The sequence below is a fragment of the Telmatherina bonti genome, assembly GCF_933228915.1.
Source record: "Telmatherina bonti genome assembly, chromosome: 13".
Lineage (NCBI taxonomy): Eukaryota > Metazoa > Chordata > Actinopteri > Atheriniformes > Telmatherinidae > Telmatherina > Telmatherina bonti.
Window position 1 is genome coordinate 7492641 of NC_136611.1, and position 72089 is coordinate 7564729.

At 41.5% G+C, this 72089-nt stretch overlaps 4 protein-coding genes across 4 annotated transcripts in view; 2 read left to right on the forward strand and 2 right to left on the reverse strand.

Annotated features, from left to right (window-relative positions):
• The first annotated feature begins 14955 nt into the window (after window positions 1-14955).
• fbp1a (fructose-1,6-bisphosphatase 1a) lies at window positions 14956-20832 on the forward strand. Its single transcript, XM_079251136.1, has 7 exons — window positions 14956-15149; window positions 15650-15812; window positions 15928-16020; window positions 16346-16486; window positions 16584-16721; window positions 16811-16930; window positions 20261-20832. Exons 1-7 carry the CDS (start codon window positions 14980-14982, stop codon window positions 20450-20452), a joined length of 1017 nt encoding a protein of 338 aa, XP_079107262.1. The 5' UTR covers window positions 14956-14979; the 3' UTR covers window positions 20453-20832.
• Window positions 20833-23920: 3088 nt separating this feature from the next.
• On the forward strand, window positions 23921-37243 carry fbp2 (fructose-1,6-bisphosphatase 2). Its single transcript, XM_079251137.1, has 7 exons — window positions 23921-24213; window positions 24926-25088; window positions 26022-26114; window positions 28318-28458; window positions 29110-29247; window positions 33786-33905; window positions 36538-37243. Exons 1-7 carry the CDS (start codon window positions 24041-24043, stop codon window positions 36721-36723), a joined length of 1014 nt encoding a protein of 337 aa, XP_079107263.1. The 5' UTR covers window positions 23921-24040; the 3' UTR covers window positions 36724-37243.
• Window positions 37244-40616: 3373 nt separating this feature from the next.
• Window positions 40617-44592, reverse strand: ctsla (cathepsin La). The gene is made up of 8 exons (XM_079251138.1): window positions 44504-44592; window positions 43569-43704; window positions 43322-43444; window positions 42943-43095; window positions 41884-42108; window positions 41628-41796; window positions 41359-41476; window positions 40617-41044 (listed from the first exon to the last, which is right to left on the reverse strand). Exons 2-8 carry the CDS (start codon window positions 43689-43691, stop codon window positions 40945-40947), a joined length of 1011 nt encoding a protein of 336 aa, XP_079107264.1. The 5' UTR covers window positions 43692-43704; window positions 44504-44592; the 3' UTR covers window positions 40617-40944.
• Window positions 44593-54778: 10186 nt separating this feature from the next.
• Window positions 54779-72089, reverse strand: part of dapk1 (death-associated protein kinase 1) — a gene marked incomplete at its 5' end in the record, with an annotated part of 92939 nt that continues 75628 nt past the window's right edge. Inside the window, 8 exons of the mRNA XM_079251922.1 lie at window positions 54779-56269; window positions 56486-56674; window positions 56765-56885; window positions 59226-59364; window positions 59498-59695; window positions 59785-59970; window positions 62733-62949; window positions 69363-69440. Coding sequence (XP_079108048.1) covers window positions 54992-56269; window positions 56486-56674; window positions 56765-56885; window positions 59226-59364; window positions 59498-59695; window positions 59785-59970; window positions 62733-62949; window positions 69363-69440 — 2406 coding nt within the window. The 3' untranslated portion in view covers window positions 54779-54991. The remainder of the gene's footprint in view (window positions 56270-56485; window positions 56675-56764; window positions 56886-59225; window positions 59365-59497; window positions 59696-59784; window positions 59971-62732; window positions 62950-69362; window positions 69441-72089) is intronic.

Sequence of the window (72089 nt, forward strand, 5' to 3'; positions counted from 1 at the left end):
AGGAAGCAAAACAAAGCAGCACAAGCGGCAACACAAACTGTGTGGAAGTTGCATTTATCTGCCGTTATGGTTCAGACAACTCTTTCAGTAGCTATCGACTACTGCAATCAATAACAGTGTTTAATACAGCAAATAATTGCAGAATTGGGTAATTGTGACATCCCTGCTAGCGATCAGGTTGAAATCTACTGACATGGTTCAAGAAAAAGGCAAGTTTTGGTCGCCTCACATGCACACACAGTGCATCCATTTCACTTCATGCAACACAAACTCAAACTGGCCAAGTTGAAAGTAATATATCTGACTTTTCCTTTCATTTAAACCAGATAATTCCCTACAGATCATTTGATTTTTGATGGAAACTGTTCTACCCACATCACGATGAAGCAGCAGATCCATAAGAAATTAATAAGCAGCAGCATCTGAATGCATTTAGCTGCGCACATACAAAGCATTTTCTCTGCTTTGTTCTCACCTCAACACTAAAGGTGAGCCCCCATCTAACCTTCACGTCAGAGTGACTCAGTCTTTACTGGACGTGTGCAGAAGCAGCAGCTGTAGACACAACAAACATGCTTTCATCTTACATCAGCACGTTCTTCAGCAATTCCTCTAAAAACATTCAAACTCAAATTGCTTTATGGTCTCCAGGTCTCAAATTATTTATGTAGAGTTTCAGGACACACGGGGTGGCATCTTCTGGGTGTTACAAACCAGGAACGTACATATGGGCTTCTTAAAGTTATGATTAACACCCACACGACCAACATGTACGTTCATGCACTCACTGACAAGTCGTCTAGAACATCAAGTACAAGCTACAAGTTGATTTTTTCCTGAATTCTCTGGAGGTTTTTATCTTGTGCAGAGATAAGAGATGTAGCACTTAGAAGCAGCACACAGCATGCAAGCTACGACTCAAACAAATGCATCTGCAGCGAGCAATGCCACCGCCTCAGACTCAACTCATCAACTCACCTCTATCAGGTCTGAAAAGTGTTTTCTAATGAATGCATTTCGCTCAGCTGCAGCCAGTTCCACCAACATCCCCAGAGAGAAATGAGGGATTATCTCAGAGACGTCATCCTGCTCCGTCCCACACGGCAGAGCTTCGGCCAATCGCAACACCGCCACGCAAAATATACACACGCATTGTAACCAGACAATACCAGGCGGAGAGAGGGCTGAAATACGAGGAGCCTGGTGGCCAGTGGGCCGCGGCGCTGAGGTTCTCTCAGCCGTAAACAGACACATCTCTGACTGGAGGGAACCTCAACAGGCCTGCCTGCAGCGCCCACGGTGGTGGGGATCAAACGGGGAAAGTTTTAAACAGGCTTAGAGTTAAAGAAAGCTGCTGGATTTACACACCAACGCATGTTTGACCTGATGAAAGTAGCTTGTGCTGACATGTCGTGTCAGTGAGAAGTGTGTGCACTTAAAATCGCAGAGTTTATTAAAATAATAAAAACAAACTAAATTTAGCTTGATTTTCCCCTCGTGTGGTTTTTCTAAGAAGACTAAACGGTGGAAACATCAATTCACTGTTGTCATGACGACAAGATCTATCTGCTGTTTGCAACTCGACAGGTTTGTTTGTTTGTTTCCCCTCTGGAAGCAGGGATGGGTAACTCCAGTCAGAGGGCTGCAGTCCTGCAAGTGTTCAGAGTTTCCCTGCTGCAACACAGGTGACACATCCGACTTGTGCAGAGCATCAAACTCTAGTCTGCTAATTCGCCACTGATGTGTTTGCAGCAGGGCTTGCAGGACTGCTGACCTCGAGGACCAGAGTTGCCGACTGCTGCTCTAAAAAGTTTGGTCACGCAGAAGCTTCAAACTATTTGAAGAAGCCCTCCTCGTGTGTGTTTATTCTCAGAGAAAGGTTAGCAAATATAGTTCCCATTAGTCAGTTCCCGGCGTCTTTAACTCAGCATGCTCTCTAACAATGACTGCATTGTATGATTAAGTAAATAAATATCAAAGTAATAATGTTTAGCAAAGTTTTTTACTCGTTCATGAACAAAATAGACATCGATTAAATAAATACAATAAAATTAACTATTAAAGCAAACTGTTTTAAAAAAATAAATAAAAAAATAAAAAACAGACTGGGTTCCACTAGGTTTTTACGCAAACAGAACCCAAGTCAAGAGCGAAAAGGTTAAAAGTGAGTTTTCAGACGGGATTTTAACAACCATAACATAACACCAAACATTCATTTCAAAGCCCCTGTGTAAACTGGCACTGCATTTAGTCACATGTTGTATATATTGTAAATTTCTAAATTTCCATATTCTATATTGCCAATTTTACTTGATAGTTTTATTTATCTTTGTAAAAGTGTACATATTCCAGATTGCTTTATGGATAGTACCTATTCTATTTTATTATTATTATTTACTTTTTTTTTCTCTTACCTACTATTGCTGTTTCTATTTCTTCCTCTATTGCTGTTCTGAGCTACTGTGACAACAGAATTTCCCTTGTGGATGAATAAAGTCTGTCTAAGTCTAAGTCTAAGTCTAAGTCTATAAAGTCTCGGCCATGTGAACATCAAGTAGCAAGTTATTCCAGAGTCTAAAGACGTAATCCTCAAATAATCACCAAAGTATTTTGTTCAAGATTTTCTGAAGAAAAAAAAAAAAAAAGCTCGACCAGATATCTGCCCAAAATCAGCTTCTCTCGCCAAGATTATGCCAAATATGACAAGTGACCAATTTTGTTGATGCACTGAAGTATTAAGATAATTTCCCAAATTTATCTAATGGTTTAATTTTGACAGCGTTGCTAAAAATTCCAACTTTAGCAGCGCAACAAGTAAATGTAGGTGTTTATGTATTATTTTACAATTAAAATGAGTGCAAATTTGGAATTGTAACTATAACTCGAGGTGTTTTGCCTCTAAAGTTGTGAATATTCTGCTTTAGTGTGAAAATCCACATGTCTGCTGGATTTTTGTCCTTTTGTTGGGTCTGCAGGTTCACTTCAGCTCACGGAGCATTGAAAGGAGGAAGGGTGTATCTGCTGAGGTCACTGAATTCTGCAGCGTTGCACTCATCCAGGTGCTGATCTCAGTCTTTTTTTTTCTTCTTTTTAGTAATCCTTATGGAACAACCACCAATTACTTCTTTTCTCTGACAATCACTAACCCCTTCATTCTTTCTCTAGCTCGCCCGACCATGGCAGCTCCCTCACCAGCTGACTGAACCAGGCATGAAGGAGTTTAAACGCTGCATTTAAGAACGACACTTTCAAGTCTTTGCATTAAAAATACAAACAAACTTAAGTTTGGACTTAAATTTACCAAAATAAACCAACATAAGATATTATAGTGTTTGTAAACAAGGTCTGCATGGTTTTTAGCACACCAATCGATCAGAAGATACGTTTTTATGAATTCCTGCCAACAGCAGCTTCAACTTGACAAGTGTAGTCTCTGCATGCCTGCATAGCTGAGGGATTAGCACGATCATTCGAGCCCTGAATATCCTTAAACACCTGCCTTGTCCTGTTTGACTGACAGGGCGCAAGCAGGATTTTTTACTTCCCCATTTAAGCCTGTTCACATCAGTCACACTTGGGTCTGACGGGATTGTGACAACTTAATGATGAGCAGTTTATGTAAACTGAACTTCCCCCTTTGACATGCACAGAAATGTCAGAGGTATGTTGAGGAAATGGACCCTAAAACTCAGCCAAGCCTGTATATGCTGCAGAAAACAGATGATTTTTTTAAATCATGCAACAAAGCAAGTTTTTATATAAAGAAGAGTTTTGATGAATTTTCCAACCAACATTTTGCAACTGCATTGATTTCTTTACGGCCGTCATCTTTCAGCCCACAAGACAAGCAGTATGCAGACTCCATGTTTGTTGGATGCTGATTGCAACATGCAGAGATTCACGTCTGTCTTCAGTTTCACTGCTTCCACACAGATAGATGGATGGGTGCACCAACAGCAGCAGCATGGATCCATTCAGTCTTGTAACAACAGTTCAGCCTGCTTAGGGTATTCGTTTGCCACACTTTGGGCCCCTTTAGCACCAACATGACATGGTTTAACCAGCACAGCCTACCTGAGTCCTGCTGCTGACCATGTCCATCCCTTTCTGAGCACAGTGTAGCATCTTCTGATGGAAACTTCCAGCAGGATGATGCACCATGTCACAAAGCTCACATCATCTCCACCATGACGATGAGTTCACTGTCCTCCAACGGCTCCACAGTCACCAGATCTACATCCAGGTCCTAAGGACCCACTGTCCTGCATGTTTTAGAGGTAACGGAATCAGGTGAGCACATCTAAAATGTGTGTCCATGTGTCCTGAGGACCTGGATTGTGAAACACTGCAGTAGAGAAGCTTTGGGATGTGGTGGAACAGGAGATTCTCATCGTTGCAGCCGACAAATCTGCAGCAACTGTGTGATACTTCATGTGAGGATGAAGTACAATCTGAAGAACGTTTACATTGCCTTGACACCAAGAATAAAAAGGCAGCTCTGAATGAAAAAGGGGTCCAACACAGTACTTGAATGGTGGCCTTTCATAGAGGCCAGGAGAAGAATATTCATCTACACACTTGAATTTATTTTTTTAAATTCAAGTGTTCATTATTAAAAGATTTTGGGGTATTTATTTAGCAGTTAGCATGATGTCAGAGAGAGCCCAACATGCACTGTAACATTTACAGGTGAGTTTAATGTGACATTTTGTCCAGCTGTTTATTGTTTAAATACTTTTTGCATAACATGCTGCTTTCCAACATCAACCACATAAAATATCCAAAAGTAGTGTCTGGACCGTGAATCAACCACCAAATGCTCCATTTTAGCTACGGCTTGTGTTTGAAACACTCCTCTTCACAGGAACGACACCAAACACATGACAAGCTACTAAGAAATATTTTTATCCTGTGGTATACCCACAACTTCTTTGGTTTTTTCTATAATTAGTTAAAAATTAAGGAGTTACCACAGATGATTCCACTTAAATGTCCCACATTCATTATATAACATCAGCGTAGCATCAACCTTTTACTTTTTTCCCCCTGTGATTTCACCAGAAATTTGACTATCGCCAACTTTTTGGGAGTAGCACACATGCTAACAGATACAAATGTAAGTTTTAACTTCAGAAAGTTTTTCCATTTTCACTCCAAAATTCAATAAATACACAAACTTTAAAATTAAGCTGCACAAAATTAGAAAATGGCTGAAGTTGCACGCTGACCCTGCGATATACATCATGATAAGGAAATACAGGAATAAACAAACCATTGCTTTTTATGAGAACACGTCGAGTCCATTTGCCTCCCATTCTGCAGGATCTACGATGTCAACAATGCTCAAAACCTAACCCTAAACTTTAAAACCTACCCGTTTATCATAAAGATAAAACGTGTATCAGCAACAGTCTGTGTGAGATTTGCCATTTCCTGAATCAAATCAAAACGGAATCATCTCCTCTCTCCTGTAAACAAGAATAAAGGTAGTGGGGGATAACTGATGTCTTCAGGTTCCTTCCTTGACCACACAGTCCTGACACTCCTCCCATAGTGGTCAAAATGTCAAAACAAGCAATAAATAGATCATATTAGCTTCAACAGAAGCAGAGTCCAATCCAGGATCACTTCAGACGCAACAACGGCATTTCTTCATTCACTAAACACGTATTAAACCAATTTAAATAAAGTTTAGTTGATATAACTATGATAAAAGGTCGTCATGAGGAGAAAATAAGACTTCTACAGTGATAAAAGATGTCAAATATCACCGATCTGTGATAATCATCTTTCATTAAAAGGATGAAGGGAACTTCAAAAAAAAAAAAAAAAGAAAAAAAAAAAAGAAAAAAAAAGAAAAGAAGGAGCCTGTAATGACTGCGAGGAAGCATTAATGAAAGAAAGGGATTAACATGCCAGGAAACAAAACATCTTTGTGAACACACTTCAGGGTTTCGGCAGGGTTAATCCCAGCCAAACATACACACACACACACACACACACACACACACACACACACACACACACACACACACACACTCCCTTCGCACATTCATGTTGGCTGCAACAGTTTTCCTCCTCATGCAAGCTGCATCATGCAGGAATGAATCATCTACAAGCCTCCAAACCTTATGAACCACACTGACAAAACCGTCTCCAACCAGGAGCTTCAGCTGCGTCTTCTCACCTCTATGATCACATGAGACTTTCTGCACACGTCAGCCTGCTTTAGTTCTGATAAGTGATTAACAAACTGAAATGTAAGACAGAGGAGATTCAGCTCCACATGCCTGAAAGGCAAAAAGACGTTATCATCAGCTACCATCAACGCTGCAGCTTCCGCTCTTCAAGCTTTTTGTTTCGCCTCCTTTCCGGACAAAGTAGCACACCAGAGTCATTAAACATGTTGAACTGTGATTAAAATGCTGCACAAGGACACAGAGGAGCAAACTGCACCCAAAGAGGAAGGCACAACAGCATATTGCAACATGAAAGAAAGGTTAAACGGAGCTGAAAACCCGTTAAGAGCAGGTAGTTTCGAGGGGTTTCCTGCGCTCCAGTTGCCTGATAGCAGCTGGAAGTTGCCTGCAACCACTCTGATCCTGCAGCGGAAGAAGCAGTAGACCTCTTCAAATCTAACCTTTTTCATCAAAAATATGCAAACTGATATCCCCCCCCCCATTCTCCAAGGTCTAAATTAACTAAATATACCAGTTATTTTGATCTTGGTCCTTGGGTTTACCTGCCCTTCAGAGCCATGTAGTTTTATTGTTGACGTTGTTTAGAAACAATGCAAAATTCAGGACATTATGTCCTTGTTTTCATTGTAGCTTCCCAGAGATTGATGCTATAGCATTGAAAGTTGTACCAAATTAAACTAATTAAAACTAATTAAAAATCAAATTAAAACTAATAAAATGTTCTTGCATATGGTTGTTAACACATTAACACTTGTGTAAATTTGAGCTAATTTTAATGCACAATGTCAAACATCCATATTTTTTATGCTATGGATGACATATGACTACTTTATCTCAAAATTGTTACTTTTAATGTACATACATCCCATCTTATCATGTTTTATCTCTTTATTGCAGATAGTCAGTTAAGAATCCAATGTGTTAACAACCATAAGCAAGGATATTTTATTATCTTTCATTTGGTACAACTTTCAATGCTACAGCATCAACCTCTGGGAAGCTGCAATGAAAACAAGGACATAATATCCTGAATTTTGCATTGTTTCTGAACGTCGACAATAAATCTATATGGGTCTTCAGGCACACATAGCCAAGGTCCAAGATAAAAATAACTGGTATATTTACTTAATTTACACCTCGGAGAAGGGGAAAACTATCAGTTTGCATATGTTTGATGAAAAACAGTCAAATTTGAAGAGGTCTAAAGAAGCAGGTACAGACAACAGAAAGGTGGCTGGACTCTGACCAAAACAGACAGATTAGTAAACAAAATTAGGTCGCGTCTCCACATAATCCCTGCAGGCTAACAAACACACTCCCGTGGTTAACGACAACACAAATCTGTCTAAAATCATAAACCTGAAATGTCCGGCATCATTCTGCTTGAATAAAAGTCGGAACACAGAGATGAACCCAGCCAACACAAACGTCTCCCAATCCGTCTCACAGCGCCGTGACTCGGCTAAACCTCCTAAGCCAGAAACAACTGACTTAGAAAGATTTCTGAGAAGTTCTGCCAGAGCTTTGATCATTTCCATAATAACTTCCTCATTATGGAAATGTGCGAACAGTGTGGGGCTGCTTGGCAGCCGCTCTGGCCTGCTGAAAACCTTTTAGGAGGATTCCCAGAGGCTCAGCTTCACTCAAGTCCGCCATTTAAACACTGCTTCATGCACCTTCATATTTCAGGTTTTCCATGTGGAAACTGAGGCTCTACACTCCTAACCGAACCCAACGTTGCTCTGGACACATGTCGCTTGTATCCGAGCACGTTGGAGGGTTTGGTTTCTGCAGAGGAGCTCTCGTTTAGTTTCACTGTCTTCTAGTCAAAGTAGACCTGATCTGGTAATAACAGAGCAACGCCTGAGGCTCATGTAGGTCTTCATACCACACTTTAAAACCTAAGCAGCTGCAACAACCCCCTCCTTCACCTCCAGTCAAACCAGTAAGAGTGTGGTTTCAGTGGGGTGAAATTGCTGCGAAGCTTTCACAGCAAAACACGCAGCAAGGAGACGGCTGCAAAGAAATTTCATCTTCCCGTAAAAAGCAGCTGAATAGTTATTATCTTTAGCGCTGAAATGTGCAAGAAGAGCACAAGCGGGACAGAAGTATGCACAGATGTTCGACCAAAACTAAAATTACAACCCAGCCGCCTGTTGATATGAAATTATAGAGAGAACACCAGATGGATTCCACAAAGGACTGTAAACCCGCAAGCGAAGCGAGGCTGGGGCAGCAGCGCTGGAGGAATGAGAGTGTTGACCACAAGGAGGAGGGGGGGGGGTGTCCTCACTTTGATGGCGTGGACTGGATGGTCTTCTCACAAAGGTGTGAATTGAGAGACTTCAGCTGCCATATGTCCATAAAAGCTGAAAGAGAGGGGGGATGTGGACGCAGACCGCCGCTAAGCCTGATGTACCAACCGATGCCAGGCAGTACGCCCCCCCTCTAGATCTGCTTATGTGGTATGGGGGGGGGTGCGCTAGAGGAGCCGTGAAATGCAAAGCATGGTGCTGTAAGACAGGCACGATGTACAGATTTGGCACTAAGCTTGTTAAAGTGTGAACGAGTTGGAGTTCAGAAATGTCAGAGGAATACTTGTAAAACAGGAACACACACACACACACACACACACACACACACACACACACACACACACACACACACACACACACACACACACACACACACACACACACACACACACACACACACACACACACACACACACACACACACACACGTCAGGTTTACTTCTGATAACCTGATTCATCCTTTAAAGTAAATTTGGGGGTCAAACTTCTGATACCTGAAAAGCAATTTGCTGCTTTTCTGCTCCATACAACCGTTTTCAGAGACGCCGTTTTTGTTTGTTAAGCAGCTCAACACTGACCTCCGAACCATTCAAGCATTAAAAAAAGTCCCCAGCTTAAGGATGAGCCAGCCTGAGCAAAAGAAAATCATTTCCAAATCTAGTTTCTGGTGCACTTTGCTACCTGCTGCAAAGATCTTATTCAGTTGCTTCAACTAAAAGTACCAAAAAACAGTCTGACTAATTGCACTAAAAATCTTGGTATATCTCAGTATTTTAGGACTTTGAGAAGAAGATGATTAGTATCAAAAGATTAAGTCCTCAAAAGATGGGGGGGGGGGGGGGGGGGGGGGGTCCAACAAAAGACTTGAGAGATACATCCCATGTTCACTGAGACCTCATCAGGAATGGTCTGCATGGAGGGATGGCGGGCAAGAAGCAAGACTGAAGCACGGGAGACGTGGAGAAAAGGGGGAGGTGTGTTCAGTGACACATGAACTGGATTGGAAATGGAGTGAAGAATCCTCCACAGCAGGAGTCCTAGATCCCGGTCCTCGAGAGCCAGTGTCCTGCAGGTTTTCCTGCTGGAACAAACCTGACTCCGTCTCAGACAGGCTCTGCACATGTCTGCTAAATATACATGGATTTGAATAAAGTGTGTTGCAGCGGAGACACTTGGAAAACCTGAAGGAAACTGGTCCTCGAGGACCAGGGTTCCACAGGGTGTGGAATCATCTGGCAGGAGACCGGAACAACCGGCAGCAAACACCCAAAGAGCTTTGGAAAGTCCTGGAAGAAGAGCCATTATAGAAGACTACCTGTTGTTGTGTTGAAGAATAAAAGCTGCTCAGACCAGAAACTGACTTTCAAGCTCATTACAAACCGTTTCTTCACCTACGTTTCAGTAAATAAGACACATTTTCCACTCATCACAGTAAAAAAAAATGTTTGGCATAAAGAAATGTAATGGATACTTTCCACTTTTAAAAATGATTCTGTGACAAATCTATCATGATTCATGAATCAATCTACAAATTCTAATATTTCCTCAACATTAGGAACCAGTAAAGAACTGGTTTCAGTCAACAGAGAAATCAAAACTTCATTAAAAAGACAAATACCCATCTTACAAAACCCAATAACTGATATTTGTTGCTAATCAACAAATGGAACCCATTTAATACTAAATAACTTCACTTTCTAATCATTTTTAGAGAACATGAAATGTTTTTCCATTCATTTTGTCTTAAACTTAAAGTTTCAGTCGAAGAAATGTCTTCGGTTTGATGTTAAAGTTTCACTGTCGTAGGAATAAAGCTATATAAAAAGGACAGCAACTGATTGGTGAATCTTGAATTAAAAAGTCTTAACATTAAAATTTTGCTCTTGAAGCTGTAAAAGAACTGTAGAAAAGATGACCAAACCTGCCAGAACCACCCCACCGTAAGACCTCTTTGGTTCAGGAATGCTTCGTTTGGCCTCCTGCATGAAGGCACTGCTTGAAATCTGCGCTTATTATTCCCAAGTGTAGAAATACAGGTTGGGGTTTATGCCAGAAGTGCCACACTGGAAGCTGAAGAATTTCATTAGACAGCTTCCACAAAGCTCATATTCTTCCCCCTGACATATCAATTTAGTACTTGATCTCTAAAGGAAAGTGGAACAGCCTCCGAGTCTGGAGAAGACGAGGAGCCCTCTGTTTGACCCCAGCTCTTACACCAGCACAAAAGAGACCACCAAACAGGTCTGCAATCCCTAAAATGCCTCCGCACCCCACCATAACTACAACCAGAAGGAACACAGGTAGTGGGCTGAACTCAGCAGCTTCATTTACACACATGCAACATTTCAAAGTCGCTTTCAGCTCCCATAAAGCAGCTTTTGTGAGGAGTCAATCACTGCACTGTATTGTAGAATATGAGGAGGCTGCAGAGAGAAAGACGTTCACATTCCTCTGCAGGAGGTGAGGATGGCTGCACTGTAGCAGGATGAAGACCCAAACCTAAGGTGAGGAATCCTGACCAAACATGCAGAAATAAAAAAAAAAAGCTGAATTTGTAAGAATCAGAGTGAAGTCTCTTCAGTTTCCTTCACCTGCAGCTCAAAGTTCAGTCCAAACAACTGAGCACCTTTTCAGAAACACGTGCATGGCTTGTCTGGCTTGTTTGGTTGGGAGACAAAGAAAACAGCACCAGATTAGAAGAATGGGCAGGTGCTGAGGGGGGAAAAAAGACACCATATGACTTTAAACATAATCCTGATTAACCAGCAGCGCTTCATGCGGTTGTCTGGTCTGGCGGCTGCGCCACAAACCTGCATGGAGGACGTTCAATAATTCACTAAAGCAGCTCCAGCATGCCTGGATATATGACACAAAACACCAGCAAAGGGTTTGAAACTGTTTTAAATTCAGTAGTGTGTGTTGTATTTAACAAACAAACAAAAACTCACGCGACTGAAGGACTTAACTCACCCGACGCCAAGTGTGTCTCAGGCTCTTCTTTTTCTTCAAAAGTTCTCAACTTTCCGCTTTAAAGTTCCGCCTGGTTGATGGGAGACAGTCGGGATAGTTCCACGCAAACCTCCGCACGGTTCAGCTTTATCCCCGCAGCACCCCGCACGTCACGTCGCGCCCGCAGCCTCTTTGTACTGTCCGCTTCACCGCATAGGCGAGTTGACCCGCGCACATGCGCAGTCGGTGTCCTCAAGAGCTCCGGTCAGGCAGCTCAGCGCGAGCGCTGCTCATAAAGGCCTGTCCGCGCGGCACAGGTGTAGCTTACCTGTCCCGGGCTTGGCCTACTTTATGTGCCAGGTCATGCTAAACCAAACAACCAGGAGATTTACTCCGGAACTGATGTTTAGATCATTCCGCCGCAACTTTTGGCTCATCTTGATGTCGTTTTAGTTGTTGGATAAAATGGTTTAATCAGCCCCAAAACGTCTTGTTCAGGATACTTTAACATTTCCAAATATATTAAATAAACTAATTAATATTTTAGCACATTTAAGTGACCCTGATCATATGTAACCGAACAATGCATCACCTCCGCCAAAGAATATAGTTCTAAGAAAGTCCAATGTAGTTACTTTGCTGTTCAGATTCATTAATATCAACACCTGGTCATTTTAACTTGCCTTTTTATACTGTTTTAGTGTTTTCATCATATTGCAGCCTGTTAAATTGAACTTTCATTCATTCATTCATTCATTCATTTTCTAAACCGCTTAATCCAATTCAGGGTCGCGGGGAAGCTGGAGCCTATCCCAGCTGGCTTTGGGCAATAGGCAGGGTACACCCTGGACAGCTTGCCAGTCCATCGCAGGCCACACAGAGAGACGAACAACCACTCACGATCACACTCATTCCTAGGGGCAATTTAGAGTAACCAATTAACCTAACATGCATGTCTTTGGATGGTGGGAGGAAGCCGGAGAACCCGGAGAGAACCCACGCATACACGAGGAGAACATGCAAACTCCACACAGCCCCTAAATTGAACTTAATTTTCTAATTAAAGAAAAATGTGCCATATAATAAAAAAAAAGTGCTTATTTGTACAAAACAATCACAATTAAAACACATTAAATTTAAGAGAGATTGGGTCAGAGCAGCAGTCAGCCAATCAGATGAGGTTGTTTGGTCCTATGGCGCCATCTAGTGTCAGTTTCTTTTTTAGTTTTACGCTTCAACCCAACAGTCTGGTTTACCTGCAGTAAGTTACCTTTTATTTATGGAAATGGTGAGGAAAACGTGCTGTGCTGATTTATAAAAACAATAAACTAAAAAAAAAAAAAGCTATACAAATTAGTACTTTTGCACTTCAACAAATAAATACATAAAATAAAACTGATGTGACACAATATCATCAGATCAGTAGACAGATGATTAGACATTCAGACTTCGTATTTAATTGCAGTATGTATCCTGTTTTTATCTGTAGGACTCATTTATTAATGCTAATATCTTTCATTTACAGGATAAACAAAAAATGGTTGCTTGGTGTTCATAGAACAACATTTAAAAGGGACATATGTGCGTAAGAAAACATAACTCCCAAAAAAATAAACCCTGGCTGTTTGATGAAGCCCCCAAAGTAGTATTTTTACACAATATTCCCAGCTAAAAGTAGAATTTATTTATGCTTCCCCATCTTTATTTCCACCCATCAGCTTCACATCACATAGCATTATCCCTCAAAGGTGTGTGTGACGCCAAACTCTTTTGTTCTTTCTCATGAAAAAAAAGACTTCTTATCCAAAAGGCTTTTTCAGTTCTAAACTTACTGAGGAGATTCAGGTTAATGAGCTGTTTTGGCTCATTATAAGGGACAAAATAAAGAGGTCCAACTGCCTTTGATTCAAGCTCTTAAGATTATCATAACCTCTATAATGTAGACCACCATAAACTCTCTCTTTGCTCTCCAGTCAGCAAGTTCCTAGTTATATTTCTAAAGTTTACCTAAGAAAGGAATATATATATTCCTATATATATATATATAAATCCTGACTAACATTAATCCATCCCTTCAGTGAAGCATGGTGGTGGCAGTGCCATGCTATGGGAGTGCCTCTTTTAGCAGGAGGAACAAACTAGTCAGAAGCAAAACAGGTGAAGTTACACTCTTTAGTACGCAGGTGGGCAACTCCGATCCTCGAAGACTGCAGTTCTGCAGGTGTTGGGAGTTTCCCAGCTGCAACACAGCTGACTCAAATCAACGGGTAAATAGCATAGACTGTATAAAGAAAGATGAACGAGCTAAGTCACGTTTTTAACCGGCTAAAAACCGCGATTGTTATAAAATCTTCTTACTTGAAGCAGGAGATATGGTACCTGTCAATCAAAAGGACACGCCCCCAAATATGCCAAATTTTGAGATTAAATTACTTTTAAAGTAATTTAGAGTTAGAAAAAAATCACTCCCCCCACAGTTGTCATGAAGGTAAACCTGACCTATTGAACCTAAAATGTTAATTTGAACCAGGCTGTCAACATGTTTATTTCTGCTGTGAAGTTGGTCTTTTTAACATGGGAGTCTATGGGGATTTGCTCTGTTTTGCAGCCCCTAGCGGATGAAGGGGGAACTGCAGTTTTATGCACTTCGCATCGGCTTCACTTTTAACCACCGGAGGCTCCGTCCATCTTTCATATACAGTCTATGGTAAATAGCAAACTTGTGCAGAGTTGGACCCTAAACTCTTAACAAGTCTGCTACTTGAAGAACTGCAGCTCTTGAAGACAAGAGTTGTCCGGTCCTGCTTTACTGCTAACAGCAACCTGCTGGGTTCCAGTTTAGAACCACCTGGCCCAGTTCAGCTTGACCTGGAACACGCCTAAAAGTGACCAGGACTGCTGTCAGCTGACTGGTGACTGCAGATGGGGAGTTTGAGAGGAAAATACCAGCCTAATTTGTTTGTGAGATCTTCATAGTTCCTTTATTTACTTCACTTATTTGATCCTATTTGGGTTTTCTTACCAAGCTTGGGCTGTGTGGACACACTTCAGTTCTTACTTAATTAATGTAACAGATTTTAATAGATCATTAAAACCTCCCAGAAACAAAATCCAGCTTTTTCCTTCATTCCAACAGCTTCTAAATTCATCTGCAGGGGTGAAACGCATGAATGCACACAGTCAGAGGGGGAAACAATGACTTTTTCTGCACTATTCACATCGTTGTCGAACCTGCTGAAATGTAAACGGCCTGTCTTGCGCAAAGGCAGACTGACTCCATGCCTGAGCAGCTTCTATTATTCTGGTCACATCCCTCTATTGGTAACATTATCAGTTCATCGCCACCCAATCCAGTGTGTACAAAGCGGCTAGTGTTTCCAGCGGGGCCACACCTCTCCTGGAGCTCCGGATTGGCCCCTGTGTCTTCACTCCCTCCGCGGAGTTCCGCGTTGCAGCGCATTTAAGTCCTGCAGCGTTTCCTCCTCTCGTCTTTCTCTCAGCCTGCAGGAGACACCATGTCCGACCGGGGGACCTTCGACACCAACGTGGTCACCGTGACCCGCTTCGTGATGGAGGAGGGCAGGAAGGCGAAGGGCACAGGGGAGCTGACCACGCTGCTCAACTCGCTGTGCACGGCGGTGAAGGCCATCTCCAGCGCTGTGCGCAAAGCTGGGATCGCACATCTGTGAGCTGACAACTCCCACAGCTTTTAAAACTTATGTGTAGAAATGAAACATTTGCTGAGATTCCAGCTTTTAAACAAGGTTAAGGTTTGTCAGGCGCGCGCATCCACGTTGGCACAGGATGAGCTGGAAACGCTGGTTGTCTGCGCACCAATCAGGAAGCGCGTGCCCTACATCACGCCTACTTGTTGTGTTTTAACAATCATGTCCTCCCTATTATCTTGTTATGTGCTTTAATTTCAGTCAGTTTTGTTGTTGAAGCAAAACTTCTCTCATTTCCACGCAAACCAGAGCAGATTAGAAGCAGAATGTCCTGCTTTAGATGCACTTTTCCCCTCACTGGAGGCTGTTTGTCATGAATTCATTCCATTCAGTTGCTTCAGATTAGTTTAAACAGCTCTTATCTATGATTACACGGAGGAGAAAACATGAAAACTGAGCTAAAATTTGCCTTGAAAGTTTTACAACATGAACAAAATGTTTCTCTTTTGTGTCACATCAGTTACGGCATTGCAGGCAGCACCAACGTGACGGGGGATCAGGTGAAGAAGTTGGACATTCTGTCTAATGATCTGGTTATTAACATGCTCAAGTCGTCCTTCACCTCCTGCGTGCTGGTGTCTGAGGAGAATGACAAAGCTATCATTGTGGAGCCTGAAAAGAGGGTGAGTAAGCAATGCCGGCGCTTTCCTTTGCCTGGAAGTGTGTGAGGTTAATGTTGGAGGTTCAGTCAGGGGAAAAAAGAACCCTCTTCTCTGTCATTATTTCCATCTTTTCCAGGGTAAATACGTGGTGTGCTTCGATCCTCTGGATGGCTCGTCCAACATCGACTGTCTCGTCTCCATTGGAACCATCTTCGCCATTTACAAGAAGGTATGAAAACTGGTCAAAACTCCAAAGTTTTGACAAGATTTTGATTTAGAAATCTGGAGCCAGTTGTTATGAACGACCATGTTTGTATCCAGGCATCTCCATCCATCTAAGTTGCAGATTAAAGCAAGGTGTGATGCTTTTGAAGGATCGTTTCACTAAAAATGTTCAACTAAAACTGCAAATAAACAGGAGATTTTTCGTATCAAAGGGTGACTTCCTGTTAATAACATAGTTGTAGATGGTAGTAAAAGAAACCCCCAACTTGAAGTGCAACATGTAAAGGGAGAGATTTGAGAGTAACGCAGCATGTCACCCGTCTCTTCAGAACACAGACGACGAGCCCTGTGAGAAGGACGCTCTGCAGCCGGGCAGAAAGCTGGTGGCGGCCGGATACGCCCTCTACGGCAGCGCCACCATGATCGTGCTCTCCACGGGGCAGGGGGTCAACTGCTTCATGCTCGACCCGGTCGGCAGACTCCACGTTCACTGAAGAAGAAAAGCAATCAAACTTGCAGGTTGATTTTTTGTGTGGAGGTGACTCCTGGTGTGTTTCTGCTCCTCAGGCGCTCGGTGAATTTATCCTGGTGGAGCGGGATGTCAGGATCAAGAAGCGAGGCAAGATTTACAGCTTGAATGAAGGTTATGCCAAACACTTTGATCCTGCTGTCACAGAGTACCTGCAGAAGAAGAAGTTCCCTCAGGTAACGCCGCTGGCAGGATGGAGTTATTTAAAAACACCAGAAATAACAACATGTTGAGCTTGTATCTTGCTGTTTTAAACCTTTTGTAGGACGGCAGCGAGCCCTACGGAGCGCGTTACATCGGCTCGATGGTGGCAGACGTGCACCGAACGCTGATGTACGGAGGGATCTTTTTATACCCTGGAAATGTAAAGAGTCCCAAAGGAAAGGTAAAGACACCCTGCTCCCCTCTCCATCTCACCGCAGCAACTCGAAAAGACGTTACCGCTGGAAGAGATGAATTCAAAACTTTAATTAAAGACTCAACTCACATTAGACAAGTAAAATCACAGAAAAGTGCAACAAGAACAGCCAGTTTCAGACAGGAATGCTGCTGGGTTTCTTATCGACTATGTAATGCAGTGTTTCACTGTTATGTCTCCCATAAACAAACATCAGCAAGATACGTGCACACTGTATCTACAACGTTAGCATGAAGCGTTATGACCAGCCAGCGTAACTCTGTGAACAGTCTTGTATCTACATACACGCATGAACTCAACCCCAACAGGATAATAATCATCATTATTCTAATGAGGAATTAATATTGCCTATAAAATTAGATTAAATACTGTAAGTTAAAACAAAACAACTACACCATGGACCAGTACAACATTACTGTTTAGTCCAAAGTCTGCCATCAGCCCCCGCCGTCCTGCAGGGTTTGGATGTTTCCTTCTGCAGCACGCCTGAAATCAGACTGATGGGTCCACAAGCTTGGACAGAACATGACAACAAGCTGAGAAGGGAGATGTCTCAAACCTGCAGGACTGTGGCCCTCGAGGACCAAAGCTGGGCGCCTGGTTTAGACAGAACAACTTAAGTTTAAAATATTGTGATTCAGGCAGAGAAGAAAACTAGTGACTTTATTTAGGACGAAAGCAGAAACCTCGCTTGACGCTTAGTCTGAGGACAAATCTGTGATATGAGCAGGTGTAGAAAGACCGGGTGTATCAGGAGGCCAGTTCTGTCAGATCACCTTGTTATTGGCTGAATAGTCACTGATAGATCACATTTGTGTTAAAAGTTTGTTTTTATCTGCCTTTAAGACAGATTTCAACCTGCAGACTAGACTAAACTGTGTTAGAAGACAGTATTTTTTAAAGCATTTTTTGGCCTGTATCAGCTTTTATTTTGCTGTAGCTTGACAGGAAAGGGTTCAGGGAGAGCAGGGACTGATGTGTAGGAGACGACCCCACGCCCAGACGCGAACCTGGAAGCTGGAGCTTCTGTACCAGCTGAGCCCGACTGTGTGGCTCCATGTGGTGGTCTTCTGCAGGACAGAGGAAGATTACATGGATATTACTGGCGTTTTGTGTCATTTTTAGGTGATGTCACTAATTCTGATGAGAAGATGACACCAGTTTCATCATCAGCTGTTTTCACTACTGTGGCTTTACGCTATTAAGACCTGAGGTGTCCCGTCTCCATGGGAACCGCAATAACTCCATGATCTATTAAGTCTAAAACGGTTAAAGTTACTTATTTCATTGGAGAAGCCCATTAACAAAGGTTCCTCATAAAATCTGATCTGGCTGACTTGAGCAATGCGAGGATGCAGTAACGGCGCTGTCACAACATCGTTTCTTCATCCACATCCTTCTGCAACACTGAGCTGAGCTCGATTGAGACACTCAGCAGGGTTAACATGCTTGTTTTGTAATGATTTAAGTCAGGGGATGTCAGAGTAACTGTAAGATCCGCCATCAACTGTCTGTCATTGTCTGTCCAGCCAATCCTTCCTTACATCTTGGTGTCATGGTGGATAACCAGTTGACCTTTTAGGTCCATGTTGCCTCAGTTGCCCGTATTTGCTGATTCGCTCTTTACAACATCAAGAGAATCAGACCAGACCTGAAAGAACACACGACACAGCTTTTGGTTCAGGCTCTGGTCATCTCACTCATCACTTACTGCAATTCCCTTCTGGCAGGTCTGCCTACATGCTCAGTTAAACCTCTGCAGATGATCCAGAATGTCGCAGCACATCTGGTTTTCAACCAACCCAAACGAGTTCATGTCACTCCGCCGCTAATCGTACTTCACTGGCTTCCGGTCGCAGCACACATCAAATTTAAAGCTTTGCTTCTGGCTTACAAAACAATAACTCAAACGGCTCCTGTCTACCTTCACTCCCTAATCCAGACCTACACTCCCTCTCGACAGCTACGTTCCACCAGTGAAAGACGCCTCGTGTTACCACCAATACATGGGACTAAATCACTAGCCAGACTCTTTTCCTCTGTTGTTGCACGATGGTGGAATGATCTCCCAAACTCTGTCCGCTCTGCAGAGTCCTTTTCTGCTTTTAAGAGCAAGCTGAAGACTCACCTCTTCAAGGAGCACTTCAACACTTAGTATAGCTGTATTTGTCAGAGGAGTTGGAGAACTTAAGCCTGTTACATACTTCACGAGAAGCGAGAACTTTTTTCTTGTTCTCGAGGCTCCGAGAAGAAAATGACGTCATTTTGTTCTCGCGGACGTGTTTGAGGACAGTTCTTGACACACCGGGCTGGCAGAACTTTTTTCTTGCGGGGGCTGCGAGAAGTATCGTGTGATTGGTCGGACATGTGAGGTGGGCGTCGTTAACACAGAGAAAGCATGAAGCGGAGTTGCTGCTTCTGTGTGTTTGCTGTTGCCGGCAAAACGGATTGTTTTGATAAAACAGCTTATCGAGGTGGTGAGAAAGTACGAACATTTTTACATGTGGCATTAAAACACTCAGACCCAGGGCGTGCACAACCCGCCCTGCCGCGGACGAAGCTGCTCGTTAAATGTGAAACTAGAAACTCGGAGAGCGGAAACCTCCGCCAAGCACAATTTAAGAATCCTTTTAAAACATTCCTGGATCCAAACGGTGATCCTGATCACCACCAGAATTTAATCAGTTCTTCATTTTTACATTTGCAACAACTCTTGAAATATTAATAAAAATCCGTCCGTAACCTTTTAAGTTATCTTGAGCAAAAAGACGCCGGGGAAAACAGCCTCCTCGGCGGAGGTAACAACCGGGTTCATTGCACATAAAGCAGACATCGCCCCCCGCAGTGACCCCTCCCTGCTGCAGACGTGCTTCTCGTGGAGGATGTGTGGACCTGACGAACAAGACGTTTTCTCTTGTTCTTGCAGCCTCGAGAACAAGAACTCAGTTCTTGCTTCTCGAGGAGGATGTAAATTTAGCCCAGTGCTTTGCAACAAATATTATAGTATTAATTCTTTGTGGGGGTGGGAAAAAAACAACAACAACAACAACAAAAAAACAGCCTGTAACACTTCATGTCAACACCTGCGCCCAACTGGACTCACAGCAGTCCACCAGCACCTTCCTATGACGTCCTGTACTGTTTGATTTCGTGCTTGTGTTGTTCTCACTCTCGTATGTAAGACGCTTTGTATAAAAGCATCTGCTAAATAACTGTAGAATAGAATAGAATAGAAATGTGCTTATTTAATGTCAATGTGCATCAAAATGAGACAGAATTTCTTCTTCTTGTTTAAAGCTGCGGCTGTTGTATGAAGGCAATCCCATGGCCTTCATCATGGAGCAGGCCGGCGGCATGGCCTCCACCGGCTTCGAGAACATCCTGGACATCCAGCCAGAGAGCATCCACCAGCGTTCCCCTGTAGCCATGGGCTCCACTGAAGACGTGCTGGAGTACATCGCCATCTGCCAGAAACACGCCAAGAAGTGAAAGCACGCCAACCCGCTCGAGAAACCTGCCCTGCAGGGGACTGAGACGAACACGACACAAACTGGATGTAAAGATTCCGATGACCAAAACTCACGTGAAGAGATTTTTTTATGCAAAGAGCTGAATTTGCTTTTATTTCACTTTTCAGAAGACAGATGGGAAGAAGACGTTTGAGTTGACTTGTAAAAAGATTTGGTGAATTAGCTCACATTCCAGAAAAACGACCAAAGACCAGAAATGTGCCAAAAAGCAGAAACAAACGCCTGAATAAACAAAACGTGAAGGCGTAACTTTCTCACATCGCCGTCAGTCCTGCCTCAGTAAGACCGAGGAAACGTTCCAGCTGTGCAAATGACCACATAAAACCTCTATGCAACAAAACCTGGTGTCTTTTATCTTGTGATATCATGACGTCTTAATAAACGAGTACGAAGACAAAATTGAGTTTGTGTCGTGTTGTCCCAAGAAAACACAAAATGTTTGTGCTCCTCATCAGAGTAAATGTAAGAATAACTGCGTTTAACAACTGAGTTTAAACTCAGCAACACAAAAATCTTCATTTTTTATGTATTGCCAATAAAACTGGATGTAGATGCAGTAACTTACTGGAACATAGGAACGTGTTCAGCTGGGTTGACCTAAACTTGGTGCCTCGGCTGGTTGCATCATCGGGGGGGCTGCTGGTTCTGGTCCCTGTTTGGACCAGGCCTGCTTTAGGTGGCCATCCAGAGGACCATTGCCTTTGGGAAGTGGGTTGTCCTTGGGCCTTAGGCGTAATTTCCAACAGGCTCAATACAAAGTACATTAAAAGATCTGTCGGCAACACTGCTCCATTGCTTTATTAACCCTTTAAGGTCCTAAATTTGCAGTGACTTTAGTGGAAATAAACCTGCCTGAGCATCTCTACCAGTTGGTTTGGGTACGTAAACCCCATAAAGTGTTTCTTATAACTCTGTTTCAAATTTCAACCATTTACAGTTGTGCTCATGTTTATTCATACCCTTTCATTAAAGAAAGAAAAAAAACAGCTGACTGTAAAATAAGATGAAATTGACTAAAGTAATAAATAAAAATTTTATGAAAATCGTTACATTATTTTTTAATTCTGGTTCAATAGAAATATTTTAAAAAGGCAAACAAATAAGATAATTTATTACATATTACATCAGTCATAAACTAATATTTAGTTGAACAATCCTTTAATGTTTCCGCTCCAGTCAGGTGTTTTCTGTTCCTCTCAGTCAGACTTCTGCACCTGTTGACAGGTATTTTGTCCCACTGTTCAACAGAAAAGTCTCTAACTTGTCCAGGACCAATTTGTTTGTTTGTTTTTTCTTTCTTCAACTCAATTAAATGAAAAAACAGTGTCTTATATTACTAAATTATGTTGTTGCAAATTTTTAGTTCTTGTTCCTTTTTTAAGTCTCCAGTTATTTGAGTGACTGTTGTAAATTCAGCCTTTTCTTTAATGAAAGGGGATGAATACATATGAGCAGAACTGTAACTGTTTTTACATTATTATTAACTTCTTTTTAACACATCAACCATTCAATAAAAACATTTATTCTGTTTATTCTTATCCAACACAGTCGGAAAGTCACAGAGAAACATTTTCTCTGGGCTTTTTCTTCACGTGAACGGTAAAGGGTTAAAGAGCCTTTGTGCTGCTGCCTTTCAACAACATAATAAATCCATCACCTTTAACCTTTATTTATTGCATTTCATCCCTTTTTATTTGATCTTATATTATCTTTATTTTAAAGCTAACCCCCTTCTGCACCCTTTTATAAAGCTTTTACTTTTATATAAAGTACTTTGAGTTATAATAAACATGAGTTTAATACATCAGTGATTCATGATGTGGCGGTGAGCACGCATGATTGTCATGTGACTTAGGTTGGCTCCTCCCCCTAATCAGCAGGTAAAAGGCACCTGCTGACCCCCTTCTGCCTGTTTGCTGATTCTGCTGCTGGCGGCGGCGGCTGACCTCTGTACTCCTCCCGGTTCAGTTTAGCCCTCAGGATGATCCACCTGCTGCTGTCTGTTTGGCACACTGTTATTGTAGAGTTTCTTTTGTTCATGTCTTTGCTTTGCTTATTTTGCTTTACTTACATTTATATGTTGACTTAGTTCTCCTTGGTTTTAACTGATTTATTTTATTTTATGCAGCTGGGAAGCATTAGGTGGATGGGTTTGGCACTTGTGTTTAAGGAACCCCCACGTTTTTGGTTTATTTTCATGCACTGTGCACACGAGGGCTCCACGTTTGTAGTTTGCAGTGAAGTGTTGTGTTCACAAGGTAAGAGGCGACAGCACACCTGGGCACAACTTCCCTATAGGCTGCTCCCCACTGGTGGTCCCAGCTGACCCTGTTTCTTTATGTTGTATAGTCACTAGTTTTATCAGTCTTAGCAGTGGTTTTACACCTAACCAATTTTGGTTCTTAAAACTTTGTGTTGAATAAATAGTTTTAACTGCGTCACACGTCTCTTCTCATTCAACAGGAGCGACGCTGCTTTTATTTCCTGGGGCCCCAGGTGGCGTTGTCTGGTTTGATTTTTTTAAATAAAAGTGAGTGTTTTCTCATTTTACATTGTTGTCCAATTCTATATTTGCTAAAGCCGTATCACTCTGCCACAGTAAGTCAGAGTTAAACAACAAAAACAAGACGACGAGGCTTAGCGATTGGACTGGAGATTAATTTCACGATGTCTTTGAAAGGACCTTCAGAAAGCCTGCAGAACTTCTGCTCCAGCCCGCTGTAAAAGATGAATAAAGTCTGACTGCTTGGAAGTAAAACATGCAGAAATAAAAGTTGATTTGAGAAGTGTAAAAAATGTGAAACCACACCAAATCAGCTGAATTTTAATATTCTTTCAAACATTTAGTTCACCATGTAAAAGGGAAATAGGTTAGCAGACACACTGCTTGTGAATGTTGCCGACACTTTATGCAGCGGAGTCAACCTTTGAATGAAAGGTCAGTGGAAGCTCAAGGAGCACCACTGGTGCTGCACCAGTGACATTTAAAACTCACATGAGCTGCTGTTGTGCAAAAACATGGCAACTGAAGATTAAAATAATATCTGTGGTATAAACCTGCCTGTAATGCAGCTCAGGAAGATGCTGCGTCTCACATGACTTGTTTTAAATGTGCAGAAGTTAAAAAAAAAAACTGCACAAAAACACGGATTGCATTTATTTATGTGCATTTCCTGCAGCTTGTTGACATTTAAATGAAGATGTGTGTGTTTGCACAGCAGCTTTAATGTGCAAACACACCTGATTTGTTCTCCTTCATGTTGCAAATTTGTGATTCGGTGAATAAAAGAGCTGATAAGTCTTGTGCAGCATTAAACTGCTCATCTCCACGGGCGACACTTGACACCGCCATCTGCAAATACACACACACACACGCACACACACCCCGCTCCAGTTGGCTGCACTCACAAATAGCTCCCCTGGTCCAACCTCGTGGCTCTGGGAATGAAAAGGACGCGGCTGGTTAATGAGGGTCCTCACTGCAGCCCACCTTCTGCCAGCTCAACACCACGCAGCCTGAAGACCAGAACCAGAACCAGAAACCAGCATGTCGGACCAGTCTGCGTTTGACACAGACGTATGGACCCTGACCCGGTTCATCATCGAAACGGGAAGGCAGGCCAAAGGGGCCACTGGTGAGCTGACCCAGCTGCTCACAGCCATGCTCACCGCCATCAAAGCCATCTCGTCTGCGGTGCGGAAGGCCGGCCTGGCTCACCTGTAAGTACTGGAGGTGGTTAATGATGATGGCATGACTTTTAAACAGGTGGGGCACGTGCACACCTGCGCGGAGACGTCAGGGAGCGCAGCAGCCACAGCGGGGAGTTTTCTGCCCGAGGTGGATGGCTGACATTTTGCTTCACTCCCACTGCAGATTTAGGAGCCAGGAGGGGGTGTGACTGAAGGCCAGAGACGTGTTTGTCCTCTACGCTGTAATGTTGAGAGGCTCTGGCACAGCAGAGGAGCTGCGAACCCACACGAGAACTGGTCATACATGTTATATTTCAGCTCATTCCAACAATCTAATCTGGAAGTAAGAAGAGATTGTGCAGCTCTGGCTGTTGGCCTTTCCAGCAGCAGGTAAACTGGGAAGATTGAGCAACACTGTGGATTGCTGGGAAGTCCAACACAAAGCAGGGACTTGACTTTGGAGGGTTGCCAGTTTTGCCAGGTAGAAGCTCAAGTTTCCCAGATGTGCTGCAGATGCAGGTGACTGAAATGCTTGAAATGCAGCAGATTTTTTACAAGAAGCTTCAAATGAAGCAGAGGAGCTGAAATGATGCCAGCTCATAAAGAATGCACCATTATTCGCTGGAGTTCAGTGAAATTATGTAACCAGGAACAAATCGGCATTGTTCCTCTGGCTCAGGGTAACTTTCACACTTGAACAGTCTCTGACATCCTGAATCTGGCTTCTGGTTGCTTCACACAGGCAGGGCATGGCGGGCTCGGTCAACGTGACCGGAGACGATGTGAAGAAGCTGGACGTGCTGTCGAATGACCTGGTCATCAACATGCTGCAGGCGTCCTACAGCACCTGCTGCATGGTGTCTGAGGAAAACAAGGAGCTCATCGTCACACCAAAGGATAAAAGGGTAAAAATGATCCATTGAAACATCACTAAATATGAATTTTGTTGTTGCAAATTTCAATATTCCCAACAAATTCAGTAATCTAAATGAGATCTTCTCCTCTAGGGAAAGAAAAAGCCAAAAGTTTGGCCTGTTTTCTCTTTAATTCTCTTGTTTTGGTCTAAAAACTACATTCATTACATGATAAATTTCTAAAAAAGAAAAAAAAAGAAAAAAGTTTAATCTCCAACAATTTCTTTAATGCAAATAAATAAGACTTATCAGGATTTAATATGGTCATTCTGAATGGAATAAATCAGTTCTTACTCTAACCGGCCACTTTATTAGGTACACTTGTTTAGTTAAGTTTTATAAAATATCTAATCTGCCAGTAAAATGGTAACAACTTGATGCATTTAGTCATGTAGGCCAGGGATCCTCAATCTTGGTCTTCAAGGACCGGAGTCCTGCAAGTTTTCCTTGTGTTCCTGCTGGAACACAGCTGGCTAGGACTCAGACCAGCTCTGCACATGTCTGATCAATACACATTGGTTTAAATCAGGTGTGTTGCAACTGGGACACGTGGAAAACCTGCTGGACACCGGTCCTTGAGGACCTGGATTGAGGATGTGGACGTGGTTCAAACTGAGCATCAGGATGAGAAGGAAACAGGATATTTTGTTGCTGGTCTGAGTGTTTACTGGGATTTTCACACACAACTATCTGTAGGGTCTGAAAAGCAGAAAATATCCACCGTCTGGACCAAAACGTCTTGTTGATGAGGTCAGGGGAGAATGGGCAGACTGGTTGGAGATGACAGAAAGCCAACAGGAAGTCAGATCAGAACTGGTTCCAACTCTGAGCTCTGAACACACAACACGGCACAGGCTTAGATGTTTTTGTATATTTCCTTTTTCTGCTTTTAGCTGTAATTGTTGTGTCTTCATTCCCCCTCAGGGGAAGTACGTGATCTGCTTTGACCCTCTGGACGGCTCCAGCAACATCGACTGCTTGGCTTCTATCGGCACAATTTTTGCCATCTACAAGCGGGTGAGTTTTACTTCTGCAAAACGGAAAATAAAATAGAAAAATGACATATTATGGACTAAGAAGAAGCTGATATTACAAAGCATTTCCTCCTGCAGAATTACCTTATAAAAGATACATTCTTTTATATTTTACAAGTATTTTTTTCCTTGTCATGTAGGATTACTACAACATTACCGGTTCATGTTTACTGTAATAAGGTTTGGATTGATCCAGTTTAACCAGGCTGGTCAAAGTCTTTTTGCATTGCTACATATAACAGAAGTACTTTAGATTTATTCAGTCAAATTCACTTTAGATTGTTTAATATATAATTGTATTTCTCCTCTTTCAACCTGCTAAACAGTATCCTATATAAATGTTTCCATGTGGAGGATGTTCAGATAGGAGCAATGATAAGAGGGCTGAGATCATTTTTCATATGTTAAGTGCAAATCAGTCAACAGATTACATAGAAAAATGTTATAAGTATATTTCAGATTAGTTTTTAAGTATAGACTGTAAATAGGACTCCACTGCTGTAACCTTTTCAGGGCTCATTTTTAAATCTGTGTGTTATTTGTAAGACAGCATCTTATTTTAAGTAGTAAATATTCGTTTTAGGAATAACTATGAAGTATGTTTGATTCTTACCTTTAGACATGCTTTGCTCTGAGTGGATAAAAGTAGCGCGAAGCCAGATTTCAGGTTTTCCATGTGGTTGCAGTGACAGCCTGCAGCCACAGGGGGGCGCTGCTGTCCTGTTACTGCAGGTTTCAGGCTGCATTCTGACGTCAGCAGCTCTTTGACTCATTGTAAACAAAAACACCACAGAACATCCTGTAGGCATCTGTGTACACTTGATCAAAAACATTTTGATTTATTTTGAACACATAAACGCTGCTATATTAGTAATCCTGTAAGATAAGTTTGATTTTAATCAGACTGGATGAATCAGACCTTTCGCAAAAAAGTAGTTTGTTCAAATATACAATAAGTATAATTGTTTTATTCTATAACAGAGACAGTATACTTGAAGTTTACTTCTATGTACTATATAGTATATACTTCAGGTTAGTATAGTAAAAGTATACTTGGCTCATACTGAAAAGAAGTCGTTGTTTTTACGTACATTAAGACTATTTTTAGTTCCAAACAAGCAGTTTTTTTAAAATTTATTTTGACATGAAATTACTTCAGTTTTCAGTTTGAGAAGCTATTTTGTTTATATTTTTACACACAAATGCTCTTTTTCCTTCACCATTTTTGGCAAAGACAGACTTCAACTTGGTTTGCTTCCATTTAACATGCAAATGTGCACTTTTTCCTTTTATTTTTCCAGCCAAGTGACAAGATTTCATAGAATTTCTTTCTTTTTGAAACTCACAAACTTTAATGTGCATTTGCATCTTTAAATCAGGTATTTGTAAAATACAATGCATAATATGTTTAAAATTTTTATATCAATATAGCAAACTTGTTCAACATTCTGTTTTGGGGTTTTGTAAATATATTACAGTCTCGTGTACTTACAGTATGAGTTCATTTAACTACATAAGTATTTAAAAATTATCCTAAAAGTAATATGCTAAGCAATTGTACAAGTTAACTTTGTAAAGTATTATAAATAAATGAATAAAACAGCATAGAAGTGTTTTTTTGTTTTGTTTTTTTTTTTGTAATTCTAAATTCATAAAAGTATAATTGAATGAATAAGATGTGGACTAGAAGTATATATAACTAGTACAATGGCAGTATATAGAAGACTGCACTTGTGGTATACTTGCATATCTACTTCAATAAAGTAAAAAGTGATAGTACACTAGTATATTGAGTGTATTTGCTTTTATACATGAAAGTGTACTTCTGTGAACTTAAAATTAACTTATGTCGTGTACTTGAAGTATACTAAAAATGTTCCAGTTTAGTCCAACGAAGTATACAGTTAGTATACTTTCTCATACACTTAGAGTATTTGGTATGTAGTATACTTGGTACACTTGTACTAATAAATAGTACATGTAATAAAATAAACCTGAAGTATTCTACTTTTTGCTGAGGGGGAATCATATCCGGTTTTTCCAATTTGATGTATTTTATGTTTAAAAATTCGTTCACATGACTTTTTGTCTGTTGAACCATCTTCCTTCCTTTTTGTATTTTCTTGGGTTTTACTCGTATTATCAGCTTTCAGGCTCATGTTTACTTCTCCTGTGATGACATGCAGGTATCAGAGGGGGAGCCCACAGACAAGGATGCCCTGCAGCAGGGCAGCAACATTGTGTGTGCTGGTTACGCCCTGTACGGCAGCGCCACGCTCGTGGCCCTCAGCACCGGCGCTGGCCTCAACTTCTTCATGCTGGACCCTGTGAGTACTTCAGACCAGTTAAACATTCCCAGTCATCCCACTAAAGTCTCCTCCTCTGCTTTATGTCTCCTTTAGTTTTAACACTTTCTGGTTTAACGGCTCTGCAGCTGAGTTTATTTGAGAAACCAGATCATATCCTGTTAATCATTCCCTCCATGCAGCGTTTAGCAGGTCAAACAGGAAACGGAGGGCTGCAGATGCAGGAATTCAGCTGGAGTTTAACAGAAAACATCCGCCACCTTCAGCATCAGTGGAAAAAAACATTTTAATGAAACATTTTAGCCTCTTTTCTTTGGATTCATCTGAATTTTCTCTTTGAAATTCCCCACATAACTCCTTCTTTTACTGTTTGTTTCTATAAATAAAGTTATTTCTGAACTTTCTCACTGAAATAATCTGTCAAACTCTTCTAGAAGGGATTTGCCTTTGGAAAAGCAGCTTTAGTTATTTATCCAAGTATTCATGTTTTAAACCCAGAAAAGAAAGGAAAAACAGCCTCTTGCACTATTTTTAAGCATCTCACACAGAATGTTTTTCCTTTTCGCCTCTCAGCTTGCAGATTTACTGACGTGCATGTGTTTAAGGTTAAAGCTAAATGTTGTGCTTTTCTGGAGGATTGTAGCTGCTGAATGTTTGGTTGTTCTCTGACAGGCCATCGGTGAGTTTATCCTGACCGAGAGGAACGTGAAGATCAAGCAGAAGGGAAAGATCTACAGTGTGAACGAGGGATACGCCAAGTACTTCCACCCCTCCGTCAACGAGTACCTCAAACACAAGAAGTTCCCTGAGGTGAGAACTCATCAGCAGACATGCTCATGTGAGCCTGAGGCTTGACTGCTTTTTAAAATCTGACGAGAGACTCGCTGAGACTCGGCTCATCCTGATGCAGGATTTGAAACAGCAGCAGCCTCCATCTCTGGTCATGCAAGTCCTGACCAAGCTTCTGATCTGCTGGAATCAGCTCACAGAAAGCAGATTGGCTGCAACACAAACCAAGCCAGTCGAAGTGAAACTCCAAGAAGTTTCTCTTACAAACCCTTTCTGTCCTTTTTCCAGTGACATCATTCAGGTCGTTTTTAGATTTAAACTGCGGTTTGCAGCAGCTGTCTGGTACCTCTATGCTGATGCAGAAGCACCAGGTGCAGGTTATACTGAGAAACAGTGGGGAATGCTTCGTGCATCCAGGTGACACATGCACGGTGGGGAAAGAGAGGCTGCAAACCTGAACGCAGCATGTGATTTCCAGCCAATGGAGCGTGACACCTGAGTCAGACGACTCGGTCAGCTGAGCTGCAGGATGGCGACAGGGTCCAGGAAACGGCCTGTTCCTCAGGAAACGGCAGCTTCTCATCTGGAAACTCTGATGTCCTCGTGCACGCTCAGCACTTCTCCTGCACAGTCATGAACACGATGCTGAGGTTAGTCCAGTCACTGGCGTTCCTCCTCATCAGATGTGGGAAAGGAGCTTCAGCATCCGTCTTCATCACCACCATGAGGACAAAACCAGCCTGCAACAAATATATCAGCTGATTTGTTCGCTTTGAGTTTTTCTCACAAAGCAAAAGAAAAATAACAAAAAACTGCTGAAACATCGGAGTGAAAAGATGCACCGTCTTAATTCTAAGGTTTTCTGTGGCCGTAATAATAAGAAAATGAAATCTAATGAATCATCTGGTCATGATGAAAAGTTTAAATTGAGGTAGATGCAGCCTGACGTGAGCAGAAGACCACAAAATATTCCACCATATCGGCATTTATTGGACAATTCAGCGTGTAGAATAACTAACTACAGCAGCTGAGACAGTAGACTGATCATCAGGTGATCGACACAATGCAGCGGAGGAAAGACATCAGAAATGATTAGAGCAGCAACTGTTGCGGCTGATTAATGTGGGAAGGGTTATAAAACCTTTCCAAACAATGATCGTTCCACAGGGAAAGATTACTGCAACATAGAAACCCGGGATGTTCAGGGCTGAATTATGATGGTTTGTTTGGCAGGGCTGCAGGAGAAACTCGCTTCTTTCCAAAAGCAACAAAGATCAGAAGAGTGTGTAACCATGTCCAGACAGGTTTGACCCAAATGCACAACAACATGTTTGGAAATCAACAAGCACATCGTATCAGCACAGCGGTGCAGGGCTGATGATCACAGCAGCAGATCTGCAACGGAATTACAACCAAAGGAAACAAGGTGTTGAAATAATCCGGAGACTTCTGTTGGCACCAGTGAGGTTGTATTTACCTGATTGCAAAGCTGGTGGGGAGCATATAATTACTGTTATAAGTATTCCCTTTCATTTTAGTTTTATTATTTAAGGTTTCCTGTTTGGAAAGCAGCTGCTTCAGACCCCCCCCCCCCCCCCCCCCCCCCCCCAAAAAAAAAAAAAAAAATTCTGATCCACAGACACCAAAGCAGGTCAACGATAACTAAAACTATCTACAAAAACATTGTCCTTAAGCACTTTCTAAGTTACCATAAGCTATTCATTACTTTGGCTTGTTTAATTCTGTCTCCTCCTTTGAACGATCACTTCAGGGACTCAGCACAGCGTCGGTAACCGCAGCGTCACTGCCATGTGCACCACATAACGACACACTGAAAACTGCAGCATCACAAGGTTGAACAGTAAAGCAAACACTTCTTAAAAACCCTGCAGAGACGTTCAGAGAGATTCCAGCTTTTTTTCCTTCACAGTCACGTTTCCATCAACCCAGAAATGCGCAACAATTAAAAATTTAGATAAAAAACGGTGATGGAAAAATCTCTCACATGTCACTAAAAAGTTTTCACGCTCTCCTCAGGTGGGTTTTCAGATGTTTCTGTATAGAAGCATAAAAGAAACACTTTGTTTTTATATTTCCACTGGATGTGACACGTGGTCATGTGACCAGTTTGTGAAGATGACCCAGTATGGAGCAAACAATGTGAGTTTCAGAGTGAACTAGAAAGGGGAATGAGGGAGAAGAGCTTTGAAAAGTCGTGGTAAAATCTCTGCAGCATGTAGAAAACCCCAGCTACCTTACATAAACCACGATTCTCCTGAAATCTCTTCATCCAGACGAGTTTTTACGAGTTCTGCAGCTTCTGTGTGAAACGCCGTTTAATGGAAACACCTGCAGTCCAACGTCATCGCCTGCTGAAACAAACAAATCTGCTTTTATTGTGATAAACGCTGAGCTGACTTTTAACATGCAGCTGAAGATTTCACAAAGCTTTCAGTGTAAAACCATTAAAAAGTGATGGATGAACATCTAAACCACTGGTCCCAGTGAGACCAGTATCCTCTTCCCTCCCTGAGGACTTTTAACATGTCAGGTTGGGCTGCAGATTCCTGCTGATAAAAACTTATTTGAGGAAGTTTCACGCCGTTTCCAGTATGTCTGAACTGTGGCTGTGGGAGGGTCTGCTAAGGCTAACTATGCACACCCACCCTCCCTTGTGGTGGATGGGAGGTGACTCAGTGAGCACATGACTCCATCACGTTGTGCAACTCTGAACATGAAGCTCACATCATTTACACCACATGATGTGTTGTTGAGCAGCAACACAACCAGACCCTGAAGCATCGTGTCCTGTAAGCTCCAGCTGCTGACGCTGGACTCTGACCCCCCATGTCGGGTCCTTTCCAGCAGCAGCAGCTCACATCAACACACAGCTGCAGCTTCCACACTAGCAGGACTGGCCAGATTATTCATTACTTACTGGTTGCTCTATAAAAGGATACACCTGTTCAATCCTTCTTAGCACACATAGCTAATCAGCCAGTCACACGAACATGACTTATCTGGCAATAAAAACTGCTTATCTCTGGGATTTTCATGCAGAACTGTGTAGAGAAAACACACAATGAACGGCCTTGCTGATGTCAGAGGTCAGAGGAAAATGGGCAGACAGGTTGAGGATGATGGGAGACGACATCCAGTGCCTCTCCTGTCAGCTATACAGGAAACAGAGGCTTCAGTTTTCACAGAATCACTAAAACTGGACAGAAGATAGAAAAATGTTCCCTCAGTCTCCGTTTAAGCTTTTATTGTTTTATCATATTAGGGAAAATAAACAACTTTATATGTAAATTTACATATAAAACAAGCCAAAAAAAGAAAAGTCCAAATTTGTCATTTAAAGACACATTTTTAAAGCTCTTTTATCTGTGTGTCAGAGATCCAACATTGTTTTCAATGTTTGATTAGTGAGTTTATTTGACTGCATAATACATCATTTCTGTGCAGAATATGGTCTAAAATCATAATCAGCTTTATTTGTCATTGGGCGTCCCAGCCATAGATTGTATATAAAAACATGGGCGGAGCCTCCGTGACGTCACCCGTAGGTTTCTGAACAGCTGAATTGAAGCTCGGTGGGCGGTTCCTACCATCACCATCTTGGCAGGGGCATGCGTGTCGTCTCACCCGGAAAATACAAATATGGGCAAAGAGGTGGAGCTGAGAGGGGGGGGCTGTGAGCGTCATGGCGGATGATTGACATCGAGTGAACTCCGAGCTTTCTGTAGCTAAAAGCTAACCGAGCTAACCCGGAGCTAACAGAATCTAAACAGCTAACGGAGGTAAGCGGGCTAAAGCTAAGTCACGTTGTTAACCGGCTAAAAACCGCGATTGTTCTACAATCTTCTGACTTGAAGCGGGAGATCAGGTACCTGTCAATCAAAAGGACACGCCCCTAAATAGTGCAAACTTTGAGATTAAATTATTTTAAAACGGGCAAGTTGGAAAAAAATCACTCCCCCCACAGTTGTCATGAAGGTAAACCTGACCTATTAAACCTAAAATATTTATTTGAACCAGGCTGTAAACATGTTTATTTCTGCTGTGAAGTTGGTCTTTTTAACATGGGAGTCTATGGGGATTTGCTCTGTTTTGGAGCCCCTAGTGGACGAAGGGGGAACTGCAGTTTTATGCACTTCTGCATATGCTTCACTTTTAACTGCCGGAGGTTGCCGCTTGGTCCCAGCACAACAAAATTATTCCAGTTGAACCAGTCCAAGAATTGACAAAACGTGTCATAAACAGGATCAGGCAGACGGAGGCAGGCGCCACAAAAGTGGCCTTCCTATGCAGAATGAGGAAAAGATTACACTTCACCTAAAAGGGGGAAGGATAAAGATGCTAAAAACAAAACAAACAAATATTAGATTTAAACCATAATTTAAACCAGTAAAAAGCTGATTTCAGGGTGATAAGACTAACATTTCTTGCCTTCTTCTGGTTCTTTGAAAAAACCTGAATAACCTGGGAGGTTATAGATGAGCATCTGTGACCTGAAGCATGTGATATTGCTGATATTTTTCTTCTCATCCTTCCTGCAGGACGGCAGCTCCCCGTACGGAGCCCGGTACGTGGGCTCCATGGTCTCAGACATTCACCGCACCATCGCCTACGGAGGGATCTTCATGTATCCCGCCAACGAGAAGAGCCCCAAGGGAAAAGTGAGCACACACCTCCATCACCGCTGAAGTTTTCATGTTTGCTTCAAAAGGCGAAAACACAAACTGCTGAAGGTGGAAAACAAATGAAAAAAAACTTAAAAGTCGTGGATGAAAGTGGACAAAGACGGTCACATAAAAGCGTTTATGCAAAAGTCAGAAAAACATGTCAGTTTTTCACCTTAAAGACAAGAGTTTGACAAGAGCTCACACCCATGATGATGATGATGATGATGATGATGACACATTAACTTGGTCTTTCTCCCAAAGACTTTGATGTTTCCAAAGCAGATATTAAGCGATATTTTAATACTTAAATCTCTGTTTTAGTTCTGAACTACATAGTGATGCTCATCTACAGAGGTCATGTATCTAAAAAACGGTAAAATCCTGCAGAAGCTTGTCACCAACGTTTCTCACAGACTGAAAAGGATGATGATGCATGCATCCTTAAAGCTGGATCTGCCCAGAAAGCTGACATGTTTGGGCCAAATCTGGGCTACGTTTGGCTCAGGTACGGCACCGGTAAGTGTTATGTGGCTTGGACGATGACAAGTCTCCTGAGGGCCACATGTGGTCCAGATGTTAGCTATTGGCCTGGATGTGTGGGTCATGGCCAGTGGGTTGCAGGATAGAAGTGATGGGGGCTCACATGGCTGGATTCTGGCTGCTCCAACCACATTTAGCCAACGCAGCGAGTCAAGGCCACATAAGATGCAGATTTTTGCCAACTTGTTTGCAACTTGGTTGGTCTTTCTGGGTTACGTTTAAAATAAAAATAATTTTAACATTTAAATCCAGTAAAAAAAAAAAAAGCAAACTAATCTTACACAAGAAGTTTTAACCCTTCAGTAAAAAGCTATTGAACTGGAATCAGGTTAAACTGACTGTAAAGCAGCGTGAACTTCTCAGTTGTGCAACCTGAGCTGGAGGAGTTGCTCCTCGCTCTGTGATAAATAAAGCTCAGACCGGTTATAAAGATAACCTGCAACCTTTCACCTGTTTCCTTCATGGCAGCGACTTCATGACCTGTTTATCCCCGACATACTCTCCTACTTCCAGCCATTTCATGATGCAGAAGAAGCTCCATGGCTTTTTGCTGTGATCTGAGAGCATCAGTGTTTGGTGCAGATGGCAGACCAGCAGCACGTTTCTGAGAAAAGTTGCTTTTCAGTTTAAGCAGCTGCTAACCAGGTTAACTAACCGGGTTAAATCAACATCTTTCATATCAGACATAATTGATTTAACATGTGGAAACATTATTTAAAGATACAACACAAAAGTGGTTAAAAAAAACTTTCACATTAGAGCTAAATTCAGCTTTTTCTGTTGTTTAAAAGGGAAATGAAACCATGCAAATTCTCAGGGAAAATATTTTTAGCTAACTGCAGTAAAAACTGAATTATGACGCGACAAGTTTTCATCAGAAATGCTGTTCATTCAGACAAATAATCTGCACAACATTCGGTTCATTCTGCACTAAAAAACTATTCAAGTGGAATTATGATTTAACCACAAAAAGAGAAACGATGAAAGATGGAACAGATTTCCATTCACCAGCTGTTTTATCAGGCGCACCTCGTGTCCAACCAGCCAGTCGCCTGTTCAGTAACACAATGCATTCAGTCACGGAGGGGAGGAGAAGACGACCTCCTGAAGTTCAGACTCTAAACATGGCATCCTTGCTGTTTTAAGTATTTAAAAAACTCCTGATCTACTGGGGTTTTAACACACAACCATCTCTAGGGTTTACAGAGAATCAGCAGACAGACAACAGGAGTCCAGTCAGCACTGGTTCCAAGCAGAACATCATGTCTGAACACGCAACCCGTCCAGCCTGGAAGCAGATGGTCTCCAGCAGCAGAAGACCACAGCGGGTTCCCTCCTGTCAGTAAGAACAGGAAACTGAGGCTACAATTCACACAGACTCACCAGAACTGGACAATAGAAGATGGAGAAACGTTGCTGGTCTAATGAGTCTCCAGTTCAGCTCCACATTCACATGGTAGGATCAGAATCTGCTGGAAACCAACATGTACCAACCAACATGGCGTGGTTTAACCAGCACATCCTACCTGAGGGTCGTTGCCAACCATGTCCATCCCTTATTTAGCATCTTCTGACGGAAACTTCCAGCAGGATGATGCACCATGTCACAAAGCTCCCCGTCCTCCAACGGCCGCCTTAGTCCCCAGATCTCCATCCAGCAGAGCAGCTTTGGGAGATTCTCATCATGATGTGCAGCATCTGTGTGATGCTTCATGTCAACATGGAGAAAATCTCGGAGCAACGTTTCCAACATGCTGCTGAATCCGTGACACTAAGAATCAAGACGGTGATGATGATGATGAAGGCAGACTTGTTTGTAGAATAATCTGCATTTCTGTTAAATCCTTTAACTCAGGAATCCCCAACCCTGGTCCTGGAGGACCGGTTTCCTGCAGGTTTTCCTGCTGGATCACACCAGACTCAGACTCAGACTAGATCTGCACATGTCTGCTAAACACACACTGTTTTGAATCAGGTGTGTTGCAGCAGGGACACTTAGTAAACCTGCAGGATCCCGGTCCTCGAGGACCAGGATTGGGGATCCCTCCTTTAACTGACCTGTTTTCTTCTTTCAACGCCTCCTCAGCTGCGGCTGCTGTACGAGTGCAACCCCATCGCCTTCCTCATCGAGCAGGCGGGCGGCCTGGCCACCACCGGCACCCAGAGGATACTGGACGTCCAGCCAGAAGCTCTGCACCAGCGGGTGCCCTTCGTGGTGGGTTCCCCCGACGACATCAACGAGTACCTGTCCTTCGTTAAGAAGTTCCCGTGAAGCTGCAGCTGCAAGCGTTTCATGCAGGATGGAAGGTTTTACACCATCATGAGGTTTATTTATCCTCTCTGTCGTAAAAAAAAACAATTTTTTAAATATTTTTAGAGTCGGTTGAGATCAAATCCCACTTTATATCTTCTGATACATTTAGCAGTAATTAGGTGAGTTTTCCAAAACAACTGAACAGATTGCATCTGTTGGCTCAACGTGTTGGTTCAGTAGTTTGGTTCTTTATCAAGCTGTGCAGCAGAGATACGTCTTAAAAAGCTGCAGCTTCTTCCTGATGGACTCTCTCAGCTGTTTCTACAACTTCCTGATAAAAAAAAAGAAGTTGAATGTCTAAAATTGAGGTCATTTTCTGCAGAAATGAGGAACTATGTGTTTTATGTTACATCTGTGGAAATGTATAAAATCCCATGAAGGAGCTGCAACTCGTTTTTCCTCAAATTCAGGTTGTAACAAAACAAAGGATTAAATATAAACAGAGTAAACATGTAAATAAAGATATTTACTCATGTGATGAGTCATTGTACGTTTAAACAACCTAAACGCTCGATGCTTAGTCTGATTCGTCTCTTCTCCAACACACCTGAACCAGGTGAAGGTCTCGTCAGCAGGCCTCTGCAGAGCCGGATGACATGCAGGTGTGTTGGAGAGCAGGAACGTTGCAGGACAGTAGAGCCTGAGGACTGGACTAACCGTTTAATACTCAACTAAGTCGCTTCCACATGAACTATCTGTTCCTTTCCTGACAAAACTTTCCCGTTTTGTTATTTTGGAATTAAAATGGAAGTTTGGGGGTTTGTAAGATGGGAAGTGTTGGGTTTGGGGAACTCATTGTGCTGTCCTCGTTTATCAGACCAGAGGACCGTCTTCATGCGTTTTGGTCTCACAGGTGTCAAACACTGGTCCTTGCTGTGCTGCGGAGTAGTTGTTTCCCTGCTCCAACACACACTGACTGAAAATAATGAGCCATTTTCTAGAGCTTGACAACAAGCTGTTGGATCCATTTGATTTGGATCAAGTTTCTCTCATACAGAAGAAATATTTATTTATCCTCCAGAGGTTTTCACACAGACCAGATGGTTGCAGATATTCTTCATTATGGGGATGTTAAAAACAAGCTCAGGACTTAAAGGGTTAAACTGCATTAATTCAGTCAGATTCTGCAGAAATTTGGGGAATATTAAGGAGTTATCAGCTGACATCCACTGAATGGAAGTCAAGATTTCAGCTTTACATCACAGATAAGACAGAAGAAGTTTGGAACCAAAGGTAAAAACAAAGAACGAAGGAGGGGAGTGGGGGGTGTCTTGATTCTACCATGGAGTGTGTGAGGGAAGCGGGTGTAGGAAGGGTATGGGAGGGGCGAGGGAAGCAGGCGAAGTAACTGGTGTGTTGAGCTGATAACGTGGAAGAGGCAAGTGTGTGAATAACTCCTCCTAACTCTGTGTTTGCCAACCCAAGACCCCCGGCTCTGCATGTTCTAGACAAGGTCCTGCTCCGAAGCGCCTCCATCAGATTACTGAACTTCATCAACTCAACTTTATTTATAAAGTCCTTTAAAGCAACCAGAGTTGGAACAAAGTGTTGGACACAATCAGCCAAAATAATTATGGAATAAAACAGTTAAAAGAAAGAGAAATAACACGATAAAACAACTGGTCATATGAGGAATAAGAAACTAGGACAATGAAACAAAATGAATTAATAGTAAATAAAACTAAACGGCGACAATCTGACCAGAAGCTGTCTCACGCTGGGTCAAAGGTCAAGGAATAAAAACTGGTTTTTAGCTGCAGGACTGTGGGGGGTGGAGGAGCTCAGACAGGTAAGGAGGGGGCCGGACCTTTTAAAGATTTAAAAACAAATAAACAAATCTTAAAATGAATTCTGTAGCGTACTTGCAGCCAGTGGAGGGAGTGGATGTGCTCCAGTTAGTAGCCCCATGCTGCCTGTAAACAAACCCGTCGTTTCACTCAGGTGTGTTAAAGTAGGGTTACCTGTAAAACATGCAGGATTTAGAAATGCTGTTCCAGCTGAAGGGATGAAACTATGTTTAAAAGATAAAAAAAGGATTAAATAAAATAAATGGATTTTTGAGAACAAATGAGACAAAAAAAATCTATTATTTTGGAGAAAACTGCTGAAGAATTGGATTTGTGAAACACGGTGGTGGTAGTATCATGGTTTGGTAGCAGTATCGTCCTGATCAGGATGATTGTGAACAGAAACCTAAAGATTACAGGAAGCTGTCAGAACATCCATCCATACGCTGCAGCTCTGCTCATACACACACACACATACACACACACACACACACACACACACACACACACACACACACACACACACACACACACACCAACTTATATGGGAAATATTTCCTACAAATTGACAAAACAGAATTATTAAATGTTGGTTTGAAAAACACTAAAATCTGTTAAAAGCAGGTTTGTAGTTCAGATCTCCACACAGTGAAGTGGTCCGTCTGAATCAGGACCTTTGTTGTCAATAATCCTGTTATCCTGAACTGGAAAACAAGAAATCGCCTGAATCTCACCTCTGAAAGAACCTCCATCCATCCATCCATCCATCTTCTGCCGCTTATCCGGGGTCGGGTCGCGGGGGCAGCAGCCTAAGCAGGGAAACCAGACTTCCCTCTCCCCAGCCACATTTGCCAACTCTGCGGGGGGGACCCCGAGGCGTTCCCAGGCCAGCCGAGAAATATAATCCCTCCAGCGTGTCCTGGGTCTCCCCCGGGGTCTCCTCCCAGAGGGACGTGCCTGGAACACCTCACCAGGGAGGTCCAGGAGGCATCCTGACCAGATGCCCGAGCCACCTCAACTGGTTCCTCTCGATGCGGAGGAGCAGCGGCTCTACTCTGAGCCCCTCCCGGATGACCGAGCTCCTCACCCTATCTCTAAGGGAGAGCCCGGCCAGCCTGCGGAGGAAACTCATTTCAGCCGCCTGTATACGAGATCTCGTTCTTTCGGTCACGACCCACAGCTCATGACCATAGGTGAGGGTAGGAACGTAGATCGACTGGTAAATCGAGAGCTTCGCCTTCTGGCTCAGCTCCTTCTTCACCACGACAGACCGGCGCAGAGCCCGCATTACTGCAGACGCCGCACCGATCCATCTGTCGATCTCACGCTCCATCCTTCCCTCACTCGTGAACAAGACCCCGAGATATTTAAACTCCTCCACTTGAGGCAGGACCTCACTCCCGACCCGGAGTTTTCTGGAAGAACCTGGTAACAACAAATCTCTCTGGAAAAAAAATGTCTGCCTTAATGAACCACAACACACCTCGTTTCTATGATACTTGGTCCCCATTCATGAGCAAATTTATGCTGAACTCTTGACAATGCCAACCCACAGTATCCCCAAAGCTTCAGCATACATTTAATACACATACACGCACACACACTAAATTTATTTTCTTATATTATTCACTTTGCTTTCTCCATTAATTATTGGATCACCCTGCCATTTAATTTAGGTTGTTTTGTCCTTGTTTTTTGTCAAAATAAAAATAGCCTACATTACAGATGAAAAACTTTTTGTAGCTCGTATTAAAGTATTTTTTAATTCTATTTAATTCATTTAAAAGGAGCAGTAAAAAGAATGGCATTTTAAGGAATAAAAATAATTAGTAGCAGACTCAGATCTAAACCATCACGAGACGAAATGTAACAAAGCAGAAGACAAGATTAACTCGTTTAATTCAAGCCTCGTGTCCATTTTCATCCTGTTAAATTAAGACGTTTAAATTAGGCAAAATGCAGCTTGAGATTAATATTTACAGCTAATACGACAAGTTTACTTTGTCTGGGAGTTTTATTCCAACTTCCTATTGGTGCATTTATGATCCAATCCCAACACACAAGTAGTGTTTCACAATTTTTATTGATCACAGTAAAAGTAGAAAATAACAATCATTTACAATGACCAAAGCAAGTGTTTATGAACGACTTGCCGAGTAGCATACACATATTTACAGAGAATAAAACACTCTACTACAACTTCAAGACAAAAAGTAAAAGTGGCGTAAAACCAGCCAAAAAACAAAACGAGTGTCTCTCCTCGTGCAACATTGCAGAATCTCCTGTCAACGTGTCACTCCGACTTGTCCTTCCTCTCCAGACGGACTATTGCAGTTAAAAGAAAAAAAAAAGAAAAGAAAATAAAAACTATGGTGCTAAAACGTGAGGCTGTTCAAACCAGAGGATAACTGGCTGCTGTTGCGATTCCACAGTGGTTATGTCTGTCTTTGGCCATGTAGATGTAGCCTTTGTCCCCCCAGTTTTCACTCCAGCTGCAGAGAGAAAACAGAAAAGCCAGGAAAAGTGTTAAACTGGGGAATCTTTAGAGTCACAAACCTTAAAAATCCGATGTTTAAACCAGAGACGGAGGCTGAAAACTGGCTGCTTTGTGTCAACTTTAACTGTTAATCTGTTTTATCTGCTTGTAATGGTTATTTGACTCACATATTCATGAATAAATTTTAAAAAATGAGAGCTGAATAACTTTTTGTAAATAAGCATTAATAAAACTGAGTTTCAGAGGCTGATCAAGCTCTCAAACCACGTACATCTATAAGTTCTCACTGCTGTGCAACACCCGACTGACCTGTTCTTGACGATCCAGTATTTCTTGCCGTCCACGTCTTCTCCCTGGAAGCCGTAACCCACCACCAGCACGCCGTGGTCCAGCTCCTCGCTGCTGCACTCCTTCTCGTAGTAGATCCCTAAAAACACACAAGTCGTGTCGTTACCAGCTGATACGGTTCTGAAACTCAGACATGGAGGAAGTAGATCGTCCTGCAGGAGTTTCCACTCAACCTCAACCTGTTTTCATTTAAAAAAAAAATCATGATTGTGCTGCGAACAAGAACTAACCTGATTGGTAGAACTGGAAGGACTCGTGACCGGCATCAATAGCAACGGAAACGGGTCCCACGGCGGCCACGGCCTTCATCAGAGCGCGCTCCTTGCCACTGGGAATGTCAACAAATCCGGTGTCGTTAGCGGCGCTGTACTTGGGGTCGTAGTGACACGGCTGGTCGTCCTAAAACACGAGAAGAAGAAGAAGAGCGTTAAACTCCTGGAAATGCAAGACCACGTCTGGATCTGTCTGGACTTGTGAGACATGTACCGTTCCCTGGTAGGGGTAGGACTCCTCAGAGTCCAGACCCTGGTTGTCCTTGACGTACTGGAAGGCCTGGTCCATCAGACCGCCGTTGCAGCCCTCGTTGCCTTCGGCTCTGGAACAGTCCACAAGGTTCTGCTCGCTCAGCGACACCAGTTTACCCGTCTTCCTGAACTGCTGACCCTCCAGAGCACCGGTGGTGCTGAAAGCCCAGCAGGAGCCACACTGACCCTGAGGAGGGACGCCGGGGCGACAACGTCAGGATGGTCACAAACAAAAACATGCAGAAGTCAAAACTGTAGTAAATATATCAGAAAACTCAACATTTTGATCACATCTGCTTCCACTGTGACAAAAACAGCAGCTTTGTTTGGTTTTTATCAGGTTTTCCATCTGAACGCCGGTCTCCTGGTTCTGCCTTTATGATCTAATGTATACGAAAATGTTTACTGCACCCTGGCCTGATTTACAGTCAGCTGGTCAGACTGGTTTCAGCTCGCAGCGTTAATGTATGCAGGGGGTGGAGAGAACGAACTGTGCACCCAGACGAAGGAGGGGGAGGAGGGTGTAGCGCACAGATAAAATAAAAAAAACCTTCATGGGGCCGACTTATCTCTCAGTTTGAGCAAAACATCTCCACTAGTGGACAGAGTCCGCTCGTTCTTCAAACAAGAACATCCCTGATGACAAGAGCAAACTGCACAATGACATCGTGTTTACCAAACATCCACCAGCTGACTGGAAGTTGTACCTTTTTATCTGCAAACCAAACGATAAATTTAGACGCTCCAGTGATAAATTGGGTTTTACTTCGTCTGAACTGGTTTTATTATCAGAAACAAGCTGCTTCGTTGACTCCCAGTGAAGAAAATAAACACATCAAGGATGAGATTATCGGGCCAGAAGTATCTTTTCACAGATGTCTTTAACAAAAAGCTCAATTCACTTCTGGTGAGAAACTGGACAATTTACTGGGGAAGGCGGTGCCTCCATTTCCACTAAAAATCCATTCCCAGCCTGCCTGATGATACCGTCGCTGCCTGAGAGTCCAGCAGATGTCGTTACCTGGTCTTTAACGGGAGTTACGTAGCCCTTCTCCCTCCAGTCCACAGCACTAGGGGCCACCAGGAAGTTGGGCTCCATGAAAAGAGACCCCTTCGCCTTTCTCTCCGCTTTGTGCTTGTAGCCGTTCATTATCTGCTTGAACTCCTCGTGAGTCTGTAAGAACAAAGTTTAGAGAGTAAACAACACAACAGCAAGTTGCTCTTTACAGCAGAAGTCAGTTTAATAGTTTTATTCTCTCTTAATGTGATCGCCGTTTGCACCACATGCCGTTTCTTCAAACTTATCTTCATTCCTAACTATCATTTCTGTGGCATCACCAGTGGAATAACTCTGATAGGTTTTATCTATCATGATACAGGTTTACAAATTCATATCCTACCATGTCTCCAAAGTGATTCATGCCCAGGCGGTAGGAGTGTTTGCCCATGGAGTGCTCCAGGTTGTGCAGCTCAACCTTCTTCAGGTTCTTTTCCCACACCAGTCGTCTCCAGCCCTCCTCTCTCTGCACAAAAAACCCCACAAACATTTAGACTTCTCTGAAGGGAAATTTAAAAAAAAAAAAAAAAAAAAAAAAAAAAAAAAGAGAGAGAAATGGCTTGAAAATAAAATGAAAACCAGATCCCAACCTGATGGTAGGTTTTACTGTGCCAGCTCTTCCACAGGTTCCAGTGCTCATCCAGCTGTGGGTCCAGACTGGGAGCAGACAGGACTGCACCCAGGCAGACAACTAACAAAGCTAGAGGCAGCATTGTTGTGCTTTTCCTACAGCAAAAACAACAAAACAAACAAGTCAGGGATCAAATGTCAACAAGACCACGAACAGGTACTTAAATCCACGCGGGGGGAGGATCGGTCACGTGGTTCTTTAAACTGAGGATTGTTGTGTTTTCCTCAGGACAGATTGTTCACCACAATGACTTGCAGGAATCAGGAGCACAGTTTGACCCAACATGCATTATAAACACCATGGATCTGCATATCGATCACATATTGGTGGTAATGATGATCTTTGGGACAGATCCCAACAACGAACCAATCCCTGTTTTTTTAAAAAAAAATTTTATTGCTCATAGTCACGGGATCTGCTGGCTCGGCCCAGAGCCAAAAAAAAAAAAAAACCGGCCAACACCGAAACTACGAGCAGGAAAACGAAAAGAAAAGCAAAACTTCAACAGGTAATGCTCAGATGGCGAACCCATCCAGCAGCTACGCGACAACATCGTTGTTTCTGCGTTAAATTTACAGCGATGGGGATAAAGTAACAATGGCTGCTGTCTGGGATATGAAGCTGTAAACACGACAAAGGCGGTCGAATAAAAACAAGATGGTATGGACTAGAGGTTAAAAATATAACTGAGCTTTATTTATAATTAAAATATGTATAAAAACACTATAGATCAAGATCTCAGCCACGGCGGTGTGTGTCGTTTATCACAAGCTAAATGGACGAAATACAAAAAAAAATACATATATATAGAGGCGTTTCTTTGCATAGCCAAACATATAAACCAAAGCTTAAATATTTCAACGACAGAAAACACAAATAAATGTTTAAACTTACTGTAAATTTTGGGCTGTTGGAGATGGTGAAGAAGAAAATAGTTCCCCTGCAGCCGAAGTACACAAAGTTTATAAAGGCCTGAGAAGCGGCTTGATAACATCCCACCGAGCTCTGTGATTGGTCCAATCCATGTTTCTCCCACGAAGCCCCGCCCCAAAGCTGACGTCACTAAGGAAGCACGTGATTCCCTCCCTCTGGAATGGTGTTGCAACCAGTGCCATTTGCAACCATTAATAACTGGGATGTTGTTTTCAGCAAACTGTGGCAGCTAAAACTATTAAAAATACGCATTCATGTATTTATATCTGCTTGTTTTACCCTTTTTATGTAAAATATCGGTTTGTAATGACATACAATGCTGCTCAGTGCTCATGATTACAATTCAAATAAATGATTGCATTTACATACTTAAGCTTTAACAGAAATATGAGGGCAGCAAAATATCAGTAAGTTATCAGAAATTTTTAAATGTGATCTGGAAATCCTCTGACTCGTTTTTCCAGGAAATTGAAAGATAAAGGAGTGTGACTCATAAGTTAAAACAAACAATGTATATGGTGTCAGCAGTTTTTTCTGCTGAAACTGATATAAATACAATAAAGCTGGGTAAGTCTGATCATATTTGACTAAGGACTGATGTGAAAATATTGAATCAGAGTAAGTCAGCTCAAGCCAGTTTACATTGTTTTACATGGGGTTTGTTAAATTGAGACACTGCGGGTTATTACGGGTCATGGACTAGTTTCTTTGTGTCACATGGTTTCTTGTTTTTCTGTAAATGTGTTCATTATCTCGCTAAAACCTGCGTTGAAAGGTTACTTAACGCCAGCCAATATGTGGCATTGCAGGTCAATGTGATTAACTTTATGTATGTGGAAACTTCAGGAGCTTGAATGTACAAGTTACTGATCAGCCATCGGCCTATCAGAGACAGATTGTTCCACTGACAATCTTTACCTTGATAATACTTTAAACTGATATTTACTGTCTCATCTGTCAATCTGTTTGTCAGCATGCTCAACAAGAGCTGGATTCTGCAGGTCTGCACTTTGTTTGGTTTTATATTAAACATCTAAATGTTGCTGAAAACACTAAAAATGTCAATATGGAACAATCCATATCTGACGAAGGCCTTCACAACCTCTTGATTTGCTTATACTGTGGACCTTCAGGTAAGACACTATTCTTCCTCAGGTTTTCTATTCAATACACCAATTTAAGATACAGTTTACTCTGTAGAGAAGATAACAGAGAGAGTGAAACCTCGGAGCATCCATCTGTCTTAAATTACAAAAAAGAAACACACTGTTTATAAAGTTTCCCTTTTACATGTTAGACTTTTAACAGCTGCATGTAACATATAGCAGGTCGTATTATTCATATCTAAAAAGCGTTGTGTGTCCACCGCAGTCGTGAATACGCATCACAGCAGAACTTCCTAGAACTGCTGACAAATCAAAGTCAGAGTTAATCAATGCTGATGTTCATGTGACTGATTGTTTGAGAAACTGACCAGCTACTGTTGTGTAGCCAGTCACGATTGATCCACTTGTTGTTTTGTCTCTTATTTGTGATAAGATAGTATGTATTCCTGTAGGCAAATTTCTTTATTAGACAACTTCACTGTAGTCTTTTTATTGTATTTATCTGGTTTAGTTTGTTACAATAGAGGTTAAATGACACCTTATGTTATATGGCAAAGCTGCTGGCATGTTAAAGCTTTATTAATCTCAGTCCAATAATGTGGAAACTTCAGGAGCTTGAATGTACAAGTTACTGATCAGCCATCGGCCTATCAGAGACAGATTGTTCCACTGACAATCTTTACCTTGATAATACTTTAAACTGATATTTACTGTCACATCTGTCAATCTGTTTGTCAGCATGCTCAACAAGAGCTGGATTCTGCAGGTCTGCACTTTGTTTGGTTTTATATTAAACATCTAAATGTTGCTGAAAACACTAAAAATGTCAATATGGAACAATCCATATCTGACGAAGGCCTTTACAACCTCGTGATTTGCTTATACTGTGGACCTTCAGGTAAGACACTATTCTTCCTCAGGTTTTCTATTCAATACACCAATTTAAGATACAGTTTACTCTGTAGAGAAGATAACAGAGAGAGTGAAACCTCGGAGCATCCATCTGTCTTAAATTACAAAAAAGAAACACACTGTTTATAAAGTTTCCCTTTTACATGTTAGACTTTTAACAGCTGCATGTAACATATAGCAGGTCGTTTTATTCATATCTAAAAAGCGTTGTGTGTCCACCGCAGTCGTGAATACGCATCACAGCAGAACTTCCTAGAACTGCTGACAAATCAAAGTCAGAGTTAATCAATGCTGATGTTCATGTGACTGATTGTTTGAGAAACTGACCAGCTACTGTTGTCTAGCCAGTCACGATTGATCCACTTGTTGTTTTGTCTCTTATTTGTGATAAGATAGTATGTATTCCTGTAGGCAAATTTCTTTATTAGACAACTTCACTGTAGTCTTTTTATTGTATTTATCTGGTTTAGTTTGTTACAATAGAGGTTAAATGACAACTTATGTTATATGGCAAAGCTGCTGGCATATTAAAGCTTTATTAATCTCAGTCCAATAATCTGATGCAAATTAGTAATGACAAATCTTTCACATTATTAACTTATTCACTGATGCTTTAAGTTTAATTTGCAAATACTCCAAACTGTCCTTGCAGAAGGACACCAGTGTTTTGACATTTTGTTTACCTGACAAGCCTAAAAAGTTTGTGTCTCTGTTGCACAAGGCTGTGACATGACGTTGCCTGGGAAATGTCAGAGTCCTGACTGAGCAGTCCAGGACATGAAGGCAAATTCCAACAGTTGTTCCTGCATTTTAGCACAACTACAAAAAGCAAAATTCATCAATTAAAATGCAACTTTTCTTTTTTTCTCTCCTGTTAATACATGAATGAAAAGTGTGAGTTGCTGAGTTTTCTGCTTTTATTTTCAGTCTTTATGCTCGGCTGGTAGTTGCTTCATGTTTCCTGCACATATCTAAACGTGGTTTTGCTCCTCTTACTGCAGGGATAACTCCTAAACACTGGATGATTAAAACACCCACCACACATTTTTAACATTAAAAGTTGTTTTGTAAAAAAAAGTCTTTGTGTACCATTAGCATTTTGCAGACATGACTAAGCATATTTAGGTTGTCACATTATGTCCCAAACTACCACAACTTTGTGGTTAACAAGGCATTATGCAGCAAGTAAATCTAAAAATACACCATTTCCATGCATTATCTGCTGCAGAAGGCAGCTGATGTATGACTGGATTGTGTTGCCTAAGTAGAGTGACACATGGCAACGACTGACTGAGCATTTTCTGACTGGTTGCTCACCAAATCCATATTTTAGAAGAATGTAAAGACAAGATAACTGCTGTTTTTTTAACATCTGCAGTGAATAGTATCAGCAGGTCTGGAAAGAAGTACAGAAACGCTGTTGTCAGCAACATATACCAAAGTTAATCAAACACAGTTTCACTAAAGAATGTTGCATTACAATATATTTTGTGTTAAATGAGCATAATTCCATTGTCCGCAGCATCTAAGGTGTTTAAGTTGTGCATAGTTTCCAATTTCAAACACAGATATGTTGAATAATTTTTTTTCATGCCAATCATATGAAAATGAGATCTATTGTCCTAAAAATGTAAATACAGTTTTGTAATCAATGTGGCTTCCTGTTTGTAGATCTGTGCTCTTGAAGAACAGGTAATCTTAGCAAACTGCTTACATTTCATTTCATTACATTCCTCAGATTAGGACCTTTTCCCAGCCAACACACCACCTGAGGAAGTTTATCAAGTTCTGTCTTTTTTTCTCTTGATCAGCTGCTCGAATCTACAGGACAGGGCCTATCACCACCTACGTGGTGCTTTCTCAAACAACTGTCTCAGTAAAGCAGCTTATAACTGGACTGATCCAGATCATACAAGATGGCTGGAGATTTCCAGCAATACCTCACAGAAAGCAAAATAACTGCTCCGATTTATTTGAGCCATAATTTCATCAAAGTTACAATACTGAAATATAGGAAATATTTTATATATATTATAGAAAAATCTGTATGAAGCACAAACATGTAAAAAATGTGTTAATCCATGCTTGGATAAAGCACATATAAAGAAAATACCACTGAATTCTGTTGCTGATCAGACAAATTCATAGTTAAGCCTACCAGACTACAGTACATTTTTATTTTCTTCCACTGGATGATGCTTTATTGATATTATCTGCAGGACTATAAAACATAAGTCAATGCAAGGTTTAAATATTGCAAACATGCAAAGCCACTACTAACACAAAGGCTTGGTAAAAAATGTTAACAGTTCAGCTGTTACTACCAAAAATAAAAGTAAAATATGAAAGCAAACAAAATCTTAAGTGTCAAACTTCAAAATATGTGTTGACACACTGCTCTTGAATTGCATCACCTTCAGTGTTTTAGATGCATTTTTTTCAACTGATTAGCATTTAAATTAGAAACGTTAATGTTCTGGTTAGCTATACCCTTAAAGGGTTAGCTTTAGCAATATTTAGCATCTATCACAAAATGAAAAAGCTCACATTTTATAAAGTACTACTATGAGGTTTTACTTGTTTTATCTTAAGTGTTTTAAGCTTTATGTTAATATCAGACACAAAACATGTAAGACAAGATGTTACAACGTCAAGCTAACAGGCTTGTTTGATAAGGAATAATACAAGTTTAGCAACATTGAGTTAAGCTAACATTTAGTACTTATTAGCATTATGCTAAGCTTGCATTCATGCTAAAATTGATCAAGGTGATTTTTGCCATTAAATAAAGGAAAAGTATGTTATATAGTGGGAGCTAATAAACTGGGCAGGATGGTAGACTGATGCAAAACTGGAGAAGAGGGGTATTAGGAAGTACATTAACTTTGGTCATTTTGATTACATTAGAAATGGATGCCTCTTGAGAATGATTAACTTGAGTCTCCACTTAAAAGGAATTATTACTAGACTGCTCTGTGAGTCCTGATAGATTTGCATTGGTCATCCCTTTAAGGATAAAAGTTAACTCCAATAAATAGTGTAACAGAAACAACAGATCACCTCATTTAGAGACGGGCTCTGAATCGGATTTTATTTTTCCAGATTTGTTTGGCTGCTTCTCCACTTCCTTCCAGGAATGAAACCCATACTTTTCTATTCTATGGCAGCCTTTTCTGTCATCTTGTGTTGTAAAAGAAGTCTAAAATAGCCACATGTATTTATGCAAATCTACATAAAGTGTACAGCACATATGGAACATCTTGAAGATGTTGCGCTTTATTTTTTGTACAGTAACCAGATTGGATGTAAATTACACGATGTACACAATGTAATTTCATATCTTGTAAACAAATCCTACAGTTGCTCTTCTCAGAAATAAGTTCCACCTAACAAGTTTAAACAACATTACTGCTTTAAAAAAACAACTCAACGGGAACATTTCTGAATGATGGAGCAGTTTCAACCAGCTGAGACAAACCTGCTGCACCTCAGGCGGTAGACAGGTCATTGTCATGTGAGTGTGAGTGTATGGATTCACTGCTGACGTTTCTGTAGTGAAAAGAATCAAAATGAATCCAGTGAAGCATAAATAACACTGTGGAATCTAAAAAGTGGGGGATCCTGCAGCCCTGATTTGACAATACCTGTATGAACTTGTCTCATCATGTTTAAACCTGCTGAGGTATTTCTTCAGAAGCAGCCTGTTGTGATTTTTTAAAATTTTGCTTTTAACTGCAGATTCACAGTTACAAAATGCAAAGATAAATTATCAGATAAACAAGTGTGTTTGTGTAGAAAATGAAGCACATCCTCTTTTAGTTTTCAGGTTCAGGATGTTTGAAGACACACACACACAAAACAAAACATCATCCGATCCTCACCAGGCCTTAAAATGGAAAAACACCACATGACATTTACACCTTGTCATTTCTTGAACAAAAATGAAACCAAAAAGTGTATTTCTTCCATCCGATTCTTTTTCTTAAAACAAACAAACTTAACTATTTAAGTAATTCAAATAGTAAAGTTGCTTTTCTGCACTTTGTTCAGGTGTAAATAAATATAAGACATAAGTAGTTTGACGTTAGAAGCAAATCCTTAAAATTTTATGCAAGTGACTCTGAAATGTGCAAGATGATTTATATTTCTCGGGTGAGATACTTATTTCCTATTTGTTTTTTGACACTTTGTTTGGCTTTTACACAAGTTCTGCATTTTCATTGAGATTCCATCAATGCAATAAAGCTGTTCTTTATGCTGCACAACACTCCAAAAACTGCTATAAGCTAATTTATTCTGAAGGTCAGTTCAGGTTATCTGCTTGTTTTGTTCATTTAGGGCCATCTTTAATTTAATCCTCGTGGCTTGCTGTTCAATTTATTCTGTACATTTTCATGTTTTTCTCAGCCTATTTTCCTGTAGGTGCTCCTGATGATTGTCTACTGTTCTAGCAGCACACCTGAATCACATTGATGGTCAACACACTTGGGCAGAAACTGACAAACTGTTCACGAGAGCCACTTAATATGAATTAGGGCAGGGCAGATCGTTCCAAATATTGATACCAGGCCTAGTATTGATATCAATCGATACCAGCAAGGTAATTTTTTATTTCATGCAGAGCTTTGAGTTAGAAAGCCAAAGAATGTGAATGAGAGCCACCCAACAGTAGGTTTTGCTTTTGCTAAGCTAATGTTTCCTTTAGCTTTCTCAAACAATTGCATGTGATCAAAGGGAAAAACAGTTATTTTCGAACATTGTTTACAAACAAAAAAGACTTAAATTTAAAATCTTCAGATCTCTCATTCAAATTGCTAACAAAAATGTTTTGACAAAAATATTTGTAATTGTTTTCTCATGATTATAAACTAATGGGAAAAAAAAGAAAAATAAAGAAACATTAGTATCGTCAGTACTTGCCCTGGGTTAACCTGGTAAAAACATGCTCAGCATGTACAGTAAAAAGTACAGCAAAAAGTACAGCATGACTGGGCAAATATGGTTACTGGGTGGAATATGAGACTGGAAAAGGGAGTCATGATTTCTGTTCTATATCTTTTATCAATAACTTTGAGATTACAAACTTAGTTTTACAGCAAAAGGTAAAAAAGTAACATTTCATCCTCAGGTTTGTTTTTCCTATTTCTGAAATAACATCAGGCCCAAGTAGGAGAGACACGGTGGTATTAAGTAAAGAATTTATTATAAAAATGTATTACACTATAGTGTCAGAAGTACTAAGAACATGGCATTCCCAGACATGCTAAAAGAACGTAACATAAATAGCGACAAAAAGACTTGTGCAAAGCGGTGAAAAGACCAGAGTCTGAGGGAGAAATTCACTCACAGTAAAAGAAAAAATAAGTTTGTTCCTCTTCATCAAAATCCACTTGTTTCTGTTGACTCGCAGTCTGAACCCTCTGGGGGAAAGGGATGCAGAAAAACTTATTATAGTGATTTATAGCTTTAACAAAAATACGAAAAACAGACATAACTTTTCTTTCCAAAACATCGCTTCTTAGCTTGTCAGCTATACCAGGTCATAACAGAAGAATGAACCGGTGTGAATTGTTGGCAATGATGGCACATAAAACAGTTTTCTCACCAGTGTGGGACAGTGTTTTTGTACACACGATTAACTCATTCACTTTATTTCTACTTGTCTCTCTTTTCTCAGGAAATGTGTTACATTCACTCTGCCTCAACGTATTTGGGCCCAAAAACACATAAGAGCTTTTAAAAAAGCAGAAAAGTTAGGGTGATTTAGTGAAAGAAAAAGGCCTGGAGTATTTACATCACAGCTGCAAGTTAGCTGTGTCGATTGGCAAATTCAGGCCGAGACAAAACCAGCTTTAGAGAGTCTCTGAACAGATGGTAACACTGGAGGAAGTGAAGCATAAAAGTAAATACTGCACTCTGGCACCAAGTTTATCTTTCACAAACTGCCCTGAAAAAAAGAGGCCGTTTAAATCCTTAAATCCTAGTTTTGGAAATAAAAAGACGACGTCTCAACATTTAATGTGCATTTTTCGGTGTCCATGTGAGGATAAACATTATAAAAGACCAGCTCACACAAAGTGAAAATGCTTCTTTCTGACCTGTTTCAGCTCACAATACAAACTTTACCTCATCGCTTCCCTGCTTTTTCAGCTTCACGTTGTAAAAAACAGCAAAGTGAAAGAAGATGTGAAGCCGAGTGTGGCCGGCCAACATTGACAACGATACTGAAAGTAGCTCAAATTTAGCTTGACGGAGGTGGCGTTGATGCCACTGTGCAAAAACCTGACGCCGTGGACGGCAGGCTGGGGGTCTACCTGATGGGGACGATTACTGGAATGGGCATCTAGAAAAGCCTTCAAATCATCAAAAAACATTTTCGTTTAAAGTCTGTTAGACCCCGTAGCTCAGCGTGATCCAAAACAAACTTCACCCTGTCTGCGACCATGATTCCTAACAGCAGCTCTACAGTAATGTGACCCACTGCAGCAAGCATGTCTACAGGCTGCAAAGATCAAGAGCTTTCATTATATAGAAAGAAAAAAAATGTTTTCATGCAAGTCTGAAAACCTCTGTTTGAGGATGTGAAAACATTTGTAGAAACTGTTTGGTTTACAGGTCCCAAAGTTTCCCACTTTTAGACGGTGCTCAGTTTCTGCATCTCCATTTATCTGCAAAGCGGGCAGGTAACAAGCTGAACTTGTTAACATGCCTGTAAAACGTGATAAAGCCAACGTTCTCACAGTAAATAAGATTTTATGGGTTTGGTTTATCTAACATTGATTTGGTCTGAAAATGCATTAAAGGCCCAGTGTGTGGGCTGCAGTGACACCTAGAGGCAGGAAGTGAAAACTGCAAGCGGATATTTTTACCCCTGCTTCTAAAAGTTCAGGAAAATTTCCGATACCTGCAAAAATAAATTGCAATGGGGCGAGGAAGATGACTTAAAGTGAGTTAGATTTCTTTAAGGTCTCTGAATTGATTATTTTAGCAGTTTATAGAGTCCAACCAAGCAAAAAAAAAAAAAAAAAAAAAAAAAAACCCCAAAAAAAACAAGATGGTGTTTCGTTTTAAGTCTCCATGGAGATGCAACTGTAACGTAACATGGTACAAATCTGGTTTATGATTGTAACAGAAAGTTTTTAATTGATTGGTTTTAAACTAATTTCTAACATTAATATGAGGCATTTCAGTACAGGGGAACGTGAGTTATAACTTACACTACCAGTCAAAGGTTTGGACACACTTCCCCATTAAATCCAATGGGAAAGTGTGCCCAAACATTTGACTGGTAGTGTATATTCTTATTCATTCTGAAATTAGGTTGATTTTAAACACAGTAAAACAGTGAGGCTACTGCCATCTCCTGGGATGAAGAAGCTGTAACAGACAACATCAGAAGATGTCTGAGATAATCAATATAATTTCCTGTTCTGGCCAGAGACAGAAACTATACTATAACGCAGCCTTATCTGGCTTATTAAGAGTTAAAATCCAAATTAAATCAATTTCACGAGAAAATTCTGGGACCTGTAAAAAACATATTCTGCTGTTGGATGGAGGAGTGAACACTTGCATCCCATTTTACTCCAATTAAACATGAATGAAGTTGTTTCCCTTTGATTGATAACTAATAGCTGAAGCTGCACTCCTACATGCAGCTTTGTTTTGCTTTTTATAAAAAGTTCAACCTTACAAAATGCAGCGAGGGTCCTGTGCTGCATCTTTATCATCTCCTTGACCTCTTTGAAATTTGTTACATTTTCTAGAAATTTGAAAGCATCAACAAGGCACAGTTCTTCGAATGTTTGGAGAGAATTACTGTTGTAATAACGAGACTGGTTGTGCTTTTAGGGAGGTAGAAGGCCACAAAGGCACTAAAAAAAATGCTGTTAATCCATTAGACACGATGATGAATAAAAAATATCAGAAGCAGGAAGGGAAACTGATGGATGGAGCCTCCAACACACACACACACACACACGCACGCACGCACTTTGTTTTGCACTGGAGGATGATGTGAAAGGTCCAAACAAACCGGCTGCCATCTTTTCTTTTTTTTATACATAATTTTTCTCATGTTTTTTCTTCTTTCTGCCTATTGGCCTGAAGAAGAGTGAGACTGGAATGTGCAGCGGGGGTCAGAGGGATATCAATAAGCAGCACAACAATATTAAGAAGAGAATAAACAGGATTCCTCTTTGGAGCTCAAGATGTTCATTTCTTTCACAACATTCGTGGTGGAGGGGAAGGTTGGCTGTACAGCTCAAACAACATCTGGTTCATACGCCAACAGAATGGAGATTAAAGAGCGAGCAGCTGGACTCTGGTAACGATTGCACTTCATGTTTATTCACCAACGTCTGCGAGCCTCCAGTCAGAAGAGAAATGTCACATCAGACTAACATTTGGCAAAAGATACTGAGCGCTCCCCTCAGCGAGATATGACGGAGCTGATGGAGTTGTACGACGTGCCGCCGTTGCAGGTGGGGGGATAACCGTTTGGGGCACCACCCAGAGCCTCCATGTTGACCCTAAAAACAGGCGAGGCCTTGAGGAGGAAGTCTGCGGCGTCTCTGCGGCCGAGCTCCCTCAGCTTAGTCATCAGCACGCCGACCGTGCTGTTGGCTCGCCCGCTCCACTCCTGCAGCAGCGCGGCGGTCGGGCTGGGCTGCAGCTCCGTGTGCTGGGGGTCCGGCGTGCCGTTTGGAGTCCCGTTGCTGTGTTTGGCCACCAACTCAGTCAAGCCCAGGTTCATGGCTAGCAGGCACCAATCTTTCCCCAAAGCGTCTGGGGGGTCCAGCATGCGGCAGAGCTTCCTGCGAGCCAACAGGGGGACATCTGAGATGTGGATGTCGGTTCCCAGAGTCCCCTGCTGGTAAACCTCAGCGCAGCCGAAGGCCAGGATGCTGCTGAAGCTCTCCCGGTAGCCGCCCATCGTGTTGGTGAGCGAGGTTTCTCGTTGGATCTGAGCCCGGAAGAAATCTTTGGGTTGGTAGACCATGATGGGGGCATGGTGCTCGCGCAGCTGCTGGGGGCTCAGGTAGTATTTGGCGGTGAGCAGTCCGGGGAGGGTGGAGGCCAGCAGGTTCTCTGTTATACTACATAAGGTGTCCAACAGGGTGTAACACTTGGCACGCTTCGACTCCTGTCCGCGCACCTGAATGTCCACGCCCTGGCCGTGGTTGACCAGCAAGACCATGGCCTCCACTCCCGCCTGGCTCACTCTGGCTCCGTTCGTCCACAAGTGAATGTCGCCATCCATGTCCTCCCCGCCCTCCTCCTCAGGCTTCTGCTGGTGGCTCCAGCGACACAGATTCACCTGCAGCTTGTGAAACAGGCCGCATGGGAACGGAGTGAGATGCTCCGCAGGAACCAGACGGATGCCTCCATAGATCAGAGACTCCTCTTCCTCCTCTTCAGTCCAGGAGCGATGCAGGCCGTTTGTCTTGATGAGGGCGGGGATGTCCACCATGGAGGGGTTGGTGATGTCACGGGCACAGACATCCATGGCGTCCAGGATCTGTAGCAGCTCCTCAATGTCGCTTTCAGGAGCCAGAGCCTGCACCTCCTCCAGCCTGTAGCGCCCCCTGTAGTGGTGGATGGCCTTTGGGGTCTCAACAGAGAGCAGCTTGCCGAGGATGTTGGTGCAAAGCCAGCGAGGCTCCAGAAGAACAACATCCTGCACCGTCTCACTCTGCATGATGTTGATCTGTGGATGGAGGAAACATAAGCAGCAAGTAAGAGACGGTGTCACAGATACAGATGTATGTGGTGTAGAAAAAATACTTAAAGAGCCACCAGCAGGTCGATACAGAAATGAAACATGTTTCCTGTAAAACACTCAGACGACATGTTCCTGCCTCAGTAGCGAACCCTGATGGAGGTCTGGTGAACCGATCCTTCCTGCATCTGGGCCAGCACTCACCTCACCCATGCTGTGAAGCTGCAGGGCCAGCGTGCGGAGGTGATCCTGGCTGACCAGCGGGTTGATCTGCTCCTGGACGTCGCTGACAAACTGCTGCCACGATGTGAGCTGGTTGGGTCCGCTCAGCTTCCTCCAGGTTGGCAGGGTGGCCAGCAAACGCTCCGACAGCTGCGACATCGGACTGCATCTCTGCAGAGGAGGAGAAGTGGAGGATATTAACATTCTTTGGGGAGGTATCGACGTGGCAGACGAGGTGAGAATCATCAACGCAGAACTCACAGTGATGATGTTGCTGCGAAGCTCCTGCAGGTGATTCCTCAGCAGCTTCATGTCTTTGGAGTTTGAAGCTCCAGCGTCCATCACAAACAGTTTGTCACTGATCTGCAGGTCATTCCCAAACCTGGAAGCAAATAATGATTCATGTCCAAACATGTCGGCGGAAGTCCTGGAGTCAGGCGGGAAATAGCTACAAGTTCTAGATTATGCAGGGTTTGTGAACAGATGTAAGTGTTGCCATGTTACCAACCAGGCTGGGATTTAGCTGCTGTGCTACGAGGAGTGTGAAGGATTTGTCCTTCGTTACTGTGACTGAATGGTGAAAACTGGTAAAATACAGGAATTTGTTAAGACTGGAACCAGAAGGACCATGAAGAGTTTTTACTGCGGGGAGCCGCATACTGTCAGCCTTCTGGCTCATCTTTCAGGACCTACAGCACATTGAGATGTGGGACTAGCAGAGTGTGTCGGCGTGTCTTCAGTACGGTGGCTGGGAAGTGCAAAACAAATTAAAACTTCAAAAAACACATTTCAAAATTAAAAAACAAAATGACATTTTGAAAACCAATTCACAATATGAAAAATAAATGTCAAAAACCAAGTTTAAATAAAAAAACAAAAAATAAAGTTTAAAAAAAAAAAATTCCTTTTTAGGAAAAAAAAAAAAATACATTTAAAAAAAAAATTAAGAAAAATTAATATTTCAGGAAACATTTTTACATTTTTAGGAAATAAATATACATTTTAGATTTAAAAAATTTAATTAAATTAAATGTATTTTTATTTAATTAAATTAAGAAAACAAATTTCTATTTGAGGAAACAAATTTCTATTTCGGGAAACACTTTTAAAAGAGTCGAGACAAACTATAATCGGCCAAACACTTTTAAAAATCCCGAAACAAATGAACAAAAGGGAGCTTTACACAGGAAGGGAGGGACTTAAACACCAGAAGTGGCACAGTGGTGCATGCTTGTATTACACAATTCAATGCACACACCGAACCAAAGCATCTTATCCATGAATGTCATTTGACGCCTGTGGCACCGATTCTTCCGATCTGAACAGATAACCTTGGTAGACAACGAGTTAAGGTAGACCCACTCATCTACCATTAGAGCCCAAGTCTGGACAGTCTTGCAGCACCTCAAATAGAAAACCTTCTTACATCGACTTCTGTAAAGTAAAATGAATACAAATAAAATTAAAGCCGCAAGCGGCATCCATCGGGTCCTCACCTCATGCCGAACCCTCCACCCGAGTCCTGGTTCTCCTAACGCTACATGTAAAGGACCCGCAGAGCCAGTTCATTTTAATAGAAAAATACAATTCACATATTGAGAAAAGAATGTGTGTAAATGCCAAGATGGCGGACAGCCTGTTACCATGGCAACATGTGTTTCATTGACTTTTTAGCTCGTCTTGGGATGCTACACATGTGTGCCGAATTTCGTAGCCCTAGATGAAAGTAGAGGATCGGGCCCCTTGGGGCCACCCCAAAAAGTGCCCCCCCCACAATGCATTCTATAATGTGTGAAGGACCTACCAAATATGAATAGTTACAGTTTTGGTGCACATCGTATGAATTTGTGCAATGATATAAGCAAACCGTCTTTCATGGCGAGGAGGTTTTTTTCCAAGATGGCGGACACTCCGTTGCCATGGTAACAGGTGCTAAATATAGTTTTTTGCTTGTTTAGGGTTGATACACATGTGTGCCGAATTTCGTAGCCCTAGCTCAAAGTAGACGATCGGGCCCCTAGGGGCCCCCCCAAAATGTGTGCCCCCCCCCCCCCCCCCCCAAAAAAAATGTGCCCCCCCCCCAATACATATTACAATGCGTTAAGGACCTACCAAATATGTATTATTAGAATTTTGGTTCCGATCGGCTGTATTTCTGCGAAGATATGAGTGAACCGTGTTTCATGGCGAGAACGCTTTTTTCCATGGGTTGCCACGGTAACATGCCTTGTCCTGTTGGAAAGATTTCACTAACTTTTGCTCCCCATCTTGTCATGAAGCTTCCTGCTGAGTATGGAGCCAATCGCATGAATCCCCTCAGACTAGTTCGTTCAAATACGATGCGCTCAAAGTGATAAAAAGGGCATAAACGCCAAGATGGCGGACACCCCGTTGCCATGGTAACAGGTTCTCAATTGAGTTTTTTGCTCATATTGGTTACTTATACATGTGTACCAAATTTCGTAGCCCTAGGTCAAAGTAGACCCAAAATGCCCCCCCCAATACATATTACAATGCATTAAGGACCTACCAAACATGAATTATTTTAATTTTGGTTCCGATCGGATGTATTTCTGCGAAGAGTGTATATATATATATATATATATATATATATATATATATATATATATATATATATATATGTAACCTGTTTCAGGGCAGAAAGGTTTAGTAAAATGACTGGGAAGTGTCACCAGAACTGCTTCCCAGTTTGGTTCCTGACCTGTTGCGGACCTCCTTGAGCAGCGCTCTCTCCTTGTCGTAGGTGAACTCTCCGGAGAAAGCTCTGGGGACGTTGGCGAGGTCCGCGTGTGTCGCAACCAGGACGACGGTGAGAGGCTGCTGGATCCGACCTCCGAACACTAAACAAACAAACAATCAACCAGGGATCTTAACGGCCTCCATCATGGATTTAAAACTGCAGGAAAAATATTAAAAATGCAACCAGGATTCAAGTTTTTCCCGACAGACTAGTCCGAGTCCCCCCCCACTCACCGATGTTGCCCTGTGGCAGCGTGATGGCCTTCAGCAGGTTCAGCCAGTAGGTCAGGTGACCCAGCTGGGTTTCGTACGGCTCCTCCAGGCTGAACAGAACCAGGTGGATGGCTGTGATGTCGTTGGCTGCAAAGTAGTCGTAGGAGCAGTGGTACACGGGGTTCCCTGAAAACTCCCACACACTGAAATCCCCCACACCTACAGACAAACGGCACGTTAGTGTTTTACCCGCCGGTGTAATCATCATGCATCGTTTCCTTCTAAAACTGTAAATATCCGCCTCTCACCGTGGATGTTAGCGTGCTGGATGTCGATGGCCTTGGTGGCCTGCTCGTCAGCCGTGGAGAGAGCGGTGTGGACCGGAGAGAAGACCTCCAGGACGCCTTTCGTCAGGCTGGGCTCAAACATCATGCTGCGACTGCGCACGCTCACGTTCTCGCAGCCGGGATAGAGGTTGGAGATGCTCACAGACACTGAGGACAGACAGGAGGCGGGATGGAACCACGTTTTACCAAGGTCTTTAAGACTTGGTCCACGCTGCAGGGGTTAATGCTCAAATGGGAAATTTTTCTGTCAGAAATCTGTTTTTAAAGTTTAATTGCCTTTGCCACACTTGTTGCTTGCAGGCTTGTACTGCTTAAGTGGAAGGAAAAGCATCCTCCATCTTTTAAATGATGGTTTGTTGATCTTTTCTGTCATTTAACACTGGAGAAAATAAGGTAGTCTCTAGGAGGCTGTGTTAACAAGTTCTTCAATATCTGGCAACCTATTTTGGATCAGGTGGATCCCTCACTTATCTTACATAAGTAACTTAATCTTTAAATTATTATTGTTGCGGTAATTTTTTCTTTTCATGGTGCAACAGGGTGGGGTTGTTCTGGGGAGTTATATATTTTAAAAAAAGATGACTGATTTGTATTTTCAATATTATGTCTAACTAATTTTTCTATAAAAAAAAAAATGAACAAAAAAAAAAAAAAAGTTTTTTTTGTGGTTGTTTACATCATCATTTCCATGTGACGTCCATCACACTTCAGTGAGATCACACGCTGCGTTTCCAGACGGAAATACGGATGCTACACACGTTAGCATGTATCCGTTTTTAAGTTGCGCAATTAGAGCTGGGAAAAAAAAGAACATTATTCCCACCATTGCTCCATTGTTTAGATTTGATCTTGTTGTGGAGTGAAAGATAGATAAAATACGTGATGACTAATCAGAGTGAGGCCACTTATGGATCCGATCTGGTACCGTATATGAAAGTGAGCCAAGTCGGATCAGAAGAAATCAGATTTGTGCTGTTAAGACTGTGATAAAAAGATCAGAAATGGGTCATGTGTGTGTTCTTGCATCTTTATCCTTCCCCCTTTAGGTGAAGTGTAGAGATACTTCTTTTTTTTTCCCCCCCAACACCCACCCATCCTTCCTCATGTCATCTTTTTCTCATTTACAAGGCGGCGCCGGTAAAACTGGCTGCGGGGCCAAAGCTTCAGTTTGGTTCTGTTAACTTGTCATAAACGTCAAATGTCTGTATGTTAAACCTTGGACGAGCTGGCTTGAACCATTAATTTTTTCCCTCGGGGATGAATAAAGTCTTTGATTTAATGCAAAAGAAGTTGGATTTGAGTTCATTTAGCTGCAGTGTGAACGAAGCCAAAGTGTCAGGAAGACACTTCCCAGTTTCTCTACTGCAGGGATCCTCAATCCAGGTCCATGAGGACCCACATCCTGCAGGTTTTTATTAGTTTCCCTGCTGCAACACAAGCTCTGCACAAGTTTGCTAACTGTCAGCTGAATCAGGTGTGTTGCAGCAGGGAAACTTGCAGGAACCCGGACTGAGCATTTTTGCTCTTCTGCATCAGACCAATACCCATTCCTCATTTCTTAGTCAGTCCTCACACACTTGCTGACACATGGGGGAGCTATTTCACTGCAAACAGGCAGACAAAGCACTGGGATTTCTCTCATGATGCAGGACCACACCTAAACTTAGTTTTTCTTGGATCACAGTCAAAAAAAGTTTCATCATGCTGCATTTTTTTTCAAAACGGTTCAGGTCCAAACAGCCTCATTTTAATGTAATTACTGCAGTAAACAAAGAAAAAAAAGACACGTGTGACTGGAATATTTAGTATAAATGAACCCTGCAGTAAAAGGTTTCTTTAGGAGCTGCATGACATCTTTAAAGAGATGAAATCTGACACTGAAGTTTATTCTGAATGATAAAACTGCAGACAAAGTTTGACCAGGATACTTAAAACGTTCAGCTTTGAATAAACAAAGTGTGCTTAGTTAGTTTTACAAGGAGACTTCAGCCTGTAAAACATCAGCTGCATGAGAGGAAGGACAGAAGGATTTATTGTCATCACTGTTCAGATCAGAAAGGTTTTCCACCAACAGCATGAGGTGTGCTGAAAGTTCAGACGTCAGGAGTGAAAATCTGACCTCAGATCAGTGTTTACTGATTTTCTCTTTAAAGAAATCAAATATAAAAATACAACTATTGTGTGAAAGGACTGCAGCAACAGCAAGCTGAAAGCCAAGTCTTGCATCTAATTTGCAGACGAACACGACAGAGTGCACGACTGTTACGTATGGCTGCAGATTTATCAGGGTCAATGAAGACACTTAGAGATTTCATTGAATCCTGAATGACCAACAAAAGGCTCTTTGTGTCAGACAGACACTGCAGATGTCCTGATGGTAGAGAGGACTGGACCAGAAACTCGATACAGCTCACGTACCTGACCACTATCTGGATGAGCATCATGTCTGTCTGGGTGGAAATGGCTCAGAGCACCACCAAGCAGAGTCGGAAACACAGAGACTGGAGAAATGTTGGGAGTGTGTGCTGGATTACAGCTCACGGAGCACATGAGGGGGTCTAAACACAGACCTGTGAGTCTGCAGGTCTCCAGGTTCAGACCACAAACAGCAGAGACACACAGTGATTCAGCTTAAGCTTGCCAGAGTGACGGTATAACCTTCTCACGGTTACCGGAGGAGCACATCTGCACGAGTTTTACATTCTGGATTTTTTTTAAAGACCTCCATTAGGGGGCACCAAAGCATGAAATTCTACACAAAAATGACAATCCAAACACAAGAAATATGAATACAACACATAACAGTGTAACCGTGAGCAACTTGAAGAAGCAGAAATGTCCTGAAAAAAGGGGGCGGAGAAACAGGCAGCATCAGTGATTGTTTCAGACAGTTCAAGCAGAATACACACCTGCAGGTTTGGAGTTGACTGGGGAGTTGGGGTGGCGTGCTGGATTGGTCATGCGTGTCCGCCTCCTCCTGAAGAAGCTGCGCAGGATGCCACATTTCAGAGACTCCAGCAGGGAGCTCTTCCCCGACGCCGAGTGTCCGAACAGCTTCAGTTTGATCCTGGGCTGGATGGTCTGGGTGGGCCGTAGCTGCTGGATGTAGCTCAGTTTGTGGTTGTCCTGATCGCAACAGAAGAGATGGATTTAGCAAAGGCTAATGGCAATGCAGGTGATGTTTATCAGTGGTTCCCAGCCTGGTTTTATGCTTTCATGACTGAGATTCTCACCATACATGCTGTATTCAGGCAGAGTTCTGTCCGTTGATGAAGCCACAGTCCAATCAAGAAGACACAGCTGGACTTTTTATGTTTGTTTGTTTTAAATGAGAGGAATATAGTCTGCTCCGTGGCGATTTTTATGTTTTATTAATTACATCCTAAAGGAATAAAGTAGGGTTACCAGGACAGATATGAACTCCTCCACTACTGTGGATCCGCAGGCTCACTGACTGATAGTTAGTCAATTTTAATAAACTATTTATTAGGGCTGTGATGATATGCTTTTGTCCTGATCCGATTTGATTCAGATTTTTTGGGTGCCAAAAATGTATAAAACTTTTTTTTTTGCTCGTCATTTTTCTTGATTTCAATAAGGAAAAAACACAACAGTAGTCAGACCATCATTCTGCTGCTATAATGTAAAATAAAGTAAAAAGATCAATAAAAGATCAATAAAAACGACAAAAAATTATATATTTTATCAATTTGAAAAAAAAAAGATTTTTTAACAAACAAATATTATATTATTATATTTTTAACAAACAAATACAGGATATTTGATTTTTTGATTAAATTTTCCCACCACTACTATTTATTCACTTTGGGATTTTAAAAGTTCAGGCTTTCAGGCTCTCACATCAGCATGAATGTGCACATTCACCACAAAGCTTTAGAAGGTTCCCTGTGCTCTTTTGGGACCCCCAGACGGGACCCCAGATTGGGATTTATATTTTTATATGACATAAAATCCCCCAAAAAACCTGACAACAATCTTCTCCTGACCAGATTCTCTTCCAGAGATGTTTATCTGGCAGAACTCAGGATGGAAACCGAATGTAGACTTGACAATTTGTCTTGTTTTGGAGGAGGATGAAGATGAACGTGCAACCATGAATCACCGTATGGGTGCAGGTTTCATTAATTTAACTTTATACTGATATAACTTTGTACAACACTGTGAATATACATGTAAAAAACAATAATAACATAAAAACATAAAACAGTAAAAGGGGTTAGGCCTGTAGAAGTTCTGACTTCTGCCTTTAATGGACCAAGATTTAAATTAAAAGTCTGGAAATTTAGCTTATAAGGGTTTTTTTTCTTTTAGGTTAATGAGCACAAACTTCTGTTTGGTTTATTACTTCTGGCAAGGAGGTGGTGGAGGTCATGCTTTTCTCAGTGTTTTTAAGAACTGGACAGAATTCCATAATGCTTTTCCTGAAAACGGGTCTTAGTCAAACTTAAATTGGGGAGTTATCTGGATTACCATCTGGATTCAGATTTTTTTTTTTTTTTTTTTAAGGATTCTTGATCACTGCAAGGCAGGGCCTGTATATATACATATGACTGTAAACTGTCAGAAAATCCAGGAGAAATTCCCAACAGGTTTTAGAAAATACCAAACGTAAATGTGGACCCTGGCAATATTCTGGATACTACCATCCAGAACAGGAACAACATTCTGGATACTACCATCCAGAACAGGAACAACATTCTGGATACTACCATCCAGAACAGGAACAACATTCTGGATACTACCATCCAGAACAGGAACAGCATTCTGGATACTACCATCCAGAACAGGAACAGCATTCTGGATACTACCATCCAGAACAGGAACAGCATTCTGGATACTACCATCCAGAACAGGAACAATATTATGGATACTACCATCCAGAACAGGAACAACATTATGGATACTACCATCCAGAACAGGAACAACATTCTGGATACTACCATCCAGAACAGGAACAACATTCTGGATACTACCATCCAGAACAGGAACAACATTCTGGATACTTCCATCCAGAACAGGAACAGCATTCTGGATACTACCATCCAGAACAGGAACAATATTATGGATACTACCATCCAGAACAGGAACAACATTCTGGATACTTTCATCCAGAACAGGAACAACATTATGGATACTTTCATCCAGAACGGGAACATCATTCTGGATACTACCATCCAGAACAGGAACACCATTCTGGATACTACCATCCAGAACAGGAACAACATTATGGATACTTTCATCCAGAACAGGAACAATATTATGGATACTACCATCCAGAACAGGAACAACATTCTGGATACTTTCATCCAGAACAGGAACAACATTATGGATACTTTCATCCAGAACGGGAACATCATTCTGGATACTACCATCCAGAACAGGAACACCATTCTGGATACTACCATCCAGAACAGGAACAACATTATGGATACTTTCATCCAGAACGGGAACAACATTATGGATACTTTCATTCAGAACAGGAACAACATTCTGGATACTACCATCCAGAACAGGAACAACATTCTGGATACTAACATCCAGAACAGGAACAACATTCTGAACACTACCATCCAGAACAAGAACACCATTCTGGATACTACCATCCAGAACAGGAACAACATTCTGGATACTAACATCCAGAACAGGAACAACATTCTGAACACTACCATCCAGAACAAGAACACCATTCTGGATACTACCATCCAGAACAGGAACAACATTCTGGACACTACCATCCAGAACAAGAACACCATTCTGGATACTACCATCCAGAACAGGAACAACATTATGGATACTTTCATCCAGAACAAGAACACCATTCTGGATACTACCATCCAGAACAGGAACAACATTATGGATACTTTCATCCAGAACAGGAACAACATTCTGGATACTACCATCCAGAACAGGAACAACATTATGGATACTACCATCCAGAACAAGAACACCATTCTGGATACTACCATCCAGAACAGGAACAACATTCTGGATTCTACCATCCAGAAAAGGAACATTATGGATATTACCATCCAGAACAGGAACAACATTCTGGATTCTACCATCCAGAAAAGGAACATTCTGGATATTACCATCCAGAACAGGAACAACATCTGGTTTCCTCCAGAAGAGGAAAAAATGAAAATAAATAAGGAATCTTTGGCATTTTCCTCATTACAAGAGTACAAATGAAAGACCTAAACATGGAACAAACACCACAATATAGCCAAGACACTATGGATTCAATTTATTTATAAGGCATAGTGTATCCATATAAAATAAATGTAGCAGGTAACGCTGAATGCTTTCTATCTTACAACCCTTTTCTTTCCTTTTTCAATCTTCACTGTCTTATTATGTTAAAAATAAACCCAATGAACTAAAGTAATAAATTATTTTACACAACATAGAGAGTTGTGTAAGATTCCCCTCAAAACCTGAGAAAAAGCTTTTCACACTGAGCTAAAGTTGTCCTACAAATGTCCCACAGAAAATAAACGGTACCAAATAGACCTAATTTCTTTATTTTCCAAAGCTGTTACAAAAACAAACCAAACTTAATGTATGATGTGTGTAAACAAATGAATTATATTTCATACAACGCTGCATTGAGGTCGATGCTCTTTATCTGAAGGGATCCGTGCATTAAAGCTATCACATAAACCCGAAGCAGCTTTTTCCTCTGCACAGCTGTAATCCTGCCAGGTCAACAGATACCATTTGTTAACATATAAGACAGTTTTTTAAGCATCTACTAGATGAGTCATACATCAGAAGTGGCCTCCGACATTGTGAGTGGCTGTGTGGGATGTGAAAGCACTTTGTACGCCCACCTGGGTTATGTTAACGCATGCATTAAATAAAGTTTGTCATTTCAATAACAGGGATTCACAGAGGACAGATTCTAGTTTAGGGGTAAATTTAGGGTGTATTCGACCTGCTTTATTTATTTATTCATCTATTATCCCCATTCTGGCCTTGAGAAGTCCGCCTTTCTATGGAAATCTGGCATCCATGTGGCAGAGCGTCTTAAATTAGCCCAGCATATGCAGAGGATGACTGTTTTCACAGTTGCTGCCTTCGTGTTTTCACGCTCTGCGCTGAATCTCAGCAGGTTCTCTGGAAAAGCGGGTTATATTCGAAGTTGTCCACTTTTAGCTTTAAATGTAAAGTGTGCGTGTTCTGTGATGAGACTCGAGGCGGACAAGGAAGTTGCATCACACTTAATTTGCTGCATGCCGACACACTCATCATGTTGTTTTGTGGGTTTAATCACCAGTTAAGCTCACATCTATTTTTGTTTTTGAGATTCAGGATTTTTCTCCTGCTTGTCCGTCTTCTTAGAGGTGCTCCTGATGATTGTCAGCTTTAATTCTTCCTGGTTTGTTTCTTTCCTTACAGCTGGTTATCTGCTTTTTCTTGTCTAGATTGAACAACTGTAGCTGCTGCTTTTTTTTTTTTTATCTGCGGTGTCCTTGTTGCCTTGCTTCCTTGTAAGGTCCAACATTAATGTATCAATTCAGCACCAGACTAAACCAGGGGTGCCCAAGTTCAGTCCTTCAGGTGTGAAGGAGAAAAGCAGGCCTCCAACGCCGGTCCTTGTGAGCTACAATCCTGCAGGTTTTAGTGTTTCCCTGATGCAACACATCTGACCCAAATCAATGGCTTAACAGGCAGGTGGAGAAGATATAAAGGAGTTGTGTTGTAGCAGGGAAACACTAAAACATGCCGGATGGTGGCTCATGAGAACCGGAGTTGGAGACCCCTGATCTAGAGCATCATACTTGGACACCTCAGGACTTAATTATGCTTTATTTTTAAGTGTTCTATTAAGTATCAAGAGGAGGCTTCTTTCCATGAAGCCCCTTTCTGCAAAGTATCTCAGTACAACTCAGCAGCCAAGCCACCATTCTGCTTGCTATGATGCAGGACTAGTAAACAAACAAAACAAACACACCTGTCAGTCCACCAAATAGGTTAAAACCATAGACTGTACATAACGAGATGGACGTAGTCTCCGCCAGGAGCAGCACGTTAGCAGCATGTCAAAGCAAAACGATGCTCTTTAAAGTACTAAAACACTTGTCACGAAGGGGTTAAATACTTTGGAGACTGCAGTAGCCACTAAATCGGAGAAACTACTTATAATATTAGTTGTGTTGAGCTATTTAAACGGTTCTTGCTTAATCTGTTTATTGCAAACAGCTGCTAGTTTGTTCATTTTGCCAACAAACCTAATTTACAGTTTGGGTTGAATAATTCTGACTGCAGCTGTGCCTTCTGCAGTTTTTTACCCAAAACGCCCTACGTATGAGTGAGAACGCACACTTCTACCTAGATAGGCACATCGGCTATCGGGGGCAACTTGGGGTTCAGTGTCTTGCCCAAGGACACTTCGGCACAGTTTAACTCGATTTGCTATGTGTTATGACAAGTGATTGCTTTTCATTACGTTGCATTTCTGAATTTGTGTTTACTTAGCCTACAGAGTTACTGCCTGTCTGTAGTTTATAGTAGCACTGATATGAAGTGTGATCTGTGTGTGTGATGCTGTCAATGAGTTCAATCTGCAATAATCACAATAAATGATCAGTTTTGTTTCCACTGAGCAGGAAGGGTTTGAAATATGTAACAAGATGAAATAGACAAGTAGAGTAGAAAGTGCAGTATTTTTTCAGTGGGCCCCATGTCTGCCCCAAATTTCTTAAACCCGCCCCTGAACATTTTCAGTGATGTCACATTGTTATGCCGCCATGATGGGAGGCTAACTGCCGTAATGGAGTGGCGGTTAATTAATTGCTTCTCTTTAAGCATGCTGACACCAAACTTCACACTTTCAACACCAGTTCATCACTTATGTGGTCAGGTCAGACAGACATTGCTAAAGGGTTATCAAGACCTACATGATTTTCCAAAATCCAGGCTTACAAATCTCCAAAACTTCCAGCTAACGGAGATTTAGCTACCAAATTTAGCTTCCCACTATGTTTACATTGAGCTGGTCAGTTTCTTAAATGCAGAATTATAAGCTTACAATTTCTATTCAAGACACTTTAATGAGATGGACTTTATACATTGTTAGTTTGTGGTGTGCCCTGTGGTTTTCTGAGTGGAAAAAGTGTACCTTGGCTTGAAAAAGGTTGAAAAACACTGGTTGACAGTATGGAATCGAGTGTTGGCTCAGCTCTGTGCAGCTTAAATCCATCGAATCGTGTTGTCAGAAACTCTGACGATGGCACACTGTTAAACTCTCACACCTTCCCGTTTTTCTCTCCACTCATTTGCACCAAAATAGATGTGACAGAAAAACCTGACTGAGAATCATCATCACCTTCATTTTTCCCCTCTCATACAACACACACACACACACACACACACACACACACACACACACACACACACAGCTATACCCTCGCAACATAAAAGTTTCAGTAACTCCTCCCACCTTTAGAGTGATGTTATTTCTTTTCTTTGTCGTCCATTTAAATAAAAAACCTGAAGAATGTGACGTTTGTGTTTACCTTTTTAAGCTTGCCCAGCAACGTGACGATGTGTTCGTGCTGTTTCGCTGAAGCTAAATCCTCGGCTGTCTTTCGTTCCTGACAGAGAAAAAGAAAAAGAGACAAATCTTCAGACGGAGGAAAATTCCACAGATTTCCCTTCAGCTTTTAAATGAATACGCTGGTATTTCTAAGATGCATAATTACAAATATTGGATCGTTTTTAATGTGTTAAATCAATGAAATCATCTTTACTAAAAGAGTTTGTTTGCTCATTTGCATGAAACATCCTGAATCAGCAGTGCTGCATCGAACGGTGCTTCTCTACCAGCGACACGGAGGCCTCGGGGTGCCGGGAGATGATCCAGCGAGTCGATGAGATGAAAGGAGGAATAACCTAAGTTTATTCTATAGATCTGACTTCATTTTGTTTTATGAGGTGAGTCAGTTCAGGAGGCCAGGATTACCACAAGCATGTGGAAAAGTACACGTATGTTCATTTATAATAACTTCTAGCTTATAAAAAGTTACTCTACTTATAATGTAAAAGGTAGGATTTTTCTGTTCCAGATGTTGAAATGTTATCTATAAAAACTGATCTGTAAGCTGCAAAAAGAAATATATATATATATATATATATATATATATATATATATATATATATATATATATATATATATATATATATATATATATGTATATATATACACACACACATATATATGTATATATACATATTATATATATATATAAAAAAATATATATATACATATATATCAATAAAATTATAAATATCATGTGTATGAAAAAAATTATCATGTGTATGACTAAACAAAATACATTTATTCTAAATAAAGCTAATAAGTTATTTTTAAAAAAAAGTCTTGTATTTTTGTACATAGAATATACCAGGCCTCTTTTGAGATTTTTTTTTTGTATAATTCTGATGAAAAGCAATGACTTATTATTATTATTATTATTATTACTTTAGTCAGATTCAAGTTATGTCTGTGACCATTGTGAGTTTTTTTTTTCCCCATTGACTGAAGGGTACCAACAAATTTGCCAACAAGTGTGTTCGTGTGTGTGTGTGTGTGTATATAAATGTCAATGAATAAAATAAAAGGATATAAAATGAGAAACTGAGTTAAAATATTTGTTTAATTAGATTTAAATTGAAGACATTTCATTTTTTTTTTCTAAATTAATTATTCCTCTATATAAACACCTTGATATTGTACTTGTACTTCTTTGCACTGAAACCAGATGTAGAATTTTTTTTATTATTGATAGGTTATGTAGTTACTTTACTGGTCTGATAAACTGGGGCTAAATACGGCCTCCTAACTAAAATGTTTTGGGTTTCGGGGACTTTGATGGACCAACGTTGGCAAACGCTTGCATAGAACCATAGCTCCTCTTCCTTTTATTCCTTCTTTCTGGCACTTCTAGATCAGCTCTGCTGTCCGTTACTCTCCACAGCAACAGAAATGCCACATTTTGGACAAGTTTCTTTCTTTCTGACAGACAGAGCCATCTGTCCCTGTTCTTCCCTCTGCAGACATCTTCTGCTTTCCAACAAAAAGGTGCCGATCAACTCTTCTCTTACTTTAAATTCTCTCTTTGCTCATTTGAGTACGAGATCACCGTTCATCTGTTTGGATGAGCAAAATGTCAAAAAATGTAAATGTGAATGAGGGGAAGTCAGATTGTGATCACTGGAGCAAGTGAGAAAATTCATGGAGCTGTTGCAGATGGTGCCGTGTCACAATTATTACCACTGTTGCCGACTGTGACAGATGAGCGGCTGGCCTCATGTTTGCCACAGAGCTGTAGCAGAATATTAGATCATCCATGTCATATCAGTTTTAGATTAAATATCCATCGCTGCGGCTTGTTCAAAGGAATGAACAATAATTAAATCAACAGTCTGAAACACTGTCGGTGCCTGGAAATGGGAAAAATAAGCCAATCACAGAAAACAACTGGATCTCTCCGCTTTCAGTCCCTCAGCTGCTTCCCATAACAACACAAGCTTCTGGACAATGAATTATACATCTCAATATGCCCCTTTGTAGATTAAACATGCATAGCATATCAGCTGTCATACAATATTAACCGCAGGAAAACGAGGAAAGAGGAAAAAAATGAACCCCATCAGCGTGAAACAGCTGCCACTGAAGGTTATTGACTTTTTCCTTTCTCTTCTCTGTGCAAACACATCAGAAATCCCAGAAAAGGGTGTCGTCATTTCCTCAACTCGTCTCAGCGGCAGTCCAGGATTTTCTCTCTTTAAATTTTCCATCTGGTTCGGCTCATCTCATCGGCCTTAAAGAAGCAGGAGTTAAGCTGAGCATCTTGGAGAGAAGTTGTCAGAAGATGCTGGAAGGAGGTAAAGTCTGAGGGGGAAAAGATGCTTATTCAACCAGACTCCACCTCTGATTTAACACAAATAAACCGATAAGGATGAACTCAAAATAGCAAAGAATGACTTCATTGTAAGCAGGATTGCAAAGGGAAGGTTATTTTCGGCACATTACAGGACTGGGAAAAGTCCTGACTCAGCAACATCTGGAAGATCCATCAATACAAACTAAAAACAAAAGTCTGTCTTATAAACAGCAGCATGAAGCTCTGAACGCAGACGAGGTATTTGGTGGTGCGAGCCCAAGAGGATGGTATTAACGAGACCTCGGTCATGTGGTGGAGAAACAAACGAGGCTGTGACTCTGCAGCTGGGCCAGGTGC

Coding starts and splice junctions, on each gene's coding strand:
- fbp1a (XM_079251136.1), top strand. CDS start 14,980: ATGTCCGACCGGGGGACCTTCGACACCAACGTGGTCACCGTGACCCGC. Junction 15,150..15,649: donor AAAGCTGGGATCGCACATCT/GTGAGCTGACAA, acceptor GTGTCACATCAG/TTACGGCATTGCAGGCAGCA. Junction 16,021..16,345: donor TCTTCGCCATTTACAAGAAG/GTATGAAAACTG, acceptor CCGTCTCTTCAG/AACACAGACGACGAGCCCTG.
- fbp2 (XM_079251137.1), top strand. CDS start 24,041: ATGTCGGACCAGTCTGCGTTTGACACAGACGTATGGACCCTGACCCGG. Junction 26,115..28,317: donor TTTTTGCCATCTACAAGCGG/GTGAGTTTTACT, acceptor GATGACATGCAG/GTATCAGAGGGGGAGCCCAC. Junction 33,906..36,537: donor AGAAGAGCCCCAAGGGAAAA/GTGAGCACACAC, acceptor ACGCCTCCTCAG/CTGCGGCTGCTGTACGAGTG.
- ctsla (XM_079251138.1), bottom strand. CDS start 43,691: ATGCTGCCTCTAGCTTTGTTAGTTGTCTGCCTGGGTGCAGTCCTGTCT. Junction 43,445..43,568: donor ACAGTAAAACCTACCATCAG/GTTGGGATCTGG, acceptor TTTTTTGTGCAG/AGAGAGGAGGGCTGGAGACG. Junction 41,045..41,358: donor TACTGGATCGTCAAGAACAG/GTCAGTCGGGTG, acceptor TTCTCTCTGCAG/CTGGAGTGAAAACTGGGGGG.